At 49.3% G+C, this 69,492-nt stretch overlaps 3 protein-coding genes across 6 annotated transcripts in view; 2 read left to right on the forward strand and 1 right to left on the reverse strand.

The window, feature by feature from the left end:
* LOC100383299 (Villin-4) overlaps positions 1-8,872 on the forward strand; it is a 10,571-nt gene extending 1,699 nt beyond the window's left edge. Inside the window, exons 2-23 of one of the 2 annotated variants that reach the window (XM_008670180.4) lie at positions 361-463; positions 1,067-1,166; positions 1,637-1,705; positions 1,775-2,017; positions 2,099-2,276; positions 2,350-2,482; positions 2,594-2,756; positions 3,077-3,227; positions 3,327-3,427; positions 4,057-4,212; positions 4,543-4,611; positions 4,699-4,767; positions 4,851-4,988; positions 5,284-5,412; positions 6,312-6,459; positions 6,581-6,591; positions 6,681-6,821; positions 6,901-7,026; positions 7,170-7,235; positions 7,692-8,007; positions 8,100-8,308; positions 8,354-8,872. In XM_008670180.4, coding sequence (XP_008668402.1) covers positions 408-463; positions 1,067-1,166; positions 1,637-1,705; positions 1,775-2,017; positions 2,099-2,276; positions 2,350-2,482; positions 2,594-2,756; positions 3,077-3,227; positions 3,327-3,427; positions 4,057-4,212; positions 4,543-4,611; positions 4,699-4,767; positions 4,851-4,988; positions 5,284-5,412; positions 6,312-6,459; positions 6,581-6,591; positions 6,681-6,821; positions 6,901-7,026; positions 7,170-7,235; positions 7,692-8,007; positions 8,100-8,308; positions 8,354-8,401 — 2,820 coding nt within the window. In that variant the 5' untranslated portion in view covers positions 361-407 and the 3' untranslated portion in view covers positions 8,402-8,872. The remainder of the gene's footprint in view (positions 1-360; positions 464-1,066; positions 1,167-1,636; positions 1,706-1,774; positions 2,018-2,098; positions 2,277-2,349; positions 2,483-2,593; positions 2,757-3,076; positions 3,228-3,326; positions 3,428-4,056; positions 4,213-4,542; positions 4,612-4,698; positions 4,768-4,850; positions 4,989-5,283; positions 5,413-6,311; positions 6,460-6,580; positions 6,592-6,680; positions 6,822-6,900; positions 7,027-7,169; positions 7,236-7,691; positions 8,008-8,099; positions 8,309-8,353) is intronic. The other variant, NM_001361990.1, reaches the window with a different exon arrangement.
* Positions 8,873-37,315: 28,443 nt separating this feature from the next.
* LOC100382243 (uncharacterized) lies at positions 37,316-39,046 on the forward strand. Its single transcript, NM_001174996.1, has 3 exons — positions 37,316-37,838; positions 38,402-38,519; positions 38,806-39,046. Exons 1-3 carry the CDS (start codon positions 37,382-37,384, stop codon positions 38,864-38,866), a joined length of 636 nt encoding a protein of 211 aa, NP_001168467.1. The 5' UTR covers positions 37,316-37,381; the 3' UTR covers positions 38,867-39,046.
* A 585-nt stretch (positions 39,047-39,631) lies between these two features.
* LOC103647730 (cysteine-rich receptor-like protein kinase 6) lies at positions 39,632-43,153 on the reverse strand. 3 transcript variants are annotated; one of them, XR_002267348.3, is made up of 8 exons: positions 42,228-43,153; positions 41,963-42,097; positions 41,720-41,859; positions 41,424-41,634; positions 41,067-41,316; positions 40,803-40,938; positions 40,054-40,716; positions 39,632-39,967 (listed from the first exon to the last, which is right to left on the reverse strand). XR_002267348.3 is itself a non-coding variant. In XM_008672246.4 (7 exons), the coding sequence occupies exons 1-7, from the start codon at positions 43,063-43,065 to the stop codon at positions 40,447-40,449; spliced, it is 1,980 nt and encodes a 659-aa protein (XP_008670468.1). In that variant the 5' UTR covers positions 43,066-43,153; the 3' UTR covers positions 39,632-40,446. The 3 variants fall into 3 exon arrangements, 2 of the variants coding, with proteins under 2 accessions (XP_008670468.1, XP_020404165.1); XM_008672246.4 differs by having other exon boundaries at positions 39,632-40,716; XM_020548576.2 differs by lacking the exon at positions 39,632-39,967 and having other exon boundaries at positions 40,644-40,735; positions 42,228-43,147.
* Between the last annotated feature and the right edge of the window lie 26,339 nt (positions 43,154-69,492).

The raw sequence follows: 69,492 nt of genomic DNA on the forward strand, positions 1-69,492 counted from the left end.
TATTAGTATAGGACCCTGGCTGAGTTAGGCGCCGTATGTGTTGGTCTAATACATTTTTCTGCAGAGTCAAGTTATAGCAGATCTTATAGCAGAAGATATTCTGCGAGAACTTGTACAGTCTGTGCTCTTTTTTTGTTTGTTGGTTACAGTTACGGATATGATGAATGGTGTGCCTATTTTGTTACTTTCATATCAGTAACATCATTTGAAGCTAATCTGGATGCTTAGAGAGATTTTTTTATGTAATGATAGTACCACACAACAGCAAAACTGGCTATTTTAGTTTTCTCAGGATGGGGAATTATCTGTTTGTTTATTTGCGTACTATCCATGCGCTTCTGATTCACAACATCCTTTTAGGTCTCCTTTGAAAGAAGAATTAGGCAGCACATCTTTACGAATCGAGGATGTCAGTTTCTATGAAGGACCTGGACCCAGCTTTCCGTGGCTCTGGACAAAAGGAGTATCCTTTTCAGGCTTTCGTTTATTTTGTTACACAATTACATTATGACTGTTTTTTAGCGTTTGTCACCTTCATGCTGGTCGAATCTCTAACCTCTCTCCTAGTTATTGGTTAGTGATTTTGGGCGATGACATGAGGTATCATACAAGAAAATTAAACAATCGTTTTTGGATTAGCACGGGATAACCATTTTTATATCCCACACGGGAGCGGTAGAGGAAAAACAATCATGTACCTGTTTGACGGTTTTATCAATTACTAATTTGTAATACATAATGAACTCTCGTGGGATATGCCCTCTCAGTGTGTTCTATATATATAACACAGTAGAAATTGGTACTCATTTCCTGGAAAAGGTGTCTGCATTTTTGGATAACTAAATAGTAAATAGCAATATTAATAAGCTAATTTAAATATTGAGCAATTACATCGAAGGATGATATTATAATAACTAAAGCTTGTCAAAATTGAGTTCATCGAGTATTTATGGTCTTATGGAGCACGCACTTGATCTCAAATTTATTGTTGAAAATTACTCTACAACTCCACTATGCTTTTGGTCTAGGTCCATGAATGGCTATTGTTATCCTTAATACCTTGCAGCGGCTTGGAAATATGGCGTATTGAGAATTTCAAGCCGATCCCTGCCCCTGCATCTTCGTATGGAAAGTTCTTCATGGGTGATTCTTACATTATCTTGAAGGTATCAAGCGGCATGATATCTTCCTGTCATCAATTGTATTTTGCACTTGACCTTATTTCCATTGGCGGAGGAGTTGAATGCAGCAAGTATATTATACTGTTACTGTAAAACTTCACTAAAGTTGAAGATTTTTCTTAGTAGATATGGTAGATACATATTGAAGAAGGATTAGTTTAGTAAGCTGAAGTTCATGAAAATGGTTTTATTGAGGTTATGAGCTATGCATAGTTAAATATTCTTATAAAATGATTCATTCGATCAGTAAAATTCCATGTTATTCTAAAGTCTGTAATCCTACTTTGTTTTTGGGTAGTGTGTCACATGATTTGTAGACCTTAATCAACATTTTAGTCTCCTTTCATTCCATACATATGGTATCATTATTTTTATTTGATTTGGTATGCTTGGGGATTCAATTGGATTTTGCTCACGGGCATGTAACTTCTTCCGCATCTTTTCCCTTCTTACAGACAACAGCCTTGAAAAATGGTTCTCTTCGCCATGATATCCATTACTGGATTGGTAAAGATACTAGTCAGGTAAATTTCTCATGTCATTTGGTGATACTGTTTTGGAAAGGTAATTGACTCCAATTTTGTCCATGGTAGGACGAAGCTGGAACTGCTGCGATTTTAACAGTAGAGCTTGATGCTGCTCTTGGCGGGCGTGCTGTTCAGTACCGAGAAATACAAGGCAATGAAACAGAAAAATTCCTGTCCTATTTTAGACCATGCATCATGCCACAGCCAGGAGGAGTGGCATCTGGATTCAACCATGTTGAGGTCAATGAGCAGGATTACAAGACCCACTTATATGTCTGCCATGGGAAGCATGTTGTTCATGTTAACGAGGCAAGTTATCTGCGTGACTGTCTTTTTTATTCAAGTATGGGTATTCATGTCGTATAATAAGACTTGCCATTTTACAACCAGGTTCCCTTTGCTCGATCATCCCTTAATCATGATGACATATTTATTTTGGATACGAAGTCCAAAATTTTCCAGTTCAGTGGCTCAAACTCATCCATTCAAGAGCGAGCAAAAGCTCTTGAAGTTGTGCAGTACATCAAAGATACATTTCATGAGGGCAAGTGTGAAATTGCATCTGTTGGTGAGCATCTATTCACCTTGTGTGGTACTGGAAATTAAAAATCTATAGATATGACTGTTTTCACTTTTCTTAGAGGATGGTAGAATGATGGCTGATGCGGAAGCTGGTGAATTCTGGGGTTTTTTTGGCGGCTTTGCCCCTCTTCCTAGGAGGGCACCTGCAGAAGGCAATGAGAAACATGATGAAACTGCTTTCAAATTGCTATGGTAATCAACTGAGTTTTTATTCTGTATACGGAAGCTCCTTTTGTTTGGTTGCCAACTAAATCAGTTTCTACCTGAAATCAATTAGTAATCTATGAAATGTTTACTTTTCAGTTTTGACCAAGGAAAGCTGGAGCCTGTCGACTGCCAATCTTTAGCACATGAATTACTTGAGACAAACAAGTGTTACTTCTTAGACTGTGGTGCTGAATTGTATGTTTGGATGGGTAGAATTACATCCCTGATGGAGAGAAAGGGTGCTAGTGAAGCTGCTGAGGTAACATTTGTTCAGCTAGTTACTTATGCTATTTCATTGTATTCTTAGTGCTACACTATTGAAAATGCTGATGAGTCTTGCTGAGACTTGCTGATGGACTCATTGATTTTGTAACATGGCGTAGGCTGTCTCCTTCAGTTTTTACCTTTAAGGCTGTCTTTTGGATCTATATTCCTCTATCTTTTAGAGGCTTAGTTACTTGTTCAGGCTAATTAGAAATATTTAGAGATATTGCATATTTTCAGAATGACTTCTTTTTGTTGACTATGTTGTTGTGATGTTTATTATTTATTTGTTTAATACTTTAATTGCCTATGTAGAAATTGCTCTCTGATTCAAACCGAACAAGAACACATATAATCAAAGTGATTGAAGGGTTTGAGACTGTTACGTTCAAGTCAAAATTTAAGGAGTGGCCACAGACACCTGAGTTGAAGTTGTCATCGGAGGATGGAAGAGGCAAAGTTGCAGGTTGCTATTTACAAATTTTCTAGGTTCAGTTTTCCGCCTTTAAAATTTATGAAATGCTTTACACCCTTCACAATTTGATCAATTGTGTTCTTTGTGAAGCTCTTCTCAAACGCCAGGGCTTAAATGTTAAGGGTTTGATGAAAGCTGCTCCTACACAAGAAGAACCTCAATCCTATATTGATTCCACTGGCAATCTGCAGGTATTTCTTCACTTTTTATATTACCTTCATAGTTTGTATCTCTTCATTTTTTTTGGCTCCCCCCCCCTTCTCAATGTCAGTCTGCAAACATCTCATCTTAGTTGCCTTCCAAGATTCTGTTTTGGACAACCATTGCTGCAAATAGTGGTTTCAGAAAGAGGATAAGGGCCTCTAGCTGAGTTGGTACTCACTCCTTAGGTCTTGAGTTTGACTCCCCGTGGAAGTGAATTTCAGGCTGAGGTTAAAAAATCCCCTCGTTTGTCCCATGCTAAAGTACAAGTCTAAGGTCTGGCTCTGGTTATGGTCGTTATCACATGTGCACGGTACTGCTGTGTATGGGTGAGGCACGGTTTTCGGGGGTTTCTTGACCTACGTGTCCAGGGGTTGTCTTACCCCCAAGTCGAGTTTTTTTAGAAAGAGGATATGTGCTGGCATGGGTGTACAAACCCATGGAAGCTAACTAGCTAGAAATTCATTTTGAGAAAGGAAGTTGGAGTGTGCTTTGAAGTTGTGCGCAAGGTTAAATGTTTAGTTCATTTTTATGATCCATGTGATTCATTTGATTTTTTAGCTTCCATATGCAAGCAAATTAACAGTGTTCTGACTTACTTTTTCCATGTATTTGATAGGTTTGGCGTGTAAATGATAAAGACAAGGTTCAACTCTCACCCTCTGACCAATCCAAATTTTACACCGGCGATTGCTACATATTTCAGTATACTTATCCTGGAGATGATAAGGAGGAATGTCTTATTGGAACCTGGTTTGGGAAAAAGAGTATTGAGGTAAAAGTGTTATCCAGAAATTCAGTTTTGTTGTGATTTTTTTGTGTTTCCGGTTGATGCTTGTACCAATCTCTGACTTTCTAGACCGTAGTTGCCTAATTTTAGTTGTCATCTTTGAAGTTTGTGAATAAGATCTGAAAGATTTGAAGTACCAGATAACACCGATTTCATGTTCTTGGTGTGTGAACTAAAACCAAAAGGTTACCTATGCTGTTTGTGCATATTAATGAGATTCTGGATAACCTTATGCTTGTTGATTATGTAGTCTTCAGTTATCTTGTTAAATCAACTTGAACAATAAAGGCTTTTTTTTTTCCAATTCTTATCCAGGAGGATAGGGTAATAGCAGTTTCACTTGCAAGTAAGATGGTTGAATCTGCTAAGTTTCAGGCTGTCCAGGTAACTTACTGATTTTATTTAATTGGAATTGTTAAACTGGATATAGACCCTTTTGTCTTCTCTAATTTATGCTTGCTTTCTAATCAGGCGCGCTTTTATGAGGGGAAAGAACCGATCCAGTTCTTTGTGATATTTCAAAGCTTCCAAGTGTTTAAGGTGTACATGCATTTAGTGGGCTTCAATTTTATTGGTGTTACTAGTTAACACAGCAGTTTTACCATCCGAAATTGTAATTGTAGGGTGGTCTTAGTTCTGGATACAAGAGATTTATCGCTGAAAATGGCATCGATGATGAAAGTTATTCTGAAGATGGGCTTGCACTCTTTCGTATTCAAGGTTCAGGACCAGAAAACATGCAGGCGATTCAAGTTGAACCTGTAAGTTTTTTCCCTTGAATATGCAGGAGACTTATCATCATTATATTATGAAGAAACAATGAGTAAGAACCCTTATAACATACACCAAGACAATCTCAGTAAAAAATTATAGAGGTCGTCCTTGATTGAAAATTAGAACTACCTCGACCTATATAAAGGGGATAAAAACCTTAATCCCCTCATGTGGAAGGCATTTTTATTACCGGAGTCCGGAGGTTTGTCTGACTGCAGATTAATATTATATTATTGTACTATCTTCCTTACCAGTCATATTGTCTCCTGTATCTATTGTTAGGTGGCCTCATCATTGAATTCATCATATTGTTACATTCTACATAATGGAAACACTGTGTTCACTTGGGCTGGAAATCTGACCACTGCATTGGACCAAGAGTTAATGGAAAGGCAGCTTGATGTTATTAAGGTGTGGAACTATCGTCCCTAGTTAATGGAAAGGCATCTTGTTGCAGAGATGTAACTATTCAAACTTTCTAGATTTTTTCTGTAAATTTAGTCATAATCTCATTTGATGGTTTACCTGGATTCTGCACAAATGTGCGCTGTAAAATCTGAGCCTGATAGGAGGATAAAATGGTATCTAGCATGCCTTTAGGGGTTACTTGGATTGTAGTGGCCCTGCCATTACTAGCTTGGCTTCTGATGGTTATGGAAATTGGTCCAGCCTCCAGCTGGAAATATCTTTGATATCGCAAATCACAAGCCTGTTTCTGCAAAAACCATCGCAAACATCACTATTCCAAATTATATATTTTTTTAGTTTTGTCATAAGTAAAAGTTATCTAACTTTGACCAAGTTATAGAAAAAAACATATGTTATCTACAATACCGAATAAATGCACTATAAAGACATATTTTGAAACCAATTTGATGTTGTAGAAGTTCGTTTATATTTCTATAAACTTGGTCAAAGTTAGAGAGTCTGACTTAGGACAAATCTAAAGTAAAGTGTAATTTGGAATGGAGGGAGTGCTAATTTACGTGGCTTATTTACCTTAGTTAAATTATGGAAATGTGTAGTTTTGAAGTGGCTGTTTTTATATGGGACATGGACTATTTCTATAAAGAGGACTTTGGCGTCAGTCAGTTAAATCCAGACCTTCTGGATCAACGGGAGCTACTAGCTGTTGCTTTCCTGGCACTTTTCTTGTATTCGTCAGGAATATTCAGCTCGACATAGGCTGAACTTCCACTGTTCATACTTTCAAGTAATTATAAGAAGATTTTTGTAGTATTTGTTATGGTTTGCTATGCCTTTAATTGATCTAAGTTTTTATTCTCATTTTCCCTTTATACCATGTACAGCCAAACACACAGTCTAGGTCACAAAAGGAAGGGTCAGAAACGGACCAGTTTTGGAGTTTACTGGGGGGCAAATCTGAGTACTCAGGCCAAAAAATGGTGCGAGAACTCGAAAGTGACCCCCATCTTTTCTCATGCATCCTGTCGAAAGGTAATTAAGAATGTAGATTTTGTAGTTTTGGGAAAGTTATCCACATTAACAGTTCAAATACATACTGATCTCGTACTGCTGTTCTCCCTATTAATGTTCCTAATCTGTCGGGTCCATGAAGGCAATTTGAAGGTAAGCACCGTAGACCTATAATTTAGTATCTTATGTTGTATGCTACCTGTTTTTACATTTAAAATCTGTATTCGAAATCTATTGAGCAGGTCAAAGAAATACACCACTTTACTCAAGATGATCTAATGACAGAAGATGTTTTCATTCTGGACTGTCACACGAGCATATTTGTTTGGGTTGGTCAGCAGGTGGATGTTAAAGGCAGGTTACAAGCTCTGGATGCTGGGGAGGTAATGATTTATTTTTCTACTTAGCTGCTTTATAATCCATTTTTGGTCTTCTTGTCTCATTACTTCATGTTTTCGCCAGAAATTTATTGTGCTTGATTTTCTTATGGAAAACCTTGCCCGTGAAACACCAGTTTTCACCGTTATGGAGGGGAATGAGCCTCCCTTTTTCACTAGATTCTTCACCTGGGACTCCGCAAAATCACTGGTAAGTAGATTAGTCATATGTTTAGCCACTGAAATTGTTTATTCTTGAACATCTGAAGAGTTTGAAGTCCACACAGTAGAGAACAACATGATCAATACTTTGATATAGTATTGGACTCTACATTCTCTCCCTTTTGTTTTCAGATGCATGGCAATTCATACCAGAGGAAGCTCGCCATTGTAAAAGGTGGAGGTGCTCCAGCATTGGATGTAAGATGTCAGAAACCTAATGATTTCCTGAATCATGATAGTTGTCCTTGCCAATATATCTATTGACTCCATTTCTTGCAAATATTTTTCAACAGTGCAACAAAATTTCTCCTTTCTTTGTGTGATTTCCAGCAGTTTTACATGTTCTTTGACTCACACACTTGTGTTTCTTTCTCTGTATATGTAAATTTTTTACTTTAGTTGCTTCTCATATTAACCAAACAGGCAAACACCAAGCCTTTTTTTTTAAGGATTGCTTGTCATTCTTCAGTCATGTTCTGCGGTGCAACATATGTTTGTACACTGCTACCCTTTTGTATATTTGCATATGTCCCTTTCCCTGTAGTTATATGACTGACCGTATTTACATAAATGATAGAACTCATGCTGGACATATTATTGCTGAACATATTTACATGAATGATAGAACTCGTGTTGGTCCTCATGCGTTTTCAGAAACCGAAACGACGAACAACCGTCTATTCAGGAAGGAGTACTACACAAGATAAATCCCAACGCTCCAGAAGCATGTCCTTCAGCCCTGAACGTGTGCGTGTTAGGGGAAGATCTCCAGCATTCACTGCATTGGCTGCTAATTTTGAAAGTTCAAGCAACAGAAATCTTTCCACTCCTCCACCTGTAGTTAAGAAACTTTACCCGAAATCTGTTACACCTGATCCGTCGAATACTGCTTCTAAGTCACCTGCAATTGCTGCTCTGGCTGGTTCTTTGGATCACCCTTCTCAAACTCCTGCTCTAGAATTCATGAAAGGTATGTGCTGATGGAAATTTTTGCAAATAGAAATATAAAAATTATTGTAGCTTACTTTTTCTCTGTAAAAAATCCCGTGCAATGCAAATTAGGTGGCTCCGAGTCAGAGAAGCCAAAACAGGAGGGAGATGGTAAAGAAGGTGTTGATACTGTGGCCACAAGAGTTGAATCTCTGACTATAAATGAAGATGTAAAAGAAAACGAGCCAGAAGATGACGAGGGCCTTCCGATTTACCTGTATGAACGTCTGAAGACCACAGCTGCTGATCCTGTTACTGAAATTGATGTCACGAGGCGAGAGGTGATTTACTGATCTCACAATACTTATCTTCAATTTGGTGTGCAGACCTACTTATCTTTAACTTGGTGTGCAGACCTACTTATCTTCAACTGAGTTCAAAGAGAAGTTTGGGATGACAAAGGAAGCATTTAGCAAGCTTCCGAAGTGGAAGCAGAACAGGCTAAAAATTGCTCTTCAACTTTTTTAGCCTGATCATCAACACTTCCAATGTAATCACCATCTGCAATGCCACATCAATTTTCACATTGTCCTGGATCGGTCTCCTTTTTCCTAGTTTGGATTTGTTTTGCTAGCTAAGTAGCTCTCTTATTCTTCCAGTTCATAGGTGTGCTATTCCCTTTTTCCTTTTTTTGTCAAGTGCTCTTCATTGATTCAAGGTCACACAGGTTTGATTCTGAGGCTTGATTTTTTTGTGTATCAACTCTGCCTGCTGTGTTCTTTTTTTGTTTTTGAGATGAGTTGCGGTTTGAGGGAGCGATAAGTATGTACAGCAGAGTGCCGGCACTGTAACATCACAATACCGTTATCTTTGATCAATATAATTATTTTTTGTGTGTAACTTAATATTGTTTTTCCAGAGGATTTAAGGGAAATAGTAGATATGCATTAGATGTCAATCACTTATTTATTTTATGCACTTGTTTATAACAACTTAAGTTTTCCGAGTGATTTCATCAACCCTTGTTTTATTAAATTCAACTCGGTTCATTTTCCTTTTGCGAAGGATGTAAATCATGTCTTCTTATCAGTGTTTTTGTTTTTTCTTTGACAAAGATGTCCGGTTAATAATTATGACATTATGTATTATTTCAACTCGGGAGTTCTCCACGATGCACTTGAGCTGAACTAAGCAGACAAATGACACCCTGACTCTCATGCGCCCGTGAGTTTTCATGCTCATGGCAATAGTTACTTTTTTCTTGCCACTGACGAGCTCACCGAAAGGGCAATTTAGGGTAGAGCGGCAAATGAGCCAGAATAGAACGGGATAACTTTAGAATTTCTCATACATGTTTTGTTAAAAAAGACGGAAAATGAGGAGACCAGCTGATGAAAACTGATGGAATGCAAATTGCTAGTAAGTGAACATTGGACTTTTTTTTACACCGTTAAAATGAGCAAAGTTGCCCCGCAAATAGCGCGGCTAGAACAATAGTTTTGCCCTTCCTGCCTAACTACCGTGTGGTCGCGAGTTGCTAGGACAAATCATAGCTCATGCATTCTATCCCTAAGAGCATCTTCAAGAGTTCCATAGAAAACGACTTCTCAAAATCAGTTTTAAGGGTCACCAAAATAATTAGTAGGTATAAATTTTAATCCTTTCTCCAACATATCCCTTAAAACCTTAAAACGACAGATTATTTCTGAGGAGTCCAAAATACCCCTCAAATGAGTGAGTTTTAAGGGCTATAAAAAAGTTGGGAACACTTTAAGGGAACTGTTGGAGACACGTTTTTGTGTTTTTACCAAAAAACTGGATTTAGAGAAGACTTCTGGGAAGCTCTTATAGATGCTCTAAGGTCCTAACCAATAATATCGTCACATCCACTGCCGATAGTCAAGTTCAACATGAACTAGTGAATACACTAGCTGAGAGTATTTTGCAGCTGGTAGATGTTGACTCTCACTCTCCTCAATGAACCTTCCTAGTCAACGTCCCGACCGCTACCAGCATACCTTAGCTACTGCACGTTTACACCACGCGTTGTTCAGTCGCAAGATTATTCTCCCTCTCTACATATATAAACCCCATTAATTAGTTCCTTCAACAATCTATGACAATTTTTTTGAGAAGAGAGAATCTGACTATAGAAATAATCTGAGTATCGTGGGGATTACAGTGGAGAAAGATAAAGTAGTTCAAAGGGTTCAAGATCTAGATCTACTATCGTGACGACTAAACCGATTATGTGTTCATATTGATTTTGGACGGTTTTATCAAAGCGGACTGAAAAACTGGGACGTTTGCCGTCCGTAGCAGCTTTTGGTGGCTAGAGCTGAAAAAAGCCCAAACAAACATGACCTTGCCTTTCAATTCTGATGACTTCTTCACCTACGGTGCAATTTTTCTTTCCTTTGGCTTTTATCTTTGAATAAATAACCAACAAAGGTAATCTACTAGGCTAGCTAAATAGAAATGGAAACTAAAAAACTGCTATATGTTCTTAGAATTCTCGGTGCTATACATGTTTCATAGTTCACAGTTGATCCTGCGTCGAAGATCATTCCCACGGGGTGCATTCCAATGATATTGTGCTTGTGCTATATTGTACTCCTCCGTTGATAGCAACATAATATCTTGCTCACGCATCAATTGTGTCTTGTACTCTGCCCAAGTCGAAACCACGATGCGAACCCGCCACTTGTAACTTTCTTGCCTCTTCCGTTACTCTTGCTTTCTTTTTATCATGGACCTTGTCAAGCTCCTGCTGAAAGAAATCGGCATTGTTTGGCGGAATATTGCGACAACCTTGCACATTTCCCTCGCGCAATGCAAGGTGTTGCTTGAAACGTGTAGCACCTCCCTCCTTCCACTGTTTCTTGCAATACTTGTACTTGAATCCGGGATATATATTGTCTCCATGTTTCCAAACCGAATCCATCTGAACCGACATCTCTGAAAACAACAATAACATGAACTGTGAAAGTGCATTCATCCCTTTTGTGAGTTTTGGTGATTTGGATGACAACACATTTAAAAGACTAACAAGTTTGCTAAGCGTTGAACAGGAAATTCAGTATGATGAACATACTTGAATAGTGTATAATGACAGTGAACAAAGGTTCAACACAAGGTTAAATAACCAGTGAGACAATGCAAATAGATATAATATGATCTCTATATTGGTTTGAATATATGGACAAGACCTGAGAAATCACTACATACATATGATCAGAATAGAGGATGAAGTGATTAAGAGGATTGGTCAAGCCAAAGTGAATAAGATATGAGGAATCATGAATTGGCTTGACCATATTACTATCAGTCTATATATGCTTCTATGAGAATCAAACTAGAGCTTGATTGATCTTAACAGTTATATCTAGAAGACATTCAAGCAAGGTTCACAATATTGAAGAAATGATTCTCTCAATGGATGCTCAATATGATGTGACTCAAGAATGGCTTGATAGGTTGAAGATAGCAAGGAAAGGGCTTTGAGGAACTAAGCGAAGGTGAAGGCCAAGCGACGGCTTGTGGACCGAGGTACCATGGCTAAGGTGAAGAAGAGAGTACTTGCACTAAGTCGATGAACTAATCAGCTATGAAGAGTTATAACATGCTAATGCATCAGTAAGGTGACTTGAAGCCATGATTTGAACTCATACATGGTGATATGGTACAAGTCACAGGGTTTGATTTGTGTTTGCTTCAAAAGGTGAGACAAAGATGTTTGTGATCCTTATGAAGCAACGCCATAGAGAAATCACACATGAGACACCAATTACTCAAGGAGTTTACTTAATTATATTTTATTTAACTTGAATATAGGAATCGTCGTACTATAAAGGAGGATCCAAAAAGAAGGTAGGTGTTTGCCAAAGCTCAAGCCTCTATATTCAAAAGCTATTTTTTGAAAACCAAATCTCTTGAACGTTCTATGGTTGACCATGGTTAGGTTTGAGAAACCTAGAGTGTTCTTGTTGAAAAGCAGTTGAGCTTCTTCAGCTACAGCTGAGCTGAACTTCAGCTGAGTTGAGCTTCTTCAGCTGCAGCTGAGCTTTTCAGCTGAGCTGAACTTCAGCTGAGTTGAGCTTTCTCAACTCCAGCTGAACTTCAAGTTCAACCGGGGTCCAGGGCAAGTTGAACAGGGGTCCAGAGAGGTTCAACCGGGGTCCAAGGAAAGTTCAGCCGGGGTTTTTTTCCTGGACCTCACTGGTCAAAACCGGTTGAACCGACCCTAGGGGAGGTTCAACCGGTGTCAGGGTCACTTGACCGGTCTGACCTCCTGACTGGCAGACTGACTGCCAGTCTGACCCCCAGGCGGTTGAACCGGCCCTAGGGGCGGTTCAACCGGTGTCAGGACCTGTTTTTGCAGTCTGACCTGCAGTCTGCCAATCAGACCGACAGACTGACTCTTAGCCTGCCCCAGGCAGTTGAACCGGTCCTAGGGGCGGTTCAACCAGTCCTCCACAGCCAAAATTAGTCCAACGGCTAATTTTGAAGCCCCACCTATATATACTCACTCTTACCTATCTCCTCCACAGAAGAGGACGACCTAAACTCCATTTCTAACTTGAAGAACACCTCCCACTCTCTCTCACACATCTCTTGCCTCTCCCATTTCAAATCTTTGGAGAGAAATCTTTGAGTGAGTTTGAGAGCTGCGGTTTTTGTGCTTCATCTCCAAATCTCTCTTGCTCTTCTTCATTCGAGCTTTGGTACTACATCGAGTTCTTTGTGGATTCATTACTCTTGGAGCTTCTAGCTCCTAGACGACTAGGTGTCTCTTGTGAGTCTCCAAATCTTGTGGAAGACCACAAGAAAGTTAGTATTACCTGCTCGTTTGAGCAAAGATTAGTGTGTGAGCTTGACCTTTGTGGTCGACAAAGGGAGGATTAGGGTTGAAAGAGACCCGGCTCTTTGTGGGCACCTCAACGAGGAAGTAGGGCACCTTGGTGGTGTGACCGAACCTCGGGATAAATCTTGTGTCTCTTGTGTTCTTGTTCATTGTGCTTATTCGTGTTCTTCGTTCTCTCACCATTCCATGAAAGATTTGTTTATATCTTTTTGGTGTGTGGATTTTGAGAAGTGCCCTTCTCAAATCTACTACTTTGAACCCTGTGGATCATTTAGAACATCTCATTTCCAAAGTTAACTGGGTGAATTTCGAGATCAATTCAGTTTTACCCAGTTTGCTTCTAGTATTTGTTGAAAAAGTTTTAACTTGCCTATTCACCACCCTCTAGGCAACTTTCAAACTGTTATTAACATATATTGCAAGTGCCACTGCTATTTTACAAATTTTACGGTCCATAAGCCATTTAATCGGACCGGTTAATCGGCTAGCTACGTCGATTAATCGAAGATAGGGAGTGGCTTACTGTTCAGTCCACGACGTAGACACCAGGTTTGTCTTGTCGGGGAAATCGGTTGGCTAGCCGATGCTCCGGAGAGAGAAGTCAGCATAGCGTTCAGAGCGGCGGCGTCACCGGACAAGGGTCTAGGCGAGGAGGCGAATGCGGCTGCAGTGCTGCTGTCAGCACAGGGTTTTGAAAGTCGCCTAGAGGGGGGTGGATAGGCGGAAACTGAAATTTACAAACTTTAAGCACAACTACAAGTCGGGGTTAGCGTTAGAAATAAAACCGAGCCCGAAAGAGAGGGGAAAACAAATCAACCAAAGAAATAGAGCGGATGACACGGTGATTTGTTTTACCGAGGTTCGATTCCAAAGAACCTAGTCCTCGTTGAGGTGGTCACAAAGACCGGGTCTCTTTCAACCCTTTCCCTCTCTCAAACGGTCACCTAGACCGAGTGAGCTTTCTCCTTAATCAAACGGGTCACTTAGACCCCTCACAAGGACCACCACAACTTGGTGTCTCTTGCTTTGATTACAAGTGTTTGAAGAACAAGAATGGAAGAAGAAAGCAATCCAAGAACAAGAGCTCAAAGAACACGAGCAAAACTCTCTCTCTAGTCACTATTTGCTTGGAGTGGATTTGGGACTTGGAGAGGCTTTGATTCTATTGAATTATGTCTTGTATTGATTGCACTAGCTCTTGTATTGAATGAGATGTCTAAAAACTTGGATGCTTGGAGTGGTGGTGGTTGGGGGGTATTTATAGCCCCAACCACCAAACCAACCGTTGGGGAGGCTGTCTGTCGATGGGCGCACCAGACAGTCCGGTGCGCCAGCCACGTCACCCAACCATTAGGGTTCTGACGGTTTCGATCGTTGGAGCTCTGACATCTTAGGGCACCGGACAGTACGGTGCCGCACGGGACAGGCACTATTCATTGTCCGGTGCGCCTTCTGGCACTGCTCTGACTCTGCGCGAACTGTCCGCGCACTGTTCTCGTTGCAGTCGACCATTGGAGTCGACCGTTGCGCTTCTTAGTGAAAGGGAAATGTGCCCTTAGGCCATTTCTAAGTATTTTGGTGATCAAGTGCCAACACAAATGGTTTAAGTATGAAACTATGCCAAATTGTGGAAGAAGTGCAAATCAACACAAAGGTATGATTCTAGATTTAGTACATTGGTTTTTGTGTACTAACATATTTGTCTAAGTGCTAGAATCAGAGAAAAGACTAAAGGAAAAAGAGTTGGCTATGTACAACCAACTGCTGTTCAGTCTGGGTGCACCGGACAGTGTCCGGTGCGCCAGGCTGGCTCTGGTGAAAGGGCTGTTCTCGGGAATTTGTTGGCGGCGTACGGCTATAATTCACCGGACTGTCCGGTGGTGCACTGGACTGTCCGGTGAGCCAACGGTCGGCCGAGCCAACGGTCAGCCGCGCAATCCGCGCGTGACGCGTGGCCGGGCCAACGGTCTGATGGGGGCACCGGACTGTCCGGTGTGCACCGGACAATGTCCGGTGCGCCAACGGCTCTGAATCTTCAACGGTCGACTGTGCCTATTTTGGAAGGCGACCTGCACCGAACAGTGAACAGTGCCTGTCCGGTGGTGCACCGGACTGTCCGGTGCGCCACCCGACAGAAGGCAGGAATTGCCTTCCCGGATTGCTTTCAACGGCTCCTAGCTGCCTTGGGGCTATAAAAGGGACCCCTAGGCGCATGGAGGAGCACACCAAGCATACTCTAAGCATTCTTGATCATTCACACTCCGTCTTTGCGCACTCGATTGACATTCTTAGTGATTTGAGCTCCGTTCTAGTGGTGAACCTTGTGTTATTCATTTGAGCTTAAGTCTTGGCTGTGTGTGTGAGTATTGTTGTGGATTTGTGTGTGTTGCTTCCCTCCCTTACTCTAGTGCTTTCACTTTGATCCTTATTGTAAGGGCGAGAGACTCCAAGTTGTGGAGATTCCTCGCAAACGGGAAAGAGTAAAGAAAGAAGAACACCGTAGTATTCAAGTGGATCTTTGGATCACTTGAAAGGGGTTGAGTGCAACCCTCGTCCATTGGGACGCCACAACGTGGACTAGGCAAGTGTTGGACTTGGCCGAACCACGGGATAAACCAATGTGTCTATCTGTGTTGATTTCTTTGTGGCTATCATGTTTAGCAAGAACTTCTCTCTAGCCACTTGGCTTTATTGCTCTAACACTTAATCAAGTTTGTGGCTTTAAGTTTCAAGTTTTTATAGGATCACCTATTCACCCCCCTCTAGGTGCTCTCAATTGGTATCAGAGCCGTTCTCTTCACGAAAGGGACTAATCGCCCGAAGAGATGGATCCTAAGGGAAAGGGGACGGTGGTCAACGATAAAGAGAAGGAGTCCACCTTCAACGAGCCAAGAGACGATAAGCCCACCGACTCTGGCTCGAGTCACAAAAAGAAAGACGGGAAGAAGAAGAGGCGCATCAAGAAGATAGTCTACTACGACAGCGACAAGTCTTCTTCTTCCCAAAGAGACGATGACGACTACGACGAGAAAAAGAAAATGGTCAACTCAAACTTTTCTGCATAACTCGAATGCTCATTTGCTTTCCATTCCTCTTGGTAAACCTCCACACTTTGATGGAGAGGACTATGGATTTTGGAGTCACAAAATGCGTAGTCACTTGTTCTCTCTTCGTCCAAGTATATGGGAGATAGTAGAGAATGGAATGCATTTTGATTGTTCGGATAATCCCATGGTTATCAATGAACAAATTCACAAAAATGCACAAGCTACAACTGTTCTATTAGCATCCTTGTGCAGGGAAGAGTACCATAAGGTGAGCGGCTTGGATAACGCCAAGCAGATTTGGGACACCCTCAGGATCTCGCATGAGGGAAATAATGTCACCATGCTCACCAAGATGGAGTTGGTGGAGGGTGAACTGGGAAGATTCGCAATGATCAGGGGGAGGAGCCAACCCAAACATACAACAGGCTCAAGACCCTGGTCAACAAAATAAGGAGCTATGGAAGCACGAGATGGACGGACCACGACGTCGTCCGGCTAATGCTAAGGTCCTTCACTGTCCTTGATCCTCATCTTGTAAACTCTATTCGTGAAAATCCTAGGTATACCAAGATGACGCCCGAGGAAATACTTGGGAAGTTTGTAAGTGGGCGAATGATGATCAAGGAGGCGAGATATGTTGATGAGGCGTTGAATGGCCCAATGCCGATCCACGAGCCTCAAACCGTTGCTCTCAAAGCAACAAGTAGCAGGGAGACGCTACCTAGCAAGGTGGCACAAGTTGAGGCGGCCGGGCTAAATGAGAATGAAATGACCCTCATCATCAAGCGCTTCAAGACGGCGCTAAAAGGTCGCAAGGAGCATCCTAACAAAAGCAAGACGAAGGTAAAGCACTCCTGCTTCAAGTGTGGTAAGTATGGTCATTTTATAGCAAATTGTCCCGACAATACTAATGACCAGGAGCAAGAGAAAGGCGGGAAGAAGGAAAAGAAGAAGGCCTACAAGAAGGCGAAGGGTGAGGCACACCTCGGCAAAGAGTGGGACTCAGATTGTTCGTCGTCCGACTCCGACAACGAAGGACTCGCCGCCTCGGCCTTCAACAAGTCGTCGCTCTTCCCCAACGAGCGCGATACTTGTCTTATGGCAAAGGAAAAGAAGGTAATCACTAGAGAAACTCCTAAGTCCTCTACTTCTAGTGATGAGGAATCTAGTGATGATGAAATTGATTACACTAGCTTGTTTAAAGGATTAGATAGAGCAAAAGTAGAAAAGATCAATGAATTAATTGATGCTCTAAATGAGAAGAATAGATTGTTAGAGAAGCAAGAGGATCTTTTATATGAAGAGCATGATAAATTTGTTAGTGCGCAAAATTCTCTTGCTTTAGAAGTTAAAAGAAATGAAATGCTTTCATGTGAATTATCTACATGCCATGAATCTATTTCGAGCTTAAAGAGTATTAGTAATGATTTAAATACTAAGTTAGAAATAGCTAATAAATCAAGCTCTTGTGTAGAACATGTTGTGATTTGCAATAGGTGTAAGGATTTTAATGTTGATGCTTGTAGTGAACACTTAATTTCCATTTCCAAATTTAATAATGAAGTGGCTAGTCTTAATGCCCAACTTAAGACTAGCAAGAATAAATTTGACAAACTAAAATTTGCAAGGGATGCCTACACTATTGGTAGACACCCCTCTATTAAGGATGGGCTTGGCTTTCGAAGGGAAGCTAAGAACTTAACAAGTCATAAGGCTCCCATTTTCAACAAGGAAAAAGGGAAGGCTCCTATGACTAGTAATAGTCAAAAGAACCATGCTTTCTTATATCATGATAGGAAATATTCTAGAAATGTTCATTATAATAGGAGTTATAATACTTTTGACTCTCATGCCATGATTGCTTCAAGTTCAAACTTTAATGGTAGATCTAGGAGGAATTTTGTGTCTCATGCTCCTAGGAAAGTGTATAATGGATCTACCACTGTCTTTCATGCTTGCAATGCTAAATTTGTTCTTTCATGTAAAAATGAAAAAGTGATTGCTAAAAAGGTGGGGGCCAAATGCAAGGGAGACAAGACTTGCATTTGGGTCCCTAAGGCTATTGTAACTAACCTTGTAGGACCCAACAAGAGTTGGGTACCTAAAACCCAAGCCTAATTTGCCTTGCAGGTTTATGCATCCGGGGGCTCAAGCTGGATTATCGACAGCGGATGCACAAACCACATGACGGGGGAGAAGAAGATGTTCACCTCCTACGTCAAGAACAAAGATTCCCAAGATTCAATCATATTCGCTGACGAGAATCAAGGCAAGGTTAAAGGTCTAGGCAAGATAGCTATTTCATCCGAGCACTCCATTTCTAATGTGTTTTTAGTAGAATCGCTCGGATATAACTTGTTATCCGTTAGTCAATTATGTAACATGGGTTACAATTGTTTATTTACAAACGTAGATGTGTCTGTCTTTAGAAGGAGTGATGGTTCATTAGCTTTTAAGGGTGTACTAGACGGCAAACTCTATTTAGTTGATTTTTCGAAGGAGGAGGTCGATCTAGATGCATGCTTAATCGCTAAGACTAGCATGGGCTGGCTGTGGCATCGCCGTCTAGCACATGTGGGGATGAAGAACCTTCACAAACTTCTAAAGGGAGAACATGTGTTAGGTCTAACAAATGTAACTTTCGAAAAAGATAGACCTTGTGCAGCTTATCAAGCAGGTAAACAGGTGGGAAGTGCTCATCACAACAAGAATGTGATGACTACATCAAGACCTCTGGAGCTACTGCATATGGACCTCTTCGGACCCGTCGCCTACCTTAGCATCGGGGGAAGTAAGTATGGTCTTGTTGTTGATGATGATTTTTCCCGCTTCACTTGGGTATTCTTTCTACAGGATAAATCAAAAACCCAAGGGACCCTCAAGCGCTTTCTAAGGCGAGCTCAAAATGAATTTGAGCTCAAGGTGAAAAAGATTAGAAGCGACAACGGGTCCGAGTTCAAGAACCTTCAAGTGGAGGAGTACCTTGAGGAGGAAGGAATCAAGCACGAGTTCTCTGCTCCCTACACACCACAGCAAAACGGTGTGGTTGAGAGGAAGAACAGGACACTTATAGACATGGCGCTGACGATGCTTGGAGAATTCAAGACGCCCGAGCAGTTTTGGTCGGAAGCTGTGAACACAGCTTGCCACGCTATAAACCGGGTCTACCTTCATCGCCTCCTCAAGAAGACATCATACGAGCTTCTAACCGGTAACAAACCTAATGTTTCATATTTTCATGTATTTGGGAGTAAATGTTATATTCTAGTGAAGAAAGGTAGGAATTCAAAATTTGCTCCCAAAGCTGTAGAAGGGTTTTTGTTAGGTTATGACTCAAATACAAAGGCGTATAGAGTCTTCAACAAATCATCGGGTTTGGTTGAAGTCTCTAGCGACGTTGTATTTGATGAGACTAATGGCTCTCCAAGAGAGCAAGTTGATCTTGATGATGTAGATGAGGATGATGTTCCAACGGACGCAATTCGTACCATGGCAATTGGAGACGTGCGACCACAGGAACACAAGGAGCAAGATCAACCTTCTTCCTCAACGATGGTGCACCCCCAACTCAAGATGACGAACAGGTCCCTCAAGAAGAGGCGAGTGATCAAGGGGAGCACATGATGTCGAAGATGAGGAGGAAGAAGTACCACAGGCCCCTCCAACTCAAGTTCGAGCAATGATTCAAAGGAATCATCCCGTCGACCAGATTTTGGGTGACATTAGCAAGGGAGTAACCACTCGCTCTAGATTAGCTAATTTTTGTGAGCATTACTCTTTTGTCTCTTCTATTGAGCCTTTCAGGGTAGAAGAGGCCCTGCTAGATCCGGACTGGGTGTTGGCCATGCAGGAAGAGCTCAATAACTTCAAGCGAAATGAAGTTTGGACACTGGTGCCGCGTCCCAAGCAAAACGTTGTGGGAACCAAGTGGGTGTTCCGCAACAAACAGGACGAGCACGGGGTGGTGACAAGGAACAAGGCTCGACTTGTGGCAAAAGGTTATGCCCAAGTCACAGGTTTGGACTTTGAGGAGACTTTTGATCCTGTGGCCAGGCTAGAGTCGATTCGTATTTTGTTAGCCTATGCCGCTCACCATTCTTTCAGTTTGTTCCAAATGGACGTGAAGAGCGCTTTCCTCAACGAGCCAATCAAGGAGGAGGTGTACGTGGAGCAACCCCTGGCTTTGAGGATGAACGGTACCCCGACCACGTGTGTAAGCTCTCTAAGGCGCTCTATGGACTTAAGCAAGCCCCAAGAGCATGGTATGAATGCCTTAGAGATTTTCTAATTGCTAATGCTTTCAAGGTTGGGAAAGCCGATCCAACTCTTTTTACTAAGACTTGTGATGGTGATCTATTTGTATGCCAAATTTATGTTGATGATATAATATTTGGTTCTACTAACCAAAAGTCTTGTGAAGAGTTTAGCAGGGTGATGACTCAGAAATTCGAGATGTCGATGATGGGCGAGTTGAACTACTTCCTTGGGTTCCAAGTGAAGCAACTCAAGGACAACACCTTCATCTCTCAAACGAAGTACACGCAAGACTTGCTCAAGCGGTTTGGGATGAAGGACGCCAAGCCCGCAAAGACTCCAATGAGAACCGACGGACATGTCGACCTCAACAAAGGAGGTAAGTCCGTTGATCAAAAGGCATACCGATTTATGATAGGGTCTTTACTTTATTTATGTGCTAGTAGACCGGATATTATGCTTAGCGTATGCATGTGTGCTAGATTTCAATCCGACCCAAGGAAATGTCACCTTGTGGCCGTTAAGCGGATTCTTAGATATTTAGTTTCTACGCCTTGCTTCGGGATCTGGTATGCCTTTTTGCCTTCCGATGAGAGGGTAACTTACTCCAAGTTCACTCCGATGAGAGGGTAACTTACTCCAAGTTCATCTCCATGCTCGTTTTGCCTTTTTACTCTTAATTGAAGATTTTGGTGAGGCAATGGGGTTAAAGGGCCAAAAATGATCCCGTTTTGGTGCTTGATGCCAAAGGGGGAGAAATTAAGTCCAAAGCAAGAAATGGATCAGCTACCACTTGAGAATTTTGAAAATAGTAGAGTTAGAGCCTTTGTTTTGTCAAAATACTCTTATGGTCTCTTATTGTCAAAAGTTGGTCTCTTGTGGGAGAATGGTTGATTATGGAAAAGGGGGGGGGTTTGAATCCTTGATCAATTTCTCTTGGAATACCTCTCTCTATGCCTCAACAAGTGATTTTAACTTAGAGATAGGAAATTGAGTTTGATTTGCAAAAACAAACCAAGTGGTGGCAAAGAATGATCCAAATATGCCAAATTTGAATCAAAACAAATTTGTGTACTCATTCGCATTGAGGTTGCACTTCTTTTAGTTGCTTTTTGTTGTGTTGGCATAAATCACCAAAAAGGGGGAGATTGAAAGGGAAATGTGCCCTTGGGCCATTTCTAAGTATTTTGGTGATCAAGTGCCAACACAAATGGTTTAAGTATGAAACTATGCCAAATTGTGGAAGAAGTGCAAATCAACACAAAGGTATGATTCTAGACTTAGTACATTGGTTTTTGTGTACTAACATATTTGTCTAAGTGCTAGAATCAGAGAAAAGACAAAAGGAAAAAGAGTTGGCTGTGTACAACCAACTGTTGTTCAGTCTGGGTGCACCGGACTGTTCGGTGGTGTACCGGATAGTGTCCGGTGCGCCAGACTGGCTCTGGTGAAAGGGCTGCTCTCGGGAATTCGTCGGCGGCGTACGGGTATAATTCACCGGACTGTCCGGTGGTGCACCGGACTGTCCGGTGAGCCAACGGTCGGCCGAGCCAACGGTCGGCCGCGCAATCCGCGCGTGACGCGTGGCCGGGCCAACGGTCTGATGGGGGCACCGGACAGTGTCCGTTGTGCACCGGACAGTGTCCGGTGCGCCAACGGCTCTGAATCTTCAACGGTCGACTACGCCTATTTTGGAAGGCGATCTGCACCGGACAGTGAACAGTGCCTGTCCGGTGGTGCACCGGACTGTCCGGTGCGCCACCCGACAGAAGGCAAGAATTGCCTTCCCGGATTGCTTTCAACGGCTCCTAGCTGCCTTGGGGCTATAAAAGGGACCCTTAGGCGCATGGAGGAGCACACCAAGCATACTCTAAGCATTCTTGATGATTCACACTCCGTCTTTGCGCACTCGATTGGCATTCTTAGTGATTTGAGCTCCGTTCTAGTGGTGAACCTTGTGTTATTCATTTGAGCTTAAGTCTTGGCTGTGTGTGTGAGTATTGCTGTGGATTTGTGTGTGTTGCTTCCCTCCCTTACTCTAGTGCTTTCACTTTGATCCTTATTGTAAGGGCGAGAGACTCCAAGTTGTGGAGATTCCTCGCAAACGGGAAAGAGTAAAGAAAGAAGAACACCGTGGTATTCAAGTGGATCTTTGAAGCGTCCCGATCCTTTGGGACTCAAATGTGATACAATTACTAGTCCCAGGAGGCTAGTAACCACATTCATTACTTCAAATAGTTACAGAGTCTGAATAATGTTATTACAGTACCGGGGATACAAGCTCGAAAGTGAGCCGAAAAAAACATAAAACGCAGTGGAAGATAAAAATAGCCCAGGCCACAGGCAGAACTGGGTGAAGACACAACCCCATCAATCAAGCATAGCAGAAAAGAAGTCTTCAGCCGCTGAAAAACATAAATAAATCTGGGTGAATACACTAGGTATTCCACAAGCCCACCCGGCTCCCGTAAAGAGAAAGTGACCTATATTGTACATGCTTTATATGGTGGAGTTGAAGTCACTCATACTTTTTCATAGAAAGGCGGTACTCAATGTTTAGGGTTTTCCCAAGACAAAAGAAATAACACTTGCTTGACCACCACTGAGCTTCCCGCTCCCGTGGTACCATTTTCTTTCCAGAACATACACACGCATTTCCCTGTTCCCAGTTGTAGTAGAAACACTAATTGTCATACCATACCAGACTCGTCCATACCAGTGGACACAGACTATTCGAATAGGTTTAGACTCTGCGCAGAGGGGTACACTTTACCCACTAGTCCGGCTCTGCGATCTCATGGCCAATGAGACCCGAATCCGAAACTCTTTCCTTCCTTGTACGTCCGAACCTTAACGGTTATACCGGAAGGAGTCAGGCCACCACCATGTCCAAACCGGACAAAACATTCCCCCTCCTTATCCTCCTGGTGCTACCCCAGCCTTCATAACCCTGGGGTGGGATCGTACGAGTTCAGATTGAGTGGCTGCCCACATAGCCTCGAGTGGTTGTACTTTTTGGGAGTACAGGTAATGAAAGATGACAAACCGGTCCTTATACGAGAGGACGATCCTTCTGCTCACGCCTAAACCAGCTGAGCCAACACCTTAGGCCCTCCCCTAAACCAGGGAGTCCCTGATCATCCTACTTCACCAGGTGATGAGGGTGAGTACCCTTCATCGCACTCTTTTGGAAAACATTTCACTTATACCCCTTTTTACTTGTCCCATATCTTTTAATCGAAGTAATAGTTAATGCGGGCTCTCTCATGCTTACCATGCAATTCGATTCCCATCCCATAATCCAGGCTTAGGCAGTGGTAGAGAGAAATAGGTAAATAATGCATCAAGGGAAAGATGGACTTGCCTTCGTCGAAGCTTTCCTGGCACAAAAGGTTAATCTCGGAGGGGTCGTGTTCCTGCCCTTCTTCCGGAGCTAAGAGTTCCGGAGGATCAGATCCCTCTTCCGCTAATTAAACAAGACAATAACAATACATCAAACATAGTGACCTTGGTTGGGTGTGCAAATTATTATACTTTATTATTTTTGTGCCCTAATAATTTATTTAGACAATTTTTGGTGCATAAAATATTAGTATCTAAATATATATATGAAAATGGGAAAGGAAAATAGGAAAAAGAAAAAGAAAAGGGATTCTCCATTCAACCGGGCCGGGGGGGATTCTGGCCCACAAGGCGTGCGGGCGCGCTTTGCGGCCCAAACGGCCCAGCAGCGAGGGGACGGCGGCGGGGACGGCGCCGTAGCGCGGGCCCACCAGCCAGGGAGAGAGGGGGGGCTGACGGCGCTACTGGTAACGGAGGGGAAGGGGGGGCTCGACCGGGCCGGTCGGCGGTGAGCTCCACGGCGGTTCTCCGCCGTCGGTCTGGTCCTCTGGCGGGGAAGGGGTGGCGAAGAACGGGCGGTTGGAGTGGGTCACGATGGTGGGGCGAATTTGGCCTGTGGGGGCCTATGGCGGCCGGTCCACGACGCAGTGGCGGGCGCCCGCGGCGGCGAAGCCGCCGGTGAGGTTTCCGGCCATGACAGGGGGGGCAAAGTGGTGTTGAGTGATCGCGAGTGTGTGGCGGAGCTTTGGCCATAGCTTAATTGAACAGAGGAACGCTAGAGAGGGGGAAGGGAGCTCACCGGAGCAAGGCAGGGGGCACGATGGCGCTCGCTTGAACGGCTCGGGGAGGAGGACAGTGAGGATGGCTGGTGTTGTGTGGCGAAGACGGTGCTTGAGCGGGCCCTTTTATAGGCGCTCGAGGGAGGGAGGGGGATGGAGGAGACGGCGAGCACCGGCGAGCTCGCCATGGGTACGGGAATGGCGCTAACGCCAATTTGGACGGCTCGGGCAGGCCGGGGGGTGAGTGGTCGGCTCAAGCATAGTGGCAGAGTTTGTCGCGGGGGCTGGTGGGCATTAATGGCGAGGCGACGAGGCGAGGGGCGTTCGGCGGCGATCGCGCCAGTGAGGGATGGGCGAGGGAGAAGGAGCTGACGGGTGGGGTCGGGCTGTCAGCGAGAGAGGTCCGCGCGAGAGAGAGGGCGGTGAGGCGCTGACGGGCGGGGCCCAGTGGTCAGGGGGCGGGAGCGGCGCGCGGGTTGGGCCGCCTGGGCCGGAAGAGAGGGGGGAAGAGCGGGCGCGCGCGAGCTGGGCTGGGATTCGGCCCAGCCGAGGGAGGGGGGAGGGTTTTTCCTTTTCCTTTTTCTTATTCTATTCCTTTTTCTTTTTCTTTACTACTTTTGTGTCTTTTTGTTTCTTTTCCTCTTATCAAAATTTCTCTAAATGAACTTGGTGATAAATATGGTCTATGTGAGGTGCTTCAAATCATTTTAAGTGCATGCAAATGATGGGGTGACCTAGGGGTAGGGTTAAGGGAGAAGAATAAAATGAAGGAGGGGGGGGGGGAAATTAGGGGGGTTAGGGTTTCAAACCTGGGTTGGGATTTTGGGATGTTACACGCCATTGTCGCTATCGCGCGGCAGGAGAAGGAGTATCATGTCGTAGCTGCCGTCGAGGGACATGAACTCAAGACTCCCGAAACAGAGCATTGTCCCGGGCTGGAAAGGTTGCTAGAGACTACCCATCTGGAGCTTGACGGGAAGCTGTTCGTCAACACGCAGCAGGACCCTACCTGGCGCGCCAACTGTCGGCGTTTCGACCCCGGGGGGTCCCTGGACCGACGAGTAAATTGTCGCCACGTGCCCCAGCCCAGATGGGTCGGCGCGAGACGGAGCGCGAAGGGGGAAAAGCCGGAGGGAGACAGGCGTAAAAGGGGAAACCCGCGACCTTCGTGTTTGTCCCGCGCCCAGGTCGGGTGCGCTTGCAGTAGGGGGTTACAAGCGTCCGCGTGGGAGGGAGCGAGAGGCTCATGCGCGCGCCGTCCCGTCCTTCCCCGCGCGGCCAAGCCTCTGTAAGAGGGCCCTGGACCTTCCTTTTATAGGCGTAAGGAGAGGGCCCAGGTGTACAATGGGAGATGTAGCAGTGTGCTAATGTGTCTAGCAGAGAGGAGCTAGTGCCCTAAGTACATGCCGTCGTGGCAGCCGGAGAGGTTTTGGCACCCTGTTCGTGTGATGTCGTGGCCGTCGGAGGAGCGCTGGAACCTTGCGGAAGGACAACTGTCGGGGCTGTCGAGTCCTTGCTGACGTCTCCTTGCTTCCATAAGGGGGCTGAGAACCGCCATCGTCATGGAGCACGCGGGGCGCCATCATTATTTGTTTTACCGGGGCGAGCCAGATGGGACGCCGGTCTTGTTCCCCGTAGCTAGAGCTAGCTAGGGGTAGGGTAATGATGGCCCCTCCTGTGATGTGGTCGGTCCGAGCCCTGGGTAGGGCGAGGCGTAGACTCCTCCGAGGTCGAGGTAGAGTCTGTCTTCCGAGGTCGAGGTTGAGTCCGAGCCCTTGGGTCGGGCGAGGCGGAGACCGTCGGCTGAGGCCAGGGCTGAGTCCGAACCCTGGGGTCGGGCGAGGCGGAGTTCGTCGTCTTCCGGGGCTGAGCCCGAGTCCAAGCCCTGGGGTCGGGCGAGGCAGAGTTCGTCGTCTTCCGGGGCCGAGCCCGAGTCCGAGCCCTGGGGTTGGGCGAGGCGGAGTTCGTCGTCTTCCGGGGCCGAGCCCGAGTCCGAGCCCTGGGGTCGGGCGAGGCGGAGTTCGTCGTCTTCCGGGGCCGAGCCCGAGTCTGAGCCCTTGGGTCGGGCGAGGCGGAGCTTCCTATAGCGCCCGAAGCTGGACTTGGCTGCTGTCAGCCTCACTCTGTCGAGTGGCACAACAGTCGGAGCGGCGCAGGCGGCACTGTCCTCTTGTCAGGCCGGTCAGTGGAGCGGCGAAGTGACTGCGGTCACTTCGGCTCTGTCGACTGAAGGGCGCGCGTCAGGATAAGGTGTCAGGCCTTCTTTGCATTAAATGCTCCTGCGATACGGTCGGTCGTCGTGGTGATTTGGCCAAGGTTGCTTCTTGGCGAAGATTGGGCCTCGGGCGAGCCGAAGGTGTGTCCGTTGCTTGAGGGGGCCCTCGGGCGAGACGTGAATCCTCCGGGGTCGGCTGCCCTTGCCCGAGGCTGGGCTCGGGCGAGGCGGGGTCGTGTCCCTTGAGTGCACCGAGCCTTGGCTTAATCGCACCCATCAGGCCTTTGTAGCTTTGTGCTGATGGGGGTTACCAGCTGAGATTAGGAGTCTTGGGGGTACCCCTAATTATGGTCCCCGACACTACTCCAAGAATCGCGAAGATCATCAGCGTCACCTCCGGATCATCCTCAGAAGACTCCAGGCACATCAACTCTATGCTAAGCTCAGCAAATGTGAATTCTGGTTAGAAAAGATAGCCTTCCTTGGGCATATCTTGACTGCAGAAGGAATAGAAGTAGACCCGTCCAAGGTAGAAGCAGTATCAAAATGGAAGCAGCCATGCAACGTCAGTGAAGTTTGAAGCTTTCTGAAAAAGGCAGGATATTACCGTCGCTTTATCAAGGGATTCTCCAGCATAGCAAGACCTTTGACCGAGCTCCTCAAAAAGACAATAAGTTCGTGTGGACCCTGAAGTGTGAGGAAAGTTTCCAGATCATAAAGAAGAAGCTCACGACCGCGCCCGTTTTGACACTATCGGATATACACCAGGATTTCGTCGTCTTCTGTGATGCTTCAAGGCAAGGCTTAGGGTGTGTTCTAATGCAAAATGAGAAAGTCATTGCTTATGCATCATGCTTACTCAAGCCGCATGAGCAGAATTATCCCACCCACAATTTGGAATTGGCAGCCATAGTGCATGCCCTGAAAATATGAAGGCACTACCTAATTGGGAACAAATGTCACATCTTCACCGATCACAAGAGTCTGAAGTATATCTTCACTCAGCCAGATCTCAACCTCCGTCAGAGAAGATGGCTAGAACTGATCAAAGATTATGACCATGAGATTCATTATCACCCCAGAAAGGCCAACGTGGTAGCAGACGCCCTCAGCCGAAAACCTTTCGGGATGAAGGGGATCAACTTTTTAGAAGATTGGAAGAAGGAATCGGCTCAGCTGAATGCATGTCTGGGAAACAATGACAGCCTAGAAGTCAAGCCAATGTTAGAAGACCTCATATACAAGGCTCAACGCCTGGACGCGGAGACATCAAGATTTATGGAAAAAGCTCGCAAAGAACAACTTCCAGACCTCAGGACAGATGAATAAGGAGTCCTTTGGTTCAAGAATCGTCTGTGTGTACCAAAAGGAGAGGCACGAGAAGTCCTGCTCAATGAAGCTCACAACTCAGCCTACTCCATCCACCCAGGAACCACCAAGATGTACCTATACCTCAAAACCAGATACTGGTGGAGAGGGATGAAGAAAGAGATAGCACAGTATGTGGCTCGGTGTGACACTTGCCAGCGAACAAAAGCCGAGCACCAGAAGCCTGCAGGCCTATTTCAACCCCTTCTAGTGCCTGAATGGAAGTGGGAGGAAATAGGCATGGATTTTGTAACCGGACTACCCCAGATGCAAAAAAGGGAACGACTCTATCTGGGTAATAATAGACCGTTTTACCAAGGTAGCCCACTTCATCCCAGTGAAAACTACCTTTGGAGGAGCCACCCTTGCCCGGATTTATCTTAAAGAGATAATCAGACTCCATGGCATTCCAAGGAAGATAGTGTCAGACAGGGGAACCCAGTTCACCTCCAAATTTTGGATGAGCCTTCAGCAAGCTATGGGCACCAAGCTAGACTTCAGCACCGCCTATCACCCCTAGTCAGATGGTTAGACAGAAAGGGTCAACAAGGTCCTCGAAGATTTATTAAGAGCTTGTGTGTTAACGTTCGACAGAAACCGGGAGTCCAGTTTGCCTTATGCAGAGTTCTCGTATAACAACAGCCATCAGGCCAGTATCAAGATGTCACCATTCGAAGCATTGTATGGACGAAAGTGCCAGACCCCTCTCATGTGGTCCAACGTAGGGGAAAAGACACTGGAAGGACCTGCCTTTGTTAAAGAGGCCGAAGAGAAAGTTGCCCTGATCCGCAAAAGATTACTTGAAGCTCAGAGTCGGCAGAAAAGTTATGCGGACAATAGGCGGAGAGAACTCAGATTTGAGGAAGGAGACTTCGTCTACCTCAAGGTCTCCCCGATGTGTGGTGTCAAAAGGTTCCAAGTGAAAGGAAAGCTAGCACCACAATTCGTCGGCCCCTATCCCATCATTGGCAGAGTGGGACCTGCAGCATACCATCTTGAATTACCAGAATCCATGTCTGATATCCACAATGTGTTTCATGTGTCCCAGCTCCGCAAATGCCTGCAAGTACTAGAAAGTCACATCAAAGAAGAGGCAATCCAGATTCAGAAAGATCTTTAGTACCGAGAAAAGCCAATAAAGATTCTTGACTCAGCAGTCTGAAAGACCCGCAACTCAGAAGTGAGACTCTGTAAAGTTCAGTGGAGCAGAGAAGGAGAAGAGGAAGCTACCTGGGAAAGTGAGGACTCTTTGAGGAGGGAATACCCTTACCTTTTCTCAAGCCCCGTCTAAATCTCGAGGGCGAGATTCCCTTAAGTGGGGTAGGTTTGTAACATCCCAAAATTTCAACCCGAGGTTTGGAACCCTAATCTCCTAACACCCCCTTTTATCTCTCCCTAAATTCCACCCCATAGGTCATCTCATCATATGCATACATTTGATTGTTAGAAGCACCTCACATAGATTATTATTTTTCTAGCACCCAAGATTATTTAGCTATTTATTTGTTCAAAAGAAAAAGAGATAAAAGAAATAGAAATAGAAAATAGAAACAAGAAATAGAAAAAGAAAAAAAGAGAAAAGGAACCCCCCGGCTAGGCCACTTCCGGCCCAGGCCGCCTCTCTCTCCCTCGCGCGCGTGCCCGCACCCCTCTCCCTCCCGCGGCCCAAGCGGCCCATCACCGCACACCTACGCCCGCCCCTGACACCCCGACCCCACCCGTCAGCCACGCCTGCCCTCCCCCTCGTGACCGCCCCCTCTCTGGCAGGCGGGCCCCACCTGTCAGCTCCCTCCCCTCGCCCGTGATCTGCAATCGACGCGATCACCGCCGGCCGGAGCCCCTCCTCGTCGCCTCGCCATTACTCCTCCCTAGCGAGACTTGGCGCCTTGCGGCCCTGTCCCTTGTGCCTACCCCGAGCTATCCCGTCACCCCCCCTCTGCCCGAGCCATCCCGTCGCAACTGTGCGCCATTTTCGCTGCCGCGGCAAGCGTCATCGGTGTGCGCCACCTCACCCCCTTCCCCTTCTCGGCCGCCTATAAAAGGGCCGCCCTTAGCTCCTGACTCCACCACGCCAGGCCTTAGCCACTCCACCTTCCTCCCTCGGACTCAATCAAGCTCGACGTCGTCGTCCCTCCCCTCTCCGGTGAGCTCCGCTCTGCCCCCTCTGTTGGGTTCGAGTCAAATTAGTGTAGTTGTGGACCTCCGCCACTTCACCGCGAGCACGACTCACCCTTTCCCCTCGCCTATTGCACCGTTGGCCTCGCCGGCGACCTCACCGCCGCGAGCGCCCACCACCGCACCGTGGACCAGCCACCCCAGGCACCCTCCGGCCAAATTGGCCCCTCCACCATGATCCCCTACCCCCGCCCATGCCTCGCCACCACTCCCCCGTCGCGGAACCGGAACCCCGGCGGAGAACCGCCGTGGGGCCTCACCGGCGGTCGAGCCCAGGCCGGTTCGCCCCCCCGTCACCGCTCCACTCCGTCAGCCCCCCTTCCTCTGGCACGTAGGCCCACGCCCACGGCGTCGTCACCGCGTTGTTCCCCGCTGGCGGGCCTAGTGGGCCGCCTGCCCGCGCACGCTGGGCCAAAATCCCCCCCCCCGGCCTAGCTAGCTGAGAATTCCTTTTCTTTTTCCTTTTTCTATTTCTTTTTCCCATTTTCATATATATATTTTTATATACTGATAATTTATGCACCAAAAATAGTTTAAATAAATTATAGGGCACAAAAATAATAATGTATAATAATTGGCACACCCCACCAAGTCACCATGATTGATGTATTGTTCCTTATCTATGTTTGTTAGCGGAAGAACGATCCGATCCTCCGGAATTTATAGCTCCAGAAGAAGGGCAGGAACCCGACCCCTCTGAGGTAGATCTTTTTTGCCAGGAAAGCTTCAACGAAGGCAAGTCCATCCTCCCCTTGATGCATAATTTACCTATTCTTTCTACCACTACCTAAGCCGGGATTAAGGGTTGGAACATTTGCATTGTGAGCAGAGAGATAGCCTGCATTAACAAACATCTTTTGCGTACTAAATGTGGGATGGGAAAAGGGCAGTGTTTTGGCTAAGCGATGTTTTCAAAAAGTGTATGATGAAGGGTATTCACCCTCATCACCCTGTGAGTGGGATAATCAGGGACTCCCTAGTTTAGGGGAGGGCCTAAGGTGATGGCTCAACTGGTTTAGGTGTGAGCAGAAGGATTGTCCCCTCATATAAGGACCGGTTTGTCATCCTTCACTACCTGTACTCGTGATAAGTACAACCACTCGAGACTATGTGGACAGTCACTCAATCTAAACTCGTACGGTCCAACCCTAGAGTTATGAAGGCTGGGGAGCACCGGGAGGATAAGGAGGGGGAATGTTTTGTCCGGTTTGGGCATGGCGGTGGCCTAACTCCTTCCGGTATAACCGTTAAGGTTAGGACGTGCGAGGAAAGAAAGAGATTCGGATTCGGATCTCATTGGCCATGAGATCGTAGAGCTGGACTAGTGGGTAAAGTGTACCCCTCTGCGCAGAGTTCAAACCTATTCGAATAGTCCGTGTCCACTGGAATGGATGAGTCTGGTGTGGTATGACAATTAGTGTTTTACAACCTCCGTGAGCAGGGAAATGTGTGTGTGAGTGTGTTTTTGGAAATGAAAACGATGCCACGAGAGCAGGAAGCTCAGTGGTGGTTGACTAATGTGTTATTTCTATTTCTTTGGGAAAACCCCTAAAAGTACTGCCTTTCTCTGAGAAAAAGAAGAGTGACTTCAACTCCACCATATAAAGCATGTATGATATAGGTCCCTTTGTATTTATGGGAGCGGGATGGGCTTGCGGAATACCTAGTGTATTCATCCAGTTTTATTTATGTTTTTCAGCAGCTGAAGACTTCTTTTCTGCTATGCTTGATTGAGGGGGCTGTGTCTGCACCCAGTTCTGCCTGTGGCTTGGGCTAGTTTATCTTCTACTGCGCTTGGTATTTCTAGCTCTCTCGAGCTTGTACTCTGGTATTGTAATAACATTTATTCGAACTCTGTACTATTTGAAGTAAGGAATGTGGTTACTAGCCTCCTGGGACTAGTGATTGTATCACATTTGAGTCCCAAAGGATCGGGACGCTTCACTACTTGATGTAGACTCTTCTTTCTTCTCCTCTGTTGCCTTAAATGCGACGGGTGGCACCTCGGGTGTGGAGGTGTCGCCTTGCTCGACGATTTGTTTGGAGCCTTTGATCATCAACTCAAAGCTCACAAACTTTCCTATCACTTCCTCTGGAGACATTAACTTATATCTAGGATCACCATGAATTAATTGAACTTGAGTGGGATTACGGAAAACAAGTGATCTAAGAATAACCTTGACCATCTCATGGTCATCCCATTTGGTGCTCCCGAGGTTGCGCACTTGGTTCACCAAGGTCTTGAGCCGGTTGTACATTGCTTATGGCTCCTCTCCTTGGTTGAGGATGAATCGACCGAGCTCCCCTTGATCATCTCCCGCTTGTTGATCTTGGTCACCTCATCCCCTTCGTGCGCGGTCTTTAGTACGTCCCAAATCTTTTTGGCACTTTTTAGCCCTTGTACCTTATTATACTCCTCTCGACATAGAGAGGCGAGGAGTATAGTAGTGGCTTGGGAATCAAACTATCGGATTTGGGTGACCTCGTCCGAATCATATCCTTCATCCCCTACGAATGGTACCTGCGCTCCAAACTCAACAATGTCCCAAATGCTAGAGTGGAGTGAGGTTAGATGATGCCTCATTTTATCACTCCACATACAACAATCTTCACCATCAAAAACCGGTGGTTTGCCTAATGGGACGGAAAGTAAAGGAGTGCATTTAGAAATGTGGGGATAGCGTAGGGGGATCTTACTAAACTTCTTGCGCTCATGGCGCTTAGAAGTGACGGACGGAGCGTCGGAGCCGGAGGTGGATGGCGACGAAGAATCGGTCTCGTAGTAGACCACTTTCTTCATCTTTTTCTTCTTGTCGCCACTCCAATGTGACTTGACGCGGGGAGGTGATTCCTCCCTTCCTTTGGTGCCGGACTCCTTTGATGGATCCTTCCCGTGGCTTGTGGCCGTTTCCATCTCCCTCTTGGCGGATCCTCCCGACATCACTTCGAGTTGTTAGACTCTAATGAAGTACCGAGCTCTGATACCAATTGAAAGTCGCCTAGAGGGGGTGGATAGGCGGAAACTGAAATTTACAAACTTTAAGCACAACTACAAGTCGGGGTTAGCGTTAGAAATAAAACCGAGTCCGAAAGAGAGGGGAAAACAAATCAAACAAAGAAATAGAGCGGATGACACGGTGATTTGTTTTACCGAGGTTCAGTTCCAAAGAACCTAGTCCCCGTTGAGGTGGTCACAAAGACCGTGTCTCTTTCAACCCTTTCCCTCTCTCAAACTGTCACCTAGACCGAGTGAGCTTTCTCCTTAATCAAATGGGTCACTTAGACCCCTCACAAGGACCACCACAACTTGGTGTCTCTTGCTTTGATTACAAGTGTTTGAAGAACAAGAATGGAAGAAGAAAGCGATCCAAGAAAAAGAGCTCAAAGAGCACGAGCAAAACTCTCTCTCTAGTCACTATTTGCTTGGAGTGGATTTGGGACTTGGAGAGGCTTTGATTCTATTGAATTGTGTCTTGTATTGATTGCACTAGCTCTTGTATTGAATGAGATGTCTGAAAAACTTGGATGCTTGGAGTGGTGGTGGTTGGGGGTATTTATAGCCCCAACCACCAAACCAACCGTTGGGAAGGCTGTCTGTCGATGGGCGCACCGTACACTGTCTAGTGCGTCAGCCACGTCACCCAACCGTTAGGGTTCTGACGGTTTCGACCGTTGGAGCTCTGACATCTTGGGGCACCGGACAGTCCGGTGCCGCACCGGATAGGCACTATTCATTGTCCAGTGCGCCTTCTAGCGCTGCTCTGACTCTGCGTGAACTGTCCGCGCACTGTTCTCATTGCAGTCGACCGTTGGAGTCGACCGTTGCGCTTCTTAGTCGTTGCTCCGCTGGCACACCAGACAGTCCGGTGACCCACCGGACAGTCCGGTGAATTATAGCGGAGCGTCTTCTCGAGAAACCCGAAGGTGAAGAGTTCAGCTTGTACGGTCCCTGGGGCAACGGACACTGTCCGGTGGCACACCGGACAGTCTGGTGTGCCATACCAGGGTTCTCTTCAGTTTCTTTTGCTCCTTTCTTTTGAACCCTAACTTAGATCTTTTTATTGGTTTGTGTTGAACCTTTAGCACCTATAGAATACATAATCTAGAGCAAACTAGTTAGTACCATTATTTGTGTTGGGCATTTCAACCACCAAAATCATTTAGGAAAGGGTTTGACCATATTTCCCTTTTAGGTTTCAACATGTCATTGGGACAAATGAACAGTCGGCCCACTAACGAAGTTTTTCTTTTTCTATTTTTCTGAAACTTCTTTAAATTTTAGTTTGAATTCAGATGCGTATTTTTAAATTTGGTTTCAATGGAAATTCTTAGAATAATCCATATTATATGTAAGAAAATTGCCATCAAATTTTGTCAAAATTTACAAAATCTCTCAAATTCGAATTTGAAAACCGGTACAGTGTCCGAGCCGGCCGGCGCCGATAACCGATAAACCGGCCTGTAAACCAGTTTATCTAACGGTTTCTGGACCCTAGGATTACTGTTGATGCTCTACTATATTTGCAATGATGTAATGATTTGGCTTTGGTCGATACGATGAAATACTGTTGGAAAAGTGATCTCTTAGCTGTGGAGATGGTCTCCAACGCCCAGATCCTTGCTTGTCGTGTTTAAGGAGCATGTTACCTCTACATGCACTATGATCAGAGGTGCCCCAACAACCGAAGGTTGTGACTCCACACTGCACTAGATATAAGGAGATGACTAGCTAAACCAATTCCAAATTAATTCACCGATCTTGAGAGTGCCGGATCAGCCTGAAGGCCGTCGCCGCCTCTCTCTATATATATATCCAGGATTCTAATGCTAGGAGGTGGCATTGGTAAATTGGAGGTGAAATACTGAAATGCCACATCTGCAATCTCTATCTACAATTAACGATATCAGATGACTTGACTTTGCATTACGGTTACTCCTATCCACATTAGATTAGTAAGTATTTATGTGATTAGATTAGTTATCCTGTGGTTTAAACCTATGTTCTCTAATATTGTGGTATGGAAGACGACTGATCCAATGGTGTAGTGGACTGGCGTTTCACTTTTATGTTCTTAGCATGAGACCCTTGTACAAAGAAAATCATGGGGTCAGCAACAGGCAGGAGAATGAATATGAAATAAAGCAAAACTAGGATACACACCTTAATGATGGCATATGGCACACGTTTGGCAAGGTCGCCTTTGCCAAGGCCTATTAGTTGGTGTTCAAGCATGGGCACGCCTAAGCTTTCCAAGATCTTGCACACAATGTGGATTCTCTTTGTGTTAGGAATACACTCCAACGACATTGACAAACCACCACCGAAGATTGTGCAATCTAGGACATATCAAAGACCTTCAACAAAGTGATGAAGTTCGATTTCCTGACCATTGGTAAGGTTATCCTCGAAGATGTGTCAGAGTCGATGTTTTTATTCTGAGCTCCAAGGGCGGCCTCCCGAAAAAGGACAACTCTTTGGTAACAGTCTTCTCTGCCCTCCTTGTCTCTGACAGATTGACAATCAGGACTTAGTGACTTACAATTGGTGGGGGTACTTCTTCTTTAACATATGAAAATTCTTCGATAGGTCACTTCACCGTAGTTTTGTATCAATGGCTGTAGATTTTATGACGCATGTTTGTTCACACTGTCTCCGGTAGAATGCGTAAAATAGGGGATGTGGAACTCTAGATGACACTGTTTGACACTGTTTACAGACAGAAGTTTAAAATATGGGATAAGATAGGGGATGGGATAGAAGATCTGCTGGAGATAGCCTCATCATCTTCAGTTTTAGCATCCCCGAAGATCCCAAATAACAGGGAAATCAGTCAAAACACATCGAAGGAAATGTTCTCATCAATAGCTTCTAACGTCACCAAGATATCCTTCATCTTAGCCTGCTTGTTGGAGGGATCAAAGCCAACAAGATCATTCCCCAAGGGCCTTAGCAATGTCAATGGTGTTCTCTTTATCATTACCGCAAGAATTTGCGAGGTCCCAAGAGAATGCTCCATGGCTCCAGCTCTGGCGGTATCCGTTGCTTTAGGCAACTTCGTCACGACCACGAGGGCCTCTAAAGTTGTTTCCATTTGTTTCTTCTCTTTCTCCATGGACCATGGAGACCTTAGGCTCATCACACTTGGGTGCCAGGGAAACACTTTCTCTAGTCTTTGACTCAGGTTACTTGACTTTAACCTTGCCCTTTTCAGCAATAGAGAGGCGCTTTGCTTCTTCTTAAGGCCTCGTTCGTTTGTTCCAAATCGAAACCAAGCATGTTTTTCTTCTAGGTCCGGATCGAGTGAAACCAGGTGATTCACTGGAACCTGAGAAGGTCTGGTTTGATTTGATTTCAGAAGCTTGTAGATGTGGATTTAATCCGAGCTACTGAGGGGGTGAAAAGGGTTGGAATGACATGTTTTCAATCTGGTTTTATTTTGAGTTAGACATAGCCGAACAACTATTATTAGTTGTTTCCGGTTTCAATCCTGACCAAATATATCCGGATAGAATAGGACCGTTCCAGGCCAACCGAACGAGGCCTAACTAAACGTTCAACCTCCCTCTTCAAAATGCTCACCTAGTGCTTCCTTTTAATCCCCGCTTCATCGTTCTTTGCTAGGTTAGGGTAGTCAGGGTATTCGAAACCATAGGCTTCGAACACCCTATTTAGGCTTTGTTTGTTTGAGCTTTGTCTAAGTACTAATGTCAGAGTTATTATACTCCCTCCGTTTCTTTTTATTTGTCGCTGGATAGTGCAAAATTACACTATCCAGCGATAAATAAAAAGAAACGGAGAGAGTATAGTATGTGCTTTCTTAGTCCGGAGAAATCACTACGAAGAAGATTACTTTATCATTCCTAAAATAAACTCGAAAATATTGAGCCTTCGGCAAAGACATACTCGTGCAAGAAAACACCGTTGTAAAGTTGAGGGAATATATACAATACATAATATTGTCATAGAGAATGTTTAATACGAAGTGGCTAATAATAAACTGTGGAGTACCTCTATAGTCTATACAACGGACAGCGGAGCAGGCAGCCGCCAAAGACGACCCAGATGATGTGATCAAAGTCGCGGTCCACGCGTGCCACTTGCTAGTTGCCACAGCCCCCCGCGGCCCCGCCCAAGTACATACGCCCCCGCAGTCCGCGTGGAGTCGCATCGCATGCATCCAGTCCAGGACTCCAGGTCTAGGCGTCTAGCTCTAGCTGTAGTTGGAAGTTGGAACAGCTCGGTGCCGGTGGGCATTTTCAACCATCGTTTGCTTTACTTCACAGTTCACACTCGCCCTGTTCTAGGGTTATTATCAACCCAGTTCATCCATCACCGACCGGCGTCACCACTTGCCAGTCACCTCACCACCATGAAGAATCCTTGGCTCCTATTCCTCGCCCCCTTCCTCTTAGCCGTGTCGTCATCGCTGCCTCATACCGCCGCCGTGCCGCTGCGTTTCCCTGCCGCAGGGCGGTCGCCTGTCCAGTGCATCGGCGACGGCGTCTACGCTGCTAACAGCACCTACCAAGCCAACCTCCGCCGCGTCGCCGCCCTCCTCCTAGCCGAGGTGTCCGCCTCCCCCGGCCAGTTTTACTACACGACCCATGCCGTCGGGTACTGGCCTAACCGGTTGCTCGCCAGCTCCTTATGCCGGCGCCGCGACGTCAACGGCACCCACGTTGGCTACCCCTGCGCCGACTGCATCGCCGGGGCCTTCCTCGAAATGGAGAGAGCGTGCCCGTACCGCAGGGAGGCCTTCTATATCGATCGCAACTGCAGTGTCGAACTTGCCGAGATTCGCATCTTCGGGACTGGCGGCATCTTCCGTGAGTTCTGCTTCTGCCATGCTTCGTATATACACACCAAAAAAAAAAAAAACTTGCCAGATTTTTCAATTTTAACAGCTTTGCTTCTAGAGAACACAACCTTAGGTTTGCCATGTCACCTAAATTTGTGCCAGCTGATGAGTGACCAGTATTAAAATTTGGAGAATGGTATGGTGACACAATAACCTAAGTTAGTGAAATATTGCTATGCAAATTAGAAGAACATGTGCTTCAGGATCAGACTAGCTAATGTGTGTGAGTGTGTTCAGACTTGTTATAGTTTGTGTTAAATTCCTTTTAGCTTTGTGCTGCCAACCTTTGTGCATTTCTCGAATCCAACGTTCAGAATTCATATTCCATTTTTAAATTGAATACATGAGTTTGATCTGTTTCTTATCATGTGCCACTAATTTATCTGTGTATGGACTTGAAAATTCAACAAAGCTCCATTTATCGGGAAAAAAAACATTCAAGTGTTTCAACCCAAACAAACATAGTATAATTTAAGAAATAATGTTCATTTACATATGCGTTGGCTGAGGTCCTTGTGTGTCTCATTTCAGAACGGAACATACTGATACAAGCCATGGCTTCGGGATTGGTACTTCAAGCAATTGGATTTGCTTGGCTTTTCTTCTTGCTATTTCAAGAATGGCGCAGCCGGAAAAGAGGCAACTTGATGTAAAAACACAAGAGTTGATCCCATATCTCATTCTAAATTGACCTACTTCCTAGTTGATACACGATCCATATAAAATTTCTCGAATATAAGTCTTATTCTTCTAGAAGTAGCCAAGTAAGTAAAGGTGGTCTACTAATACAAATGCCAAATATTTCAACCTCAGTCTTATAGAGGCAAATGATTTGATTTTTTTTCATCAAAATGTCACACCACCACCATCATTTCTCTGAATTTGGAGTACACGGACAAATATATATTTACTCTGTTTCCTCTTGCACCATGCAGGCATTCCACCCCTCTTTTATCTGGAGATGAGAATGTTGGCAACATGTCTACCAAGGCGTAACGGCAAATGTTGCATACTTGCATGAAGGGATCGGATTTTCTCTCATCAAGGGAATAAAGATTAAAGAATGAATACTTGCTCTCCAAATTGCAGGCCTTCAATTCGGTCGTTTAATTTCAAGCCAGCTGAAATGTTCATTGTTTTCACACATTCTTATGTTTTCATTGGAATTTCATTCCCACTTGTCCTGTTCCTAGCTTGAAATGTACATGTGAATACAAAAAAAAAACCAAAACTTGCCACGATTGGGCAGTCGGCACTGAAACAGCAGTGTACCATATTATAATGTATATACGTAAGAACGTAACCTACTAAAATGACTACTTGTTCTCAATTGCAAGATCAAAACAGAATTACAACCTTTATTTTACCCTTGAGACATATTTGAAGCATTATGAGTGTGTGCCAGAAGACGATCGAGTTATGTGGTCAATGTCGTGGCCGGCCGGCTCCACTGTCCTGAGGTCAGTCGTCAAAGTCCTCCACCAGAGCCTGGTGACAACTGACATCTAAAAAGGCCTCCACCTGAGTCCACTAGAGCGTGATAATAATTAACTGCGTGTTTGTTTTGAGGAACGAGATAGTCATCTTCTTGCTCCGTACTTTCGCGTTTGGTTTGTGAAATCGAATGAGTTAATCCATCACATTTTATTTTTCTTAGGCTAATAGTTAGTAATAATATAAGAAATGAGTTTGTTCCATCAAATTTGTGGAATGGATTTATAATGTAATTGCCCCGCATCACATCCTCTGGAGCCATGTACGGATGTACCCATGAAACATGAAATAAATCGAGCAAAAAAGTGTTTATGAACACTGACCAAACGGGGAGTTGGTTTTGAAGCTCTACTGAGTACTGACTAGGTGCCAACGACGCGGCTGGTCTGGTGACGGCCTGCGTCTGGTCGCGCTTGAAAATCCTCGCGAGGCCGAAGTCAGAAATCTTGGGCCTCATCTTGGCGTCCAGTAGGATGTTGCTGGTTTTGAGATCACGGTGGACGACCTTGAGCTGGGTGGGGGGAGTCTTCGTGCAGCTAGGTACTGCAGGGCCCGCGCGACGCCCTTGTACCTCTGCCCCCAGTCTAGCAGCTAGCTCAGTGTCTGATGACATCGATCACAAAGGCAAATGAGGAAAACTGGAGAAGCAAATGAATGCATCGGGCTGAGGACGCTTCATCAACCAGTACCGAAAAGGATGAGGTCGAGGCTCCTGTTGTGGTTGTGGACGAAGCCAGGCAGGCGCTGCGGTGCGTCCACTTCGGCTTGCTGTGCGTGCAGCAGGACCCTGACATGTCGGCCGTCGTGTCCGTTCTCACCAGGGATAGCATGGAGCACCAGCCGCCGTCGCAGCCCGCGTTCTTCTTCGGGAGGGAACCGTACGAGTACGACCGGTCTGGTTTGGTTGGTGTCGCAGCAGAGGAAGAGGATATAATCTACATTCTGTAGCAGCTGTATGCAAAATCTAATCTTTGTAGCTTACGCTGCTTATTAGCTGCTGTCATACATTTTGGTAACAGGGTGGTAACGGTACAAATATATGTTCCCAATTTCTGGGCTCGATCCCATGGCCTGCTGGCTAGCTAACCATCCAGTGACACCGTCGACGCGGCTGCGTTGGCGCTGTTGTTCCTGACGAAGAACCCCGGCTTGGATGGAGCCTGGAGGGTGACGGTGTCGCTGCCGAGCATCATGACGACCGACGACATCACCGGCCGCGCCGCGGGGTCTGCCTGGACGCACAGCAGGCCGATGTGGACGCACCGCAGCACGTCGCCCTCCGGGAAGCTGCCGCCCATAGTGCTCGGTTCCACCAGCTGCGCCACCGTCCCGGCCTCCCAGTGCGTCCATACCTGCTCATGGACGGTCGATCTGTAGTGAGGCGTGAGCCAGCAGAGCTGCAAGGTGTGTTTTCTCGGTGTAAAAGTACTGCGCTTACTGTGGCCAAGAGGTTGCAGCCATCGTCGCTGTTCTTCCTCCCCGTGACGACCTCCAGCACCATGACGCCGAAGCTGAACGCGTCCGACCTGACGGAGTAGTTCCCCCGCATCATGTACTCCGGCGCCATGTACCCGCTGAAAAATGAACGACGAAATAACCAAGCAAAAGCTCGTGCGGTTATTCGATCAGATAGTCACGAACACTGAACTTGCATGATTGAAGCAGTTAATGGCCTCAGGCAGCTGTGTTCTTTAGCACTGACTAGGTGCCGACGACGCGGCGGGTGACGGCCTGGGTCTGGCCCCGGCCAAAGATCCTGGCCAGGCCGAAGTCCGAGATCTTGGGGTTCATGTTCTCGTCTAGCAGGACGTTGCTGGCCTTGAGGTCGCGGTGCACCACCTTGAGCTGGGAGTCCTCGTGGAGGTACTGCAGCCCCCGAGCGACTCCGTTGATGATCTTGTACCTCTGCGCCCAGTCCAGCCGTCGTCGTCCACGCTCTTCATTCTCCGTGTCTGATCGCGCGTAAAGGAAACAGCAAGCGATCAGTGTGATGGTATATGGAGACAATTCGGAGCAGGCGTTTGAGTTGAGCACACGAGCGGGCATTCGGTATCGGTACCGAATAGGATGAGGTCGAGGCTCCGGTTGGGCAGGAACTCGTAGACGAGCAGCCTCTCCTGCTGCCCCAGGCAGACGCCGATGAGCCTGACGAGGTTCCTGTGCTTCAGCTTGGCCACCAGCGCCAGCTCGTTCTTCAGCTCCTGCACCCCCTGCGACGAGCTACTGGACAGACGCTTCACCGCTATCTCCTCGCCATCCGGGAGGACACCCTAATAAATAAACACCCCAAGCATTGCGTTTCATTTCAGGTTCAGAACCATCTCATCTGGTACGTGTTTGTTCAGTGACTGCTACCTTGTACACGGCGCCAAAGCCGCCTTCGCCGAGCTTGTTGCTCTCGTCGAAATCCCCCGTGGCGGCCCGTAGGGCGGAGACGTCCATCATCATGGAGTCCACCATTTCGGTGTCCTCTGCTTCAGTGGAGTACATGGGATCTGTTGTGTACGTATAGATTGGACTTGCCATTATTTGTTTCCAGAATCCAGATCCTTCCAAGCTAAGTGTGTTTAAACAGATGACGATGCTGAAGCAACGTACTCTGGTGTTTGGCCTGTGCGATCAGTAGCCGCCGCCGCCGCCTCCGGAAGCAGAGGCAGGCCACAAGGTTCATGGCTGCTAGAGCTGGCAGCACAACTGCAATCGCCACCCAGGGCACATGGTACTTTCGCCTCCCTGTGTACTAACGATGGTATTAGCAAACGCGGGAAATACGTGTCACAAGAAATAGCTGATCTTAAATCAAACAAATTAGAAGCTCCTAATAAATCAAGGAATTACTTGCTAAAATATCGCTTTCGCTCACCTCCATCCGCCGCACGAACCCGAGAGTTCACAGCGGGCGCCGGCGCCGGCGCTCCAGAGCTTGGTGAGGCCAGCCGCACCATCGCCGGCCCGTTATAGAAGGGCTTGGTCTCGTACCTGTAGGTGCAGCTGACCGCGAGCATCCTGGCCCCGTCACGGTTCTGGAACCCGCCTAGCGACTGTGATATGAGCCCGGCGAGGCACTTGTGGCACTGCGCCGGCGTCTGGTCCGGCGTGCACTGAGCCAGAGCGTAGAGCTCGGGAAACTCCGGGTCGAAGCCGGTGTCAGCCTGGCCAGTCGCGAACCGCCGCGTGGAGTTGTACGCGGCGTAGTCGGCGGTGGCGTTCACGAGCGCGGCCAGCAGGCGTATGAACTGGCCGGGGTCAGCGGTCACGTACTGGTTGTCGCCGATGGGGTACGTGTCGATCGACGGGCCGGTGTCGTCGTCGCCGGGGAGGGTGTGCACGTCGGAGTAGTGGACCATGCAGGGATCGTAGTAGATGGTGGCAGCCTTGTCGTCGGAGCAGGCGCTGGGCAGGTCTCCGAAGGCCTCGGTCAGGCAGCTGAAGCATGTCGTGCTGTTGACGTCGCCGCGGCAAAGGGCCATGGCTGAGAGCTGCTCCGGCACGGTGCCGACGACTATGCTGGCAAAAAGGTCAGGGGATGTCGAGGCGTTCTTGGGCAGGGTGGCGGCGGCGAAGTTGAAGTGGTCTTGGTATGTGCCGTTGGCCGCGAAGCTGCTGCTGGTGCCACACGATAGCCACGGGTAACCCGCGGCTGGGGCCATGAGCAGTGCGACGGCGAGGACGACGGCCACGGGCAGCAGGTTGTGAGCCATCGTGCTTGTGTATCGAAGGAGAAATCTTGGAGGCAGGCTTTGAAGGCGAGACCGCGAGAGAGAAGCCGCAAGGCTCCGTGAGACTATAGATGGTCATTTGGTACTAACACGATGAATTAGCTCACTCACGACACGAAAAAACACGGTCCAGATACGACCCGATCCGGTTAATATAGTGCTAGTGCCTGACAAGGCACGGCTATAGTACCATGTCTGGGCCACAATCTCGACACGTAGTGCTGGCACGGGCACGACACAGTTATATTTTTTATTTAAAAATAATAGTTTACATATATTAAGTATAAAAATTCAACATAACACAATTTAAGTCTCTTATACACTAGGTTGTGTGTTCGAGTCCTCATAACTATACATTTTTTTTAAATTATACAATATACTCAGAAGTGCCACAGTGCCATCGGGCCGGCCCGACACGACTACCAGGCTGACGGGCCGTGCCTGGACCGCGGTAGCGACACGTCGACCCATATGGTATGGCACACTTCGCTAGTTGGGCCTGACGGACCGTGCCAAACACAGGCCATAGTGGGTCGGGCCGTATCGGCCTGTTTGGCCATCTATATGTGAGACTGACTGACTGACCTGGTCCTCGGGAGGCAGGCCAGGACATCCATCCATAGGAGGCCATAATGAATTGTACCATTTAAATCATAGGAGGCCATAATGAATTGTACCATTTAAATCCTGTCGGCGTTTCGAGACCGGGGGGTCCCTAAGCCGACGAGTGAATGTCGCCGCATGCCCCAGCCCAGATGGGTCGAGCGCGAGGCCGAGCGCGAAGGGGGAAAGTGAGGCGGCCGGAGACCGGCGTGAGAGAGGTGGGAATCCCGCTGCCTTCGTGTTCGTCCCGCGCCCAGGTCGGGTGCGCTTGCAGTAGGGGGTTACAAGCGTCTACGCGGGAGAGGGAGCGAGCGGCCTCACGCGAGCGCCTGTCTCGTCCTCGTCCCCGCGCGGCCAACCTTCTCTAAGAGGGCCCTGGTCCTCCCTTTTATAGGCGTAAGGAGAGGATCCAGGTGTACAATGGGGGGTATAGCGGAGTGCTACGTGTCTAGCGGAGGAGAGCTAACGCCCTAAGTACATGCCGTTGTGGCAGCCGGAGAGATTTTGGCACCCAGCTGGTGTGATGTCGTGGCCGTCGGAGGAGCGATGGAGCCTGGCAGAGGGACAGCTGTCGGAGCTGTTGAGTCCTTGCTGACGTCCTCTTGCTTCTGTAAGGGGGCTGAGAGCCGCCGTCGTCACAGAGTATGCGGGGCGCCATCATTGCCTATCTGGCGGAGCGAGCCAGATGGGACGCCGGTCTTGTCCCCCGTGGCCCGAGTCAGCTCGGGGTAGGGTGATGATGGCGCCTCCTGTCGACGTGGCTGGTCTGCGCCCTAGGTTGGACGATGTGGAAGCTCCTCCGAAGCCGAGGTCGAGTCTGTCTTCCGTGGCCGAGGTCGAGTCCGAGCCCCTGGGTCGGGCGAGGCGGAGACCGTCGGCTGAGGCCAGGGCGTAGTCCGAGCCCTGGGGTCGGGCGAAGCGGAGTTCGTCGTCTTCTGGGGCTGAGCCCGAGTCCGAGCCCTGGGTCGGGCGGAACAGAGTTCGTCGTCTTCTGGGGCTGAGCCCGAGTCCGAGCCCTGGGTCGGGCGGAGCAGAGTTCGCCGTCTTCCGGGACTTAGCCCGAGTCCGAGCCCTGGGTTGGGCGGAGCAGAGTTCGCCGTCTTCCGGGACTTAGCCCGAGTCCGAGCCCTGGGTCGGGCGGAGCGGAGTTCGCCGTCTTCCGGGACTTAGCCCGAGTCCGAGCCCTGGGTCGGGCGAAGCGGAGCTTCCTATGGTGCCTTCGGCCGGGCCTGACTGCCTGTCAGCCTCACTCTGTCAAGTGGCACCGCAGTCGGAGCGGCGCAGGCGGCGCTGTCCTTCTGTCAGGCCGGTCAGTGGAGCGGCGAAGTGACGGCGGTCACTTCGGCTCTGCCGGCTGGGGGGCGCGCGTCAGGATAAAGGTGTCAGGCCACCTTTGCATTAAATGCTCCTGCAATTTGGTCGGTCGGTGCGGCGATTTGGTCAGGGTTGCTTCTTGGCGAAGACAGGGCCTCGGGCGAGCCGGAAATATATTCGCCGCTGAAGGGGGGCCTCGGGCGAGACGGAAATCCTCCGGGGTCGGCTGCCCTTGTCCGAGGCTAGGCTCGGGCGAGGCGTGATCGAGTCCCTCGAATGGACTGATCCCTGACTTAATCGCACCCATCAGGCCTTTGCAGCTTTATGCTGATGGGGGTTACCAGATGAGAATTAGGAGCCTTGAGGGTACCCCTAATTATGGTCCCCGACAGTAGCCCCCGAGCCTCGAAGGGAGTGTTAGCACTCGCTTGGAGGCTTTCATCGCACTTTTTTGCAAGGGGACCTGAAAGGGAATTAGGCTTACACCTTGTTCCTATATAATTTTGGTGGTTGAATTGCCCAACACAAATCTTTGGACTAACTAGTTTGTTCTAGTGTATAAGTTATACAGGTGTCAAAGGTTCACAACATAGCCAATAAAATGACCAAGTGTTGGGTTCAACAAAAGGGCAAAGAGCCAACCGTAGGCCCTCTGGTCTGGGCGCACCGGACTGTCCGGTGTGCCACCGGACAGTGTCCGGTGCACCAGGGGACTCCAGCTCGAACTCGCCACCTTCGGGAATTTCCAGGGGCTCTCGCGCTATAATTCACCGGACTGTCCGGTGTACACCGGACAGTGTCCGGTGCGCCATGGAGAAGCGGCTTCAGGAACTCTTCAGCTTCGGGAAAAGCCAACGGCTCGTCCGCTATAATTCACCGGACATGTCCGGTGTGCACCGGACTGTCCGGTGTGACTCCAGCGCAACGGCTATCCCGCGCCAACGGCTACCTGCAGAGGCATTAAATGCGCCGCAGCGCGCGCAGACGTCAGGTTTGCCCATACTGGCGCACCGGACAATGAACAGGAGCTGTCCGGTGCGCCACCGGACATCAAGGGTGGCCCACAAGTCAGAACTCCAACGGTCAGATTCCAACGGCACTGATGACGTGGCAGGGGCACCGGACATGTCCGGTGTGCACCGGACTGTCCGGTGCGCCATCGAGCAGACTGGCTCCCCAACGGCCACATTTGGTGGTTGGGGCTATAAATACCCCAACCACCCCACATTCATTGCCATCCAAGTTTTCCAACTTCTAACCACTTACAAGAGCTAGGCATTCAATTCTAGACACATTCAAAGAGATCAAATCCTCTCCAATTCCACACAAAACCCTAGTGACTAGAGAGAGTGATTTGCCGTGTTCTTTTGAGCTCTTGCGCTTGGATCGCATTCTTTCTTTCTCTTTCGCTCTTGTGATCAACACTCAATTGTAACCAAGGCAAGAGGCACCGATTGTGTGGTGGCCCTTGCGGGGAAGTTTTGTTCCCGGTTGATTGAGAGGAAGGAAAGCTCACTCGGTCCGAGGGACCGTTTGAGAGAGGGAAGGGTTGAAAGAGACCCGGCCTTTGTGGCCTCCTCAACGGGGAGTAGGTTTGCAAGAACCGAACCTCGGTAAAACAAATCCACGTGTCACTCTCCTTATTTGCTTGCGATTTGTTTTGCGCCCTCTCTTGCGGACTCATTTATTATTACTAACGCTAACCCCGGCTTGTAGTTGTGATTATTTTTAAATTTCAGTTTCGCCCTATTCACCCCCCCTCTAGGCGACTATCAATTGGTATCAGAGCCCGGTGCTTCATTAGAGCCTAACCGCTCGAAGTGATGTCGGGAGATCACGCCAAGAAGGAGATGGAGACCGGCGACAAGCCCACTACAAGCCAAGGGAGCACCTCATCGGAAGAGTCCCGCACCAAGAAAAGGGAGAAGAAGAAGAACTCCTCCAAGCGGAAGGAGAAAAGATCTTCCTCTTCTCACCACAAGGAGAAGAAGGAAAAATCTTCTTCTCACAAGCCGCATCGGAGTGGGGACAAGCACAAGAGGATGAGGAAGGTGGTCTACTACGAGACCGACACTTCATCGACATCTACCTCCGGCTCCGACGCGGCGTCCGTCACTTCTAAACGCCAAGAGTGTAAGAAGTATAGTAAGATTCCCCTACGCTATCCTCGTGTTCCTAAACATACACCTCTACTTTCCGTCCCATTAGGTAAACCACCAACTTTTAATGGTGAAGATTATGCTATGTGGAGTAATTTAATGCGATTTCATCTAACCTCTCTCCACAAGAGTATATGGGATGTTGTTGAGTATGGTGTACAGGTACCATCTATAGGGGATGAGGACTATGACACGGACGAAGTGGCCCAAATCGAGCACTTCAACTCCCAAGCCGCAACTATCCTCCTTGCCTCCCTAAGCAAGGAGGAATACAACAAAGTACAAGGATTGAAGAACGCCAAGGAGATTTGGGACCTACTCAAGACGGCGCACGAGGGTGATGAACTCACCAAGATCACCAAGCGGGAAACGATCGAGGGGGAGCTCGGTCGCTTCCGTCTTCGCCAAGGGGAGGAGCCACAAGACATGTACAACCGGCTCAAGACCTTGGTGAACCAAGTGCGCAACCTCGGGAGCACAAAATGGGATGACCACGAAGTGGTTAAGGTTATTCTAAGAGCTCTTATTTTCCTTAACCCCACTCAAGTACAATTAATTCGTGGGAATCCTAGATATCCACTAATGACCCCCGAGGAAGTTATCGGGAATTTTGTGAGCTTTGAATGCATGATTAAGGGCTCCAAGAAGATCAACGAGCTTGACGAGCCTTCCACATCCGAGGCGCAACCGGTGGCCTTCAAGGCAACGGAGGAGAAGAAGGAGGAGTCTACAAGTAGACAACCAATTGACGCCTCCAAGCTCGACAACGAGGAGATGGCCCTAATCATCAAAAGCTTTCGGCAAATTCTCAAGCAACGGAAGGGGAAGGACTACAAACCCCGTTCCAAGAAGGTTTGCTACAAGTGTGGTAAGCCCGGTCACTTCATTGCAAAATGTCCTATGTCTAGTGACAGTGACAGGGGCGACGACAAGAAGGGAAGAAGAAAGGAGAAGAAGAAATACTACAAGAAGAAGGGCGGCGATGCCCATGTTTGTCGGGAGTGGGACTCCGACGAAAGCTCAAGCGACTCCTCCGACAACGAGGACGCCGCCAACATCGCCGTCACCAAGGGCCTTCTCTTCCCCAACGTCGGCCACAAGTGTCTCATGGCCAAGGACGGCAAAAAGAAGGTAAAATCAAGGTCCTCCACTAAATATGAAACATCTAGTGATGAGGATGATGATAAAAATGAGGAGGATAACTTGCGCATTCTTTTTGCTAACCTTAACATGGAACAAAAGGAAAAATTAAATGAACTAATTAGTGCCATCCATGAAAAGGATGATCTCTTGGACTCCCAAGAGGACTTCCTAATCAAGGAGAATAAGAAACATGTTAAGGTTAAAAATGCTTACGCTCTACAAGTTGAAAAATGTGAAAAACTGTCTAGTGAGCTAAGCACTTGCCGTGAGATGATTGACAACCTTAGAAATGAAAATGCTACTTTAAATGCTAAGGTTGATTCACATGTTTGTAATGTTTCAATTACCAATCTTAGAGATGATAACGTTGACTTGCTTGCTAAGATTGATGAATTGAATGCATCTCTTGCTAGCCTTAGATTAGAGAATGAAAATTTAATTGCTAAGGCTAAAGATTTTAATGTTTGCAATGCTACTATTTCCGACCTTAGAACTAAGAATGAAATGTTGCATGCTAAGGTTGTAGAACTTAAATCTTGCAAACCCTCTACATCTAATGTTGAGCATGTTTCTATTTGCACTAGATGTAGAGATATTAATGTTGATGCTATCCATGATCACCTAGCCTTAATTAAAAAACAAAATGATCATATAGCTAAACTAGATGCTAAAATTGCCGAGCACAACTTAGAAAATGAGAAATTTAAATTTGCTCGTAGCATGCTTTATAATGGGAGACGCCCTGGCATCAAGGATGGCATTGGCTTCCAAAGGGGAGACAATGTCAAACTTAATGCCCCTCCTAAGAACTTGTCTAACTTTGTTAAGGGCAAAGCACCCATGCCTCAGGATAACGAGGGTTACATTTTATACCCTGCAGGCTATCCTGAGAGCAAAATTAGGAAGATTCATTCTAGGAAGTCTCACTCTGGTCCTAACCATGCTTTTATGTATAAGGGTGAGACATCTAGCTCTAGGCAACCAACCCATGCCAAGTTGCCTAGAAAGAAAACTCCTAATGCATCAAATGATCATGCCATTTCATTTAAAACTTTTGATGCATCTTATGTGCTTACTAGCAAATCCGGCAAAGTAGTTGCCAAATTTGTTGGGGGCAAACACAAAGGCTCCAAGACTTGTGTTTGGGTACCCAAAGTTCTTGTATCTAATGCCAAAGGACCCAAAACAGTTTGGGTACCTAAAGTCAAGAACTAAATTTGTTTTGTAGGTTTATGCATCCGGGGGCTCAAGTTGGATACTCGACAGCGGGTGCACAAACCACATGACAGGGGAGAAAAGGATGTTCTCCTCCTATGAGAAAAACAAAGATCCCCAACGAGCGATTACATTCGGGGATGGAAACCAAGGTTTGGTCAAAGGTTTGGGTAAAATTGCTATATCCCCTGACCATTCCATTTCTAATGTTTTTCTCGTAGATTCTCTAGATTACAATTTGCTTTCCGTATCCCAATTGTGTCAAATGGGCTACAACTGTCTTTTTACTGATATAGGTGTTACTGTCTTTAGAAGAAGTGATGATTCAATAGCTTTTAAGGGAGTGTTAGAGGGTCAGCTATACTTGGTAGATTTTGATAGAGCTGAACTCGACACTTGCTTGATTGCTAAGACTAACTTGGGTTGGCTCTGGCACCGCCGACTAGCTCATGTTGGAATGAAGAATCTTCACAAGCTTCTAAAGGGGGAACACATTTTGGGACTAACCGATGTTCACTTTGAGAAAGACAGGATTTGTAGCGCATGTCAAGCCGGGAAGCAAGTTGGTGTTCCTCATCCACACAAAAACATCATGACTACCGACAGACCACTGGAGCTTCTTCACATGGATTTATTCGGCCCGATCGCTTACATAAGCATCGGCGGTAGTAAGTATTGTCTTGTAATTGTGGATGATTATTCTCGCTTCACTTGGGTATTCTTTTTACAGGAAAAATCTCAAACCCAAGAGACCTTAAAGGGATTCTTGAGACGAGCTCAAAATGAGTTCGGCTTAAGGATCAAGAAAATAAGAAGCGACAACGGGACGGAGTTCAAGAACTCTCAAATTGAAGGCTTCCTTGAGGAGGAGGGCATCAAGCATGAGTTCTCTTCTCCCTACACGCCACAACAAAACGGTGTAGTGGAGAGGAAGAATCGAACTCTATTGGACATGGCAAGAACCGTGCTTGATGAGTACAAGACACCGGACCGGTTTTGGGCCGAAGCAGTCAACACCGCCTGCTACGCCATCAACCGGTTATATCTTCACCGAATCCTCAAGAAGACATCATATGAACTCCTAACCGGTAAAAAGCCCAACATTTCATATTTTAGAGTTTTTGGTAGCAAATGCTTCATTCTTATTAAAAGAGGTAGAAAATCAAAATTTGCTCCTAAAACTGTAGAAGGCTTTTTACTTGGTTATGATTCAAACACAAGGGCATATAGGGTCTTTAACAAGTCCACTGGACTAGTTGAAGTCTCTTGTGACGTTGTGTTTGATGAAACTAACGGCTCTCAAGTAGAGCAAGTTGATCTTGATGAGATAGGTGAAGAACAGGCTCCATGCATCGCACTAAGGAACATGTCCATCGGGGATGTGTGTCCTAAGGAATCCAAAGAGCCTCCAAGTACACAAGATCAACCATCCTCCTCCCTGCAAGCATCTCCACCAACTCAAAATGAGGATGAGGCTCAAAATGATGAAGAGCAAAATCAAGAAGACGAGCCACCTCAAGATGATAGCAATGATCAAGGGGGAGATACAAATGATCAAGAAAAGGAGGATGAGGAAGAACCAAGACCGCCACACCCAAGAGTCCACCAAGCAATCCAACGAGATCACCCCGTCGACACCATCCTCGGCGACATTCATAAGGGGGTAACTACTCGATCTCGGGTTGCTCATTTTTGTGAACATTACTCTTTTGTTTCCTCTATTGAGCCACATAGGGTAGAGGAAGCTCTCCAAGATTCGGATTGGGTGGTGGCGATGCAAGAGGAGCTCAACAATTTCACGAGGAACGAGGTATGGCATTTAGTTCCACGTCCTAACCAAAATGTTGTAGGAACCAAATGGGTCTTCCGCAACAAGCAAGATGAGCATGGTGTGGTGACAAGGAACAAAGCTCGACTCGTAGCCAAAGGGTATTCACAAGTCGAAGGTTTGGATTTCGGTGAAACCTATGCACCCGTAGCTAGGCTTGAGTCAATTCGCATATTATTAGCCTATGCTACTTACCATGGCTTTAAGCTCTATCAAATGGACGTGAAAAGTGCCTTCCTCAACGGACCAATCAAGGAAGAGGTCTATGTTGAGCAACCTCCCGGCTTTGAAGACAGTGAGTATCCTAACCATGTCTATAGGCTCTCTAAGGCGCTTTATGGGCTCAAGCAAGCCCCAAGAGCATGGTATGAATGCCTAAGAGATTTCCTTATTGCTAATGGCTTCAAAGTTGGCAAGGCCGATCCTACACTCTTTACTAAAACTCTTGAAAATGACTTGTTTGTATGCCAAATTTATGTTGATGATATTATATTTGGGTCTACTAACGAGTCTACATGTGAAGAGTTTAGTAGGATCATGACACAGAAATTCGAGATGTCGATGATGGGGGAGTTGAAGTATTTTCTAGGATTCCACGTCAAGCAACTCCAAGAGGGCACCTTCATTAGCCAAACGAAGTACACTCAAGACATTCTTGCTAAGTTTGGGATGAAGGATGCCAAACCCATCAAGACACCCATGGGAACTAATGGGCATCTCGACCTCGACACGGGAGGTAAGTCCGTGGATCAAAAGGTATACCGGTCGATGATTGGTTCATTGCTTTATTTATGTGCATCTCGACCGGACATTATGCTTTCCGTTTGCATGTGTGCAAGATTCCAATCCGACCCTAAGGAATCCCACCTTACGGCCGTAAAATGAATCTTGAGATATTTGGCTTACACACCTAAGTTTGGGCTTTGGTACCCTCGGGGATCCACGTTTGATTTAATTGGTTATTCGGATGCCGATTGGGCGGGGTGCAAAATCAATAGGAAGAGCACATCGGGGACTTGCCAGTTCTTGGGAAGATCCTTGGTGTCTTGGGCTTCAAAGAAGCAAAATTCGGTCGCTCTTTCCACCGCCGAAGCCGAGTACATTGCCGCAGGACATTGTTGCGCGCAATTGCTTTGGATGAGGCAAACCCTGCGGGACTACGGTTACAAATTAACCAAAGTCCCTTTGCTATGTGATAATGAGAGTGCAATTAAAATGGCCGACAATCCCGTCGAGCATAGCCGCACTAAGCACATAGCCATTCGGTATCATTTTCTTAGGGATCACCAACAAAAGGGGGATATCGAGATTTCTTACATTAATACTAAAGATCAATTAGCCGATATCTTTACCAAGCCACTTGATGAACAATCTTTTACCAGACTTAGGCATGAGCTCAATATTCTTGATTCTAGAAATTTCTTTTGCTAGCTTGCACACATAGCTCATTTAAATACCTTTGATCATATCTCTTCTATATACTATGACTAATGTGTTTTCAAGTTTATTTCAAACCAAGTCATAGGTATATTGAAAGGGAATTGGAGTCTTCGGCGAAGACAAAGGCTTCCACTCCGTAACTCATACTTCGCCACCACTCCGAGCAACTCTCTCTTCTTCGGGGGAGAAATGAGCATCAAGGAAAAGGACTTCATCTTTGGGGGAGAGAGTAAAAGCTCAAACGCAAAAGGACTTCGTCTTTGGTATAATCTTAACTCACTTATTTATGACCAAAGGGGAAGATTGCACTTCAAGGGCTCTAATGATTCCGTTTTTGGCGATTCATGCCAAAAAGGGGGAGAAATGAGCCCAAAGCAAAAGGACCGCACCACCACCACCAAATTCAAAAACTTAGTGCCTTCCAAAAGTCTTTATCATTTGGTATCCTATTATGTTCAAAAGGGGGAGAAAGTAGTATTTCAAAAATGGTATATCAAAACCCTCTTGAACACTAAGAGGTGGATCTCTTTTAGGGGGAGTTTTGTTTAGTTAAAGGAAAAGCATTTGAAATAGGGGGAGACAATTTCAAATCTTGAAAATGCTTTGCAAACTCTTATTCATGTACCTTTGACTATTTACAAAAGATCTTTGAAATGGATTTACAAAAAGAATTTGCAAAAACAAAACATGTGGTGCAAACGTGGTCCAAAATGTTATATAAGAAAGAAACATTCCTTGCATATCTTATGAAGTAGTTACATTGGCTAAATTCCAAGCAACCTTTGCACTTATTTTATGCAAACTAGTTCAATTATGCACTTCTATATTTGCTTTGGTTTGTGTTGGCATCAATCACCAAAAAGGGGGAGATTGAAAGGGAATTAGGCTTACACCTTGTTCCTATATAATTTTGGTGGTTGAATTGCCCAACACAAATCTTTGGACTAACTAGTTTGTTCTAGTGTATAAGTTATACAGGTGTCAAAGGTTCACAACATAGCCAATAAAATGACCAAGTGTTGGGTTCAACAAAAGGGCAAAGAGCCAACCGTAGGCCCTCTGGTCTGGGCGCACCGGACTGTCCGGTGTGCCACCGGACAGTGTCCGGTGCACCAGGGGACTCCAGCTCGAACTCGCCACCTTCGGGAATTTCCAGGGGCTCTCGCGCTATAATTCACCGGACTGTCCGGTGTACACCGGACAGTGTCCGGTGCGCCATGGAGAAGCGGCTTCAGGAACTCTTCAGCTTCGGGAAAAGCCAACGGCTCGTCCGCTATAATTCACCGGACATGTCCGGTGTGCACCGGACTGTCCGGTGTGACTCCAGCGCAACGGCTATCCCGCGCCAACGGCTACCTGCAGAGGCATTAAATGCGCCGCAGCGCGCGCAGACGTCAGGTTTGCCCATACTGGCGCACCGGACAATGAACAGGAGCTGTCCGGTGCGCCACCGGACATCAAGGGTGGCCCACAAGTCAGAACTCCAACGGTCAGATTCCAACGGCACTGATGACGTGGCAGGGGCACCGGACATGTCCGGTGTGCACCGGACTGTCCGGTGCGCCATCGAGCAGACTGGCTCCCCAACGGCCACATTTGGTGGTTGGGGCTATAAATACCCCAACCACCCCACATTCATTGCCATCCAAGTTTTCCAACTTCTAACCACTTACAAGAGCTAGGCATTCAATTCTAGACACATTCAAAGAGATCAAATCCTCTCCAATTCCACACAAAACCCTAGTGACTAGAGAGAGTGATTTGCCGTGTTCTTTTGAGCTCTTGCGCTTGGATCGCATTCTTTCTTTCTCTTTCGCTCTTGTGATCAACACTCAATTGTAACCAAGGCAAGAGGCACCGATTGTGTGGTGGCCCTTGCGGGGAAGTTTTGTTCCCGGTTGATTGAGAGGAAGGAAAGCTCACTCGGTCCGAGGGACCGTTTGAGAGAGGGAAGGGTTGAAAGAGACCCGGCCTTTGTGGCCTCCTCAACGGGGAGTAGGTTTGCAAGAACCGAACCTCGGTAAAACAAATCCACGTGTCACTCTCCTTATTTGCTTGCGATTTGTTTTGCGCCCTCTCTTGCGGACTCATTTATTATTACTAACGCTAACCCCGGCTTGTAGTTGTGATTATTTTTAAATTTCAGTTTCGCCCTATTCACCCCCCCTCTAGGCGACTATCAGGACCAACCTTTCTCGGTTGCGTTTTGTTCCGGTGGGTGCGCGCGAGCGCACCCGCCGGGTGTAGCCCCCGAGGCCTCGGAGGAGTGGTTTCACTCCTCCGAGGTCTTAATGCCTCGCGTAATGCTTCGGCTGGTCTGGTCGTCCCTCATGCGAGCTGGTCGTAGCCCGGGTGTACGGTCGGGTCCCAAGTTCTCGGGCTGGTATGTTGACGCTGTCAACGGTTCGGCCGGAGCCGGGCTTGCGAGAGCAGCCCCCGAGCCTCTGCACAGGGCGAGAGGACGATCAGGGACAGACTCGACTTTTTTACATACGCCCCTGCGTCGCCTTTCCGCAAGGAGGAGGGGGAGAAAGCGCCATGTTGCCCTTGATGGGCGCCGAACATGGTGTCTCCGGTGAGCTGCAGGCGGGTAATCCGAGTGGACGTCCGTGCCCCATTCGTTAGGGGTCGGCTAGGGGCCCAGAGGCACGCCCAAAAGTACCTGCGGGTGATCTGCCGGACCCGGTCCCCTGGCGACGGGGTCCGAGGGCTCGATGCCTCCCTCTGATGGGATTCCGTTACAAGATCGTTCCCGCTGGTCTCGGAAATGTCCTAGGGTACCTCGGGAGCGCAGCCCGAGCCTTGGTTATGTATCGAACGTACCCATGGTCATCCCTCGCTCTGTGTCTGAGGCGACTGTGAACCCTTCGGGGGCCAGCCTTCGAACCCCTGATCAGTAGTGGGCGCGGAGCCCGAGTAGCCTGAGGCGGCCGTTGAACCCTTCCGAGGGGCCGGCCTTCGAACCTCTGACCAGTAGTGGGTGTAGGGCCCACGTGATCTGAGGCGGCTGTCGAACCCTTCCGAGGGGCCAGCCTTCGAACCTCTGATCAGTAGGGAGGCTCGGAGCCTGGTTCCTTCACGGGGAAGGATGGGTATCCCCCTTTCCCGGTCCCTGTTGCAAGAGAGAGAAAGAGGGAAAAAGGAAAAGGATACGAAATCGAACGACGCGGCGTACCTTTTTTAACGTGGTCATTATGGCGAAGGCGAAGCGTCGCCCGCTTCTCCTGCCAGAGGCGCCGCCTGTCCCGCCGCGGAGTTAATGCGACGGGGCGAGTGGTTCGCGGGGCGACCGTTGCACGTGCGCGAGCCGTTCGGGAACGGCTGTTTCGCTTTGCGTTTTTGAATCCCGCGTCCGGTCCGGGCGGAGCGTTGAACCGGTCTCGCCTTGGTCTTTATATACTCGGGAGGGGGTCTGGCGATGATTCTTTGCTCCGCTTCCTGCGTCCCTCTTAGGTTTTCGCAACCCGAGAGACTTAGCCAGAGAAGAGGAAACCGCCCTCCCTGTCCCTTGCGCCGCCACCCCTGCCGCTCGGTGATGGCCGACCGGGTGACCATCATCTCGCCGCGCGACCCATGGCCTTTTTCCACAGTGACGGCGAGTGATCTGGAGGATCTTGTTGGCGAGGGTTTACTTCGCCCTCTCACCGATGAGCAGCGGCCGGAATGGATTCCCCCCGTGGGCGGAGCCGCTCCGTCCCCACCGCCGGGGTACATCGTGAGCTTCGTCTCCTTCCACGAGCAGGGATTTGTTGTGCCGGCGAGCCGCTTTATGCGGGCGATCCTGCACCACTACGGGGTGGAGTTGCACAACCTCAGCCCCAACTCCATCTCGCAGGCCGCCATCTTCGTAGCGGTGTGCGAGGGGTACTTGGGGATCGCCCCCCATTGGGATTTGTGGACCCATCTGTTTTTCGCGGAGCTTTTCGCTTCGCCGACGGGGGAGAGGAAGGTCCGCGCGGCAGTGCGGGCCGGCGGCTGCACCCTCATGCTGAGGCAGTTGCGGGCGTCGCTGTATATTCCCGCCATCCTCGCGTCCTCGAACAAGGGGTGGCAGCGCCGGTGGTTCTACCTCCGGAATGACGGCGAGTTGCTCCCGCCGTTCTCCCAGCGAGTAGTCACCGCCGCCGCCGATGCTTGGCGCCACGGGACCCCGCACGAAAGACAGAAGAACCTCGAACCCCTTCTCAAGGCCCTGGAGGCGTTGCGGAAGGGGGGACTCACCGCCGCGGGAGTGATTGCCGCCATCCACCGTCGGAGGGTGCTTCCCTTGGCGGAGCGTCGGTTGCCGCTTTGGGAGATGACACTGGAGGCTGACTTAGAGGGCTCGTGGATGTCCTCGGACCCTCTTCCCTTCGACGTCCTCCATGGGCGGGTGGCCGTCGCGTTGGGGAAACCGGACCCCAGCGCCTTCTCCCAGCCTTTGATGCGCCCAGACCAACGGTGCGTGACTCTGGTGAGTGTCCGCTCCTTCCTTCCTCTTGCATCGAGTTGCTCCGGGTTCTTACGGTTGGGATTTCCCTCCATCTTTAGGAGGTGGGGTGGCACAAGCCTTCCCTGCCACGGGTCCCGCAGGACGCGGTGGACCGAGCAGCGCGGCGGGTTGCCGCGGAGGAGAAGAAGAAAAAGAAGGACGCGGAGAAGGCCCGGGCCCGCGAGCGGATGCGGGCTCGAGACGCCTTGGAAAAGCTTCGCCGTCGGCAGGAGAGGGAGGGGCTCCCGAGGGAGCCGTTGCCGGAAACGCCTGACGACGACGACGATGATGAAGATGATGACGAGGAAGACGACATGGCTGCCCGCCTTGGCCTCAGCCCTGGCTTGGGGTTAGGCGAGGGGCTGTCAAGCCAGCCCCCGAGCGGGCTGATGCCGTCAGTCCCCGGAGTCGGGACACCGGGGTCCCGGCCCAAGGAGCGGGGGCAATCCGAGAGGGTACTTGACCCCTCGGCTGGAGGAGTTGAGGCGACCCCGGGGAGCCAGGCCGAGGCGTTTGCTCCCCAAGAGCCGCCGCCCACGCTGGCAGCGCAGGAGAGCGACCCTCAGGTCGCCGTGGCAGTGCCTGGGCAGTCCGCCCCCCCGGCGTTCAGGGCGCCCAACGCAAGGGTGGTGCCGAAGCTGCCGGCGAAGCGGACCTCGGCGGCGGCTCTGGGGGTCGAGATCCGAGAGACCTCCCCCCAGGCACGGTTGATCATGGCCCGGAGCGGGTAAGTATCTTGGTATGTCTTCGTCCTGGCTTTTCATTCGTATGTCCCGGCTGTGATTTTTCTTTTCCCCTCAGCAAGCGAAGCCATGGCCTCACCGACCTGGCTCCCCGAAAGGCCCTTAAGACGGCGCCAGCTTGCGCGGCCGGCGCCACTCCGGGCCTTGCCTTTCAGCTGACCTTCTCGCAAGGTGCTCCACAGTAGGGGGCTCAGGCGGCACCAGTCGCCGTGGAGCGAGTTCCCGAGGCCGGCTCTTCTGCTGAGGCGGCCATTGTGCTAGGGGAGGCGGCTGATGCGGACGTGGCCCCGGGTCCACTGGACGTGCCGGCGGTGCCGGCACCTGTCGCTACTGAAGCCGCCGCCGTCCCAGTCGGGGAGCGACCGGTCGCTGCCGACGCTGAGATGGCTCAGGCGTCGGCGCTTGGTGCCTCGGAAGAGGGGGGCGTGGAGACGCGATCCGTCCCGCCGGGCGGCAGCCTCGTCGCTGTGCGGCGGAGCTCCGAGGGCCGGCGCCAGTTGCTCCGGTTCCGGACCCGTGAGGCCTCGGATCCCGTCTTCGTTCTCGACGATGAACGGGAGGACCAGTCCTGGGACGAGCTCCGCGAGTGTGCCGAAGCAACGGTGGGGTCGCTCCGGTCGTCGCTGGAGGTTTTCTACAGGGACGTCCCCAAAATCCTCCAGGTAACGGTTTCACGCATACCTTTTCTCTTTTGTGACCAAGGCGTCTTTCGTGACGCCCCGCTTCCTTCCCTCAGGATCTGACGGATCTAAGCGCCGCCAAGTCGTCGTTCATCCGCCGCGAGGTCGACGTCTGGGGCTCGCTGCGACCCCAAGGACCTCGCTCGCTGGGGCTACTGCGCGCCTCTCTCAGCAGGGTGCCGAGGTGGCGGACCTTCGGTTGCTCTGCACCGATCTGAGAGCCGAGGCGGCAGCGGCGCGCGCGGAGGCGGCCGTGGCGCGCGCAGAAGCGCAACGACAGCAGTCGAAGTTCGACCGGGTCGTCAAGGAGCGGGACCAATCTCGGGGCCGGGCTGCCGAGGCCGAAAGCCGGTCTGAAACCCTTGCAGCCGACCTAGCCGTAGCCCAGGTCGCAGCCTCGGAGCAGCGTGCCCGAGCCGGAGGTACGCCTTGGCCATCTTCGGTTTTCGTTCCTGCTTGTTTCCTCTGCTTGTGTTTGAGATCTTTCTTCTGGTTGTTCGCAGAGCTCGAGTCCGCCCTTGATGAGTCCGCCAAGGCGCTTGCCGAGGCGCTTGCCAGGGCGGCCGAGCAGAGGGAGGCCGACCACGCGGCCATGTCCGAGGCCGTCTCGGACTTTTTGTCGGGTCCTTGGCTCCGGCGACGTCCCCTCAGGAAGCTCCCCTCAAAGTCGTCTGCAGGTCTTGGGCGATCACGTGCGCGGCAGACTCCGCGAGGCACTACACCACGGCGTCAGGCGGGCCTTCGCCGTGCTTGCTTCCCACTACGTTGTGGACCTGGAGCGGGTCAGCGAGGGGTATTGCCTTCCCGACGAAGACGAAGCCGCCCTGGCAGAAGTCCAGAGGCTCGATGCGGCCGCCGCGGGTCCGAGCGCAGTGCTGGCGACCACCTTTGAGGCAGAGATCCTCCCGCCTGCGCCGTCGTCGGAAGTCGGGATGGACTTTGCCGAGGGTGGGGACGAAGCCGAAGGCGCGGCTCCTTCCCGAGGCGACGCCTAACTCTGTTGGAGCAGTTTCTGTTGGATGCACGTGTGTCTTTCTGCGGCCGCTGAGGCCTGAACACTTTGTTACCGTTGCATGAAGTCGTACTCCTTTCCCTTTCATTTTGCGTGTCCGGCTTCGCCTGTTAGTAGCAGGGTGGCTTCCCCAAGTAGGGGTCACTTTTCGTGGCGGGTGACGAGTGAGGTGTCCGTAACCCGGAGGCATAGGAGTCCCTCGGCTCAGTCGGCCTTGCCACTTACATGCACCCGCGTTCGCTCCTTGGGGTCCTGCTTCTGACATAGCCGTGGGAACGCAAAAGCCTTTTCGATTGAAAATTTTGGACGCAGAGGGGTTCCCCAATCTTGGCGCAGAGGGGTTCCCCCCTTTTTAGCCCCCGAGGGAGGGTCGGGCTCTGCCGAGGCAAGGCTGACCCTTCCTTGACGACTAAAACTTGCGTGGGAGCGAGGTATATGAACAACTTGAAAACATCTTAAGGGTAGGAGCGACGTAGCTTTTGGATGTTCCAAGCGTTGTTGTAGACCTCGCCTTGGCTGTTGGCCAGCTTGTACGTTCTGGGCTTCAGAACTTTGGCGATGACAAGCGGCCCTTCCCAGGGGTGCGTGTAGCCCCCAGGTGTCTCCGACAAGGGCTCGGGGTGCTGCGCGATGGCCGCAATCTTCTCCGGGTTGGCTTCGATGCCTCGCTTGGAGACGATGAACCCCAAGAGCATGCCTCGGGGCACCCCGAAGACACACCTTTCGGGATTGAGCTTGACGCCTTTCGCCTCTTTGGGGAACCCTGCCGCCATTAGCTTGTGGATCTCCTCGCATATGGCTCTGCGCTTCTCCTCGTCGAATCGGCGCAGGGGCTGCCTGACGGGTCGGCTCCGGCTCGAATGTCCAGCGAGTGCCCGGCGGCATCCCTCGGTATGCCGGGAATGTCCGAGGGACTCCGCACGAAGGCGTCGGCGTTCGCGCGGAGAAAATCGACGAGCACTGCTTCCTATTTGGGATCGAGCCCGAAGCCGATCCGGATCTATTTGGAGGCGTCGCCGCTGAGGTCGAGGGGGACGGACTCAACCGTCTCCGTTGGCTCAAAGTTGCCGGCATGACGCTTCACGTCTGGCACCTCCTTAGAGAGGCTCTCCCGGTCGGCGAAGAGGGCCTCGGACTCGGCGAGGGCCTCGGCGTACTCCACGCACTCCACATCACATTCGAACGCGTGTTTGTACGTGGGGCCGACGGTGATGACCCCGTTGGGGCCCGGCATCTTGAGCTTCAGGTAGGTGTAGTTGGGGACGGCCATGAACTTCGCGTAGCATGGTCTTCCCAGCACCGCGTGGTAGGTTCCTCGGAACCCGACCACCTCGAACGTCAGGGTCTCCCTTCGGAAGTTGGAGGGTGTTCCGAAGCAGACGGGAAGGTCGAGTTGTCCGAGGGGCTGTACGCGCTTCCCGGGAATGATCCCATGGAAGGGCGCAGCGCCTGCCCGGACGAAGGACAGATCGACACGCAGGAGCCCGAGGGTCTCGGTGTAGATGATGTTGAGGCTGCTGCCTCCGTCCATGAGGACCTTGGTGAGCCTGACGTCGCCGATGACGGGGTCGACGACGAGCGGGTATTTCCCCGGGCTCGGCACATGGTCGGGGTGGTCGGCTCGGTCGAAGGTGATGGGCTTGTCGGACCAGTCTAGATAGACTGGCGCCGCCACCTTCACCGAGCAGACCTCCCGACGCTCTTGCTTGCGGTGCCGAGCCGAGGCACTCGCCGCTTGCCCACCGTAGATCATGAAGCAGCCGTGGACCTCGGGGAACTCTCCTGCCTGGTGATCTTCCTTCTTGTCATCGTCGCGGGCCCTGCCACCCTCCGCGGGTGGCCCGGCCCTGTGGAAGTGGCGCCGAATCATGACGCACTCCTCAAGGGTGTGCTTGACGGGCCCCTGGTGATAGGGGCACGGCTCCTTGAGCATCTTATCGAAGAGGTTGGCACCTCCGGGGGGCTTCCGAGGGTTTTTGTACTCGACGGCGGCGACAAGGTCCGCGTCGGCGGCGTCGCGTTTCGCTTGCGACTTCTTCTTGCCCTTCTTCTTGGCGCCGCGCTGAGTTGACGCCTCAGGGGCATCCTCCGATGGGCGGCCCTGGGGCTGCTTGTCCTTTCGGAAGATAGCCTCGACCGCCTCCTGGCCGGAGGCGAACTTGGTGGCGATGTCCATCAGCTCGCTCGCCCTGGTGGGGGTCTTGCGACCCAGCTTGCTCACCAGGTCGCGGCAGGTGGTGCCAGCGAGGAATGCGCCGATGACATTCGAGTCGGTGATGTTGGGCAGCTCGGTGCGCTGCTTCGAGAATCGCCGGATGTAGTCCCGGAGAGACTCTCCCGGCTGCTGTCGGCAGCTTCGGAGGTCCCAGGAATTCCCGGGGCGCACGTACGTGCCCTGGAAATTGTCGGCGAAAGCTTGGACTAGGTCGTCCCAGTTGGAGATCTGCCCCGGAGGCAGGTGCTCCAACCAGGCACGAGCGGTGTCGGAGAGGAACAGGGGGAGGTTGCGGATGATGAGGTTGTCATCGTCCGTTCCACCCAGTTGGCAGGCCAGACGGTAGTCCGCGAGCCACAGTTCCGGTCTCGTCTCCCCCGAGTACTTTGCGATAGTAGTCGGGGGTCAGAACCGGGTCGGGAACGGCGCCCGTCGTATGGCCCGGCTAAAGGCCTGCGGACTGGGTGGTTCGGGCGAAGGACTCCGATCCTCCCCGCTGTCGTAGCGCCCCCCACGCCTGGGGTGGTAGCCTCGGTGCACCCTCTCGTCGAGGTGGGCTCGACGGTCGCAGTGATGGTGCTCATTGCCGAGGCAACCCGGGGCCGCAGGCGCTGTGTTGCGCGTGCGCCCGGTGTAGACCGAGGCTTCCCGCATGAATCGGGAAGTCGCGGCATGAGGTTCCGAGGGGTACCCCTGCTTTCGGGAGGCGGAGCTCTCGGCCCGTCGAACCGTGGCGCCTTCCAGGAGATTCTTGAGCTCTCCCTGGATTCGCCGCCCCTCGGTGGTTGATGGCTCTGGCATCGCGCGGAGGAGCATTGCTGCTGCAGCCAGGTTCTGGCCGACCCCACTAGATGCGGGTGGTGGCCTGACCCTGACGTCGTCGGCGATGCGGTGCTGGAAGCCCTGGGGTAGATGACGTATTTCTCCGGCCGGAGGTTGGCCCGCCCATGCCTGCCCGACGTCCCGGCGGATCGGCTCAAGCGCTCCTGCTCCCTCGTCGAGCCTGGCCTGCACCCCGCGGATTTGCTCGAGCTGTGGGTCATGGCCCCCCGCCTGAACGGGGACCACAGCTAGCTCCCGTGGGATGTCAACGCGAGGCACCAGCCTAGGGAGATCACCGTTCTCCGGCATGCCGAGATGGTTGCCTTCGGAGGGACCCCCTAGATCGACGTGGAAGCATTCGCGACTTGGGCCGCAGTCCTCGTCGCCGAGGCCACGGCTACCGTCGGAACAGTCGGAAAGGCAGTAGTCGCATGCGGTCATGAAGTCCCGCATGGCACTGGGGTTGCCAAGTCCAGAGAAATCCCAACAGAAGCTGGGCTCGTCGTCTTCCTCGGACCCAGAGGGCCCGTAGGTCGAGACGTCCGTCAGCCGGTCCCAAGGTGACCGCATACGAAACCCCAGAGGGTTTGGACTCGCCTCTACGAGAGCGCCCGCAGAAGCGAAGTCGCTAGGCGGGTTGAGGCTGAATCCAAATGACGTGGGATGGGAATCGATCGGTACCTCTTGGTCGACGGGCGGTGATGAAGTCACGTCAGGGACTGACTGCACCGTCGTCTCAGGTACGAGGGTGACATCCAGCAAGCTTTTCGCGAGTGCGCTGGCGTCGTCCGTTTGCTCGGAGTTGGCGTGTCGCGGGGAGACGGCGCTCGCCTTCGTCTCAAACGCGAGGTCGATGCCCGATGCGCCCCCCGTTGGGGTGCTGGGGCCGTCGACTCGCTTGATAGCCGACGAGGCGCTGCCTCCCGCTTGGCCTTGGTTGCCCCGCCTTCCCCTCCGTCGGCGGGGAAGAGGGCGGGATGAGCTCGAAGGTTGTTCTTCCACCACGCGGGGAAGACGTCGTCGATTCCGCCGCCGGCGGGCGGGTTGCCGGCCGCCGTTACCGCTGCCGCCCGGCGGTGGAATGAGTACCATGTCGTAGCTGCCGTCGAGGGACATGAACTCAAGACTCCCGAAACGGAGCACCGTCCCGGGTTGTAGAGGTTGCTGGAGACTGCCCATCTGGAGCTTGACGGGAAACTGTTCGTCAACACGTAGCAGGCCCCTACCTGGCGCGCCAACTGTCGGCGTTTCGAGACCGGGGGGTCCCTAAGCCGACGAGTGAATGTCGCCGCGTGCCCCAGCCCAGATGGGTCGAGCGCGAGGCCGAGCGCGAAGGGGGGAAAGTGAGGCGGCCGGAGACCGGCGTGAGAGAGGTGGGAATCTCGCGGCCTTCGTGTTCGTCCCGCGCCCAGGTCGGGTGCGCTTGCAGTAGGGGGTTACAAGCGTCCACGCGGGAGAGGGAGCGAGCGGCCTCACGCGAGCGCCTGTCTCGTCCTCGTCCCCGCGCGACCAACCTTCTCTAAGAGGGCCCTGGTCCTCCCTTTTATAGGCGTAAGGAGAGGATCCAGGTGTACAATGGGGGGTATAGCGGAGTGCTACGTGTCTAGCGGAGGAGAGCTAACGCCCTAAGTACATGTCGTTGTGGCAGCCGGGGAGATTTTGGCACCCAGCTGGTGTGATGTCGTGGCCGTCGGAGGAGCGATGGAGCCTGGCGGAGGGACAACTGTCGGAGCTGTTGAGTCCTTGCTGACGTCCTCTTGCTTCCGTAAGGGGGCTGAGAGCCGCCGTCGTCACAGAGTATGCGGGGCGCCATCATTGCCTATCTGGCGGAGCGAGCCAGATGGGACGCCGGTCTTGTCCCCCGTGGCCCGAGTCAGCTCGGGGTAGGGTGATGATGGCGCCTCCTGTCGACGTGGCTGGTCTGCGCCCTAGGTTGGGCGATGTGGAAGCTCCTCCGAAGCCGAGGTCGAGTTTGTCTTCCGTGGCCGAGGTCGAGTCCGAGCCCCTGGGTCGGGCGAGGCGGAGACCGTCGGCTGAGGCCAGGGCGTAGTCCGAGCCCTGGGGTCGGGCGAAGCGGAGTTCGTCGTCTTCTGGGGCTGAGTCCGAGCCCTGGGTCGGGCGGAACGGAGTTCGTCGTCTTCTGGGGCTGAGCCCGAGTCCGAGCCCTGGGTCGGGCGGAGCAGAGTTCGCCGTCTTCCGGGACTTAGCCCGAGTCCGAGCCCTGGGTTGGGCGGAGCGGAGTTCGCCGTCTTCCGGGACTTAGCCCGAGTCCGAGCCCTAGGTCGGGCGGAGCGAAGTTCGCCGTCTTCCGGGACTTAGCCCGAGTCCGAGCCCTGGGTCGGGCGAAGCGGAGCTTCCTATGGTGCCTTCGGCCGGGCCTGACTGCCTGTCAGCCTCACTCTGTCAAGTGGCACCGCAGTCGGAGCGGCGCAGGAGGCGCTGTCCTTCTGTCAGGCCGGTCAGTGGAGCGGCGAAGTGACGGCGGTCACTTCGGCTCTGCCGGCTGGGGGGCGCGCGTCAGGATAAAGGTGTCAGGCCACCTTTGCATTAAATGCTCCTGCAATTTGGTCGGTCGGTGCGGCGATTTGGTCAGGGTTGCTTCTTGGCGAAGACAGGGCCTCGGGCGAGCCGGAAATATATTTGCCGCTGTTGGGGACTTGTTCTCAAATTCTAAGAGTTAAGAACAAGGCAACATAAAAAGTGTTAAGTGTTAGGGTCCTTCGTCCTTCGAAGCATTATATCCCTTTGGGAAATAATGAGTCTCGGACGAAGGTCATGAGAAACATACCTTCGTAAACATAACAAATAATGACGAAGGACTCACATAAAGCATGAAATATGATATAAGCATCACCAAAGAATCATTTCTATTTTATTAACATGGAAAAACAGAAATGATCCCAAATTACAAATGTACCTTCGATCCTGAGAGAAGGTGGAAAGTACGAGCGTGACGCCAAAAGCAGAATGACAAGTCTGCGTGAACAGTACGGGAGTACTGTTCATCTATTTATAGACGCGGGACGCAGCCCACGTAAAATTACATCCATGTCCATTACATTTGTTAACGGTTTATGGAAATCTATTGAGGACCCCGAAGTCTTTTCATCTTAAGGTCGGTTCCCCCTTGCGCCATCGCGCCGAAGCTTCCCTGCGTACAGCTTCGGCTACCCCCGACCTTCGTCTGGCTCAGCCTTCGTCCTGGTCGTGCTCCATATCCATAATTCTGAATTCGAAAATACCTGTTCATATAATTCACTTGGAAAACATTGTCAAATCATGTTTTTGAGGACCTTCGGAGGACGAAGGCCCCCAACAGTAGCCCCTCGCAATATTAATTTGTAAATAATAAATTCAGATTGCGATATGGACGAAGGCCTTGAGCCGAAGGTCCGAAAAAACACCTTCCCTTTGCTAGAATAGCAACATTCACTGACAAGCGGGGCCTTTTAACTTTCAACGCCCTAGGCGTATAAATAAGAACACATCGTGAATTCATTTGGTACACACGCTTGCCTTTTGCTTCGGCCCACTAAAAATTTTTAGCTCTTGTTCATTGAGATTTGCTGGTCTTTTTGACTTCGAAGCTTCGGCCTCGGGAACAAATTTTTAGTGTTTCCGAAGATGTCTGAAGACAAGAAGATCCCTGCTGAGACGAAGCTGAGTCTCGAGGAGGAGAAGAATCTGGGGTTCCTGATAGCGATGGCAGAGACTAATACAGAGAAAATCACGAAGGAGATTCTCGAAGGTTTGTCCGAAGATACTGATGATAGCGACAGCTATGATGTGGAAAGTGATGGGGAAGAGGCCGAAGATCGACCGTGGCGACCAAGTCACTCAGTTTTTGGGAAAACAACCATCAAGCAGAGTCACATTGATAATATGAGGGGGCGATACTTCCGAGACATATCTATTGTGAGAGCTGATGCCGGGGAAAAGACTTCTCCCACACCTGAAGAAGATGAAGTTGTAATTTTCCGAAGCCTCCTCAAGGCTGGGCTTCGATTCCCCCTGAGCAATTTTGTTGTTGAGGTACTGAAAACATTCCAAATCTACCTTCATCAACTCACTCCCGAAGCTATTATAAGAATGGGGATTTTTGTCTGGGCTGCGAGAAGCCAAGGTTTGGAACCAAACGCTAAAAGCTTCTGCAACATACACGAGTTATTGTACGAGACGAAGCCCTGGGGAAAGGAGCAATACCACAACAACTTTGGGTGCTACAGCTTCGGCGCCCGCTCCGGGTCAAGCTACCCTGTGCCAACCTTTCGGAAGAGGTGGCCCGGAGCCTGGATGTCTGAATGGTTTTATGTGAAAAATGATCTAACAGCGCAAAATAATGTCAAAAGTATCATTATGTACCCAATTTGGCAACGCTTCGGACTTCGAAGGCCGAAGGTTGAAATGGATGAGGCAGCCGAAGAATGCCAAAGAGCCTTCGGCGCAGTCTGCTCCTTCATTGGGACAAGGGACTTGGTCCAGGAGCATATTGCCTTCAGGGTATGGCCACTTGCAGAAAAGTGGGAAATGCCGAAAGAAACCATCAAAGAGTCCGACGAAGGCGGACTAGTCAGATTAAAATACACATTCAAATATGCAGATAAATTTATTGAACCTGATGATGACTGGCTGAAAAGCATTGAAACATTAAGTGATGAATTACTTGGGGCATACTCGAAGGCTGAAAATACTGCACTATCAGCAGCCTTCGGAGGCCGAAAGAAGAAGAGACTGAACCGAGTGTTTGATGCAATCGGGTTCTTCTACCCTGATTATTGTTATCCCATCCGAAGGCAAAAAAGGAAAAATATAACCTCTGAAAAAGAAGAAGCTGAAACCGCTCCTAGCGAGCCAGAACCAAAAGGAAAAAGGTTGAAGGTCTTCACACATCGACCACGCCATATTGAACCAGCTTCGGTGCCGGAGTTTACCGGGAAAACTTCTTCAGCCACCGAAGCTGAAAAACTAATCAAGTCAGCCTTGTTGCCAGAGATCGCAGAAACGGCCGAAGTGCCACCAAAGATTGAATCAGAACAATCAAACATTTTGTTGTCAGAAACAAAAGAGAAAACCGAAGCGCCGCTCACAGAAAAAATTGAGGAAGTAAGAGAAGCAACTGAGGGCCCCAAAACATTAGAAGTTTTGAGTCCTACAGCAATCGTTGGGACAGCAAAACACCAAAAGGGGCCATTAGTGACCCCAAAAAGGAAAAGAATGGTAAATGTACTAGACGTCTTGGAGACGATTAAGTCTTCAAGTACAATTTCAAATAAGAGTGTTGATGTTGCTGAAGGTTCTACTGAAGCTTCGGCTCAACAAGCTGAAGCTGAAGCTGGGCCTTCAGAGCCCTTCAAAGAACAACCTTTTGAAGCCGAAGCAGTAAAAATTCCGGAACCAATATTAGCTGAAGAAACGGGCACCGTCATCCCCGAAGCACCTGCCGGCATGCATGATTACATCATACGACATGCTTCGGGGAAAAAACTATCTGAGGAAGAAGCTTATGAGGCCAACCATTATGCAAAGGAGCTGAAATATCCGAAGGGGGCAGTAATATTCAATGGGACAAATGAAGATGATTTTTTATACTGCCTACCTGATAATAAGGAACTATCTGTCTGTCGAGAAATGGCCAGGGGCATAGGCTTCCCGAAGCTCGAAGTTGGACTAAGCGCCATGACGAAAGAGGATCTCGCAGACAGCCTTGCGTACAACAGCTTGAAGGTACCGGAATTAAACGCTTGAAAAAACCCCCCCATTATTTTTACGCACATCATTCCTTTTTCCTTATTTGAATTCTTTTTCGTATAGGGCCTGATCCTAAGCAACGCGCTAAGAGCGCAGAAGAGCGCCGAAGATGAAAGTTATGAAATTGCGTTTAATAATTTACGCTCCGAAGTTATCAAGCTGAGAAATGAAGCTTTGGAAAAAGATAAAATTCTGCTTACATTGGTGGATAAAGTGAAAAAAGACGAGGCCGCTTCAAAGGCCCAATCCGAAGCTCAAAAACGCGAGATTGAAGATCTTCGGAAACAACTGGCTAGAGCGAAAGAGGAGCGCGCGCTTGAGGAAACGAATCGTGAACTTAGTGATTTTATGGTCAACAAATTGGAATCAAGAGTTAAGGAGCTTCGCACATCGCAGAGGAAATGCTATGTTAAATCTATAGAATGCGTGAATAAAATTAAAAACAGCTTTGCTAGCGTCGGCGCCTTCTCCAGCGAAGAGAATTTTTCTCGAGGCAATGCCGAAGGTCCGCTGGAATGGATTAGCCACGAAGCAGAGGCCTTCGAAGAAATTCTAAACAGCCGCGGCGACATATGCGCTTTTTCAGGCGCTAGAGGAATTACTTCTGTGTTAGAGAAGAAGGGTTGCGGGCACGTAAAACTTGTAGCTCAGTCCGAAGCTACCTTATGCTCCGAAGATATCAAGGACCCCTCGGCCGAAGCAAGCGTGGTTGCTGGCAAATTTTTTACTGATATCTGGAACGACGGCGGCCGAGGAATGGCACAAGAAATTATCGAAAGGAGCGAAAAAGGCATCCACGAAGCTAGGAAAGTGGCAGAGACTGCCGAAAAGAGTAGGGAGCCCGAAGGACAGTTAGGTACCAACTAGTCGTTCTTGTTGCGCTGTAATTTTCATTTTAAACTTTGCTCGCGATTTGCAAAAGTACTGAAGAAGTGTTCTCTACGCTCAGAAGCTGTTGGACGATCTCCCCACACAAAAGGGGATGAAGAAATTAATCAGATGGCCGAAACTATCAT

The sequence above is a fragment of the Zea mays genome, chromosome 2 (genome assembly GCF_902167145.1).
Source record: "Zea mays cultivar B73 chromosome 2, Zm-B73-REFERENCE-NAM-5.0, whole genome shotgun sequence".
NCBI lineage: Eukaryota > Viridiplantae > Streptophyta > Magnoliopsida > Poales > Poaceae > Zea > Zea mays.

Excerpts from the sequence above, each read along its gene's own strand:
- LOC103647730 (XM_008672246.4), bottom strand. The coding sequence starts at position 43,065 with ATGGCTCACAACCTGCTGCCCGTGGCCGTCGTCCTCGCCGTCGCACTG. Across the intron at positions 42,098-42,227 it reads GGTTCGTGCGGCGGATGGAG|GGAGGCGAAAGTACCATGTG; the intron begins GTGAGCGAAAGC and ends GTTAGTACACAG. Across the intron at positions 41,860-41,962 it reads CGCACAGGCCAAACACCAGA|ATCCCATGTACTCCACTGAA; the intron begins GTACGTTGCTTC and ends CGTACACAACAG.
- LOC100382243 (NM_001174996.1), top strand. The coding sequence starts at position 37,382 with ATGAAGAATCCTTGGCTCCTATTCCTCGCCCCCTTCCTCTTAGCCGTG. Across the intron at positions 37,839-38,401 it reads CGGGACTGGCGGCATCTTCC|AACGGAACATACTGATACAA; the intron begins GTGAGTTCTGCT and ends GTCTCATTTCAG. Across the intron at positions 38,520-38,805 it reads CGGAAAAGAGGCAACTTGAT|GCATTCCACCCCTCTTTTAT; the intron begins GTAAAAACACAA and ends TGCACCATGCAG.